The 72,089-nt window shown below is 40.9% G+C and overlaps 1 protein-coding gene across 1 annotated transcript; it reads left to right on the top strand.

Annotated features, from left to right (window-relative positions):
- Positions 1-35,116: 35,116 nt before the first annotated feature.
- Lratd1 (LRAT domain containing 1) lies at positions 35,117-40,139 on the top strand. The gene is made up of 2 exons (XM_059248445.1): positions 35,117-35,602; positions 36,645-40,139. Exon 2 carries the CDS (start codon positions 36,681-36,683, stop codon positions 37,557-37,559), a length of 879 nt encoding a protein of 292 aa, XP_059104428.1. The 5' UTR covers positions 35,117-35,602; positions 36,645-36,680; the 3' UTR covers positions 37,560-40,139.
- The last annotated feature ends 31,950 nt before the right edge of the window (positions 40,140-72,089 follow it).

Here is a 72,089-nt window from a genome sequence, read left to right as displayed (position 1 = left end):
CAGCCATTTAACCTATCTATAGAAGTAGAGGTGACAAAAGCCAGCAGATGCTAACAGGGACATCTATCAATAAAGTGCTGAAGAGACCTGGGAGATGGCTCAGTGGCTAAGACCACTTGCTTTGCAAACACAAGGACCAGAGTTCGCATCCCCAGCACCTCTGGAAAAAGCCTGGCATGACTGAGGCTGCACAGCCAGAGAAACTCCTGTACCAGGAGTTAGAGACAAGCAGATCCTCAGAACTCCCTGTCCAGACAACCATGCCGAAAGAGTGAACTTCTTATATACTGAGTGACACTGCCTCAAGGCAAGAAGGTGGAAAGCTATAGAGGAAGACACCTAACATCCTACTCTGGTCTTCCTGTAAATTCACGAAGGTGTGCACATCTGCACCATCACAGCATACTGCAAACAGAGAGGGGAGGGGAAGAGAGCGCCTTCTCATGAGTCTGCTCAGCTATGCCCAGGATAAACCCTCAAATCTAGAACAAGTTGTTACGATGGTCTGCTGAGTGTCTGTCTGTCCATGGAATGGCACGCCATCTCATCTCTTATGGATCACTTGAATGATGATTCTGTAAAGAATGAAGTCTTTCTCTGGTGTGGAGATAAGGATGAGAATTCTGATTGGTGATCAGGATGGCAGATGCTGGGGTCTGAAGCCACCTTGGCTTGGTTTTTGGAAAGCATCACAAACAAGAGCCATGTTTGCTAACAGAGATACACATCACAAAGATAAGTGTGGAAAATACGGTCATTTTGAGAGAAGTATAAGCCTGACTACACAGCAGTCAGGAAGTGTAGACAGGAAGGACACAACACGAAACCATCAATACTGAGGCATGTGGAAGTCTTCACATCTGGGCACAAGGCAGGGAAGCTGGAAGCAGAGAGTTCTTAGACAAATTTAAAATGTTGCTCCTAATCCTTAATTAAAGATAAAAGCTAACCACTCAGCTCAAGCATCTTCTATTTTTAAATACCCTTCAGACCTCACCAACTGATCTGGAGAAATCTCCAACTCAAAAATCCTCAAAATAACCTTCGGTGTGAGATGGCTGTATTTTGAAAGTCAGGTGAGGAAAGTCAGGAATCTAGCCTGGGAGGAAGGTTTGATGAAGTGTTGTGAGCCCTGGCATCATGGGAGAAAAGTGCCCTGGCAAAGACTGTCCCCCTTCCTCAAGTAGATCAGACATAGAGATAGTGTCTTGGGAAGCTTGAGGAAGAAGCAGTGAGATGAAGCCAAGATTAATTGCTGAGCTTTATTTGCTCATCACCGGCTTCTCCAGCAAGCTCTCCATGTCAAGGGAAAAGGTATTTTCATCTCATGTTTTATAAGTTTCTTGACTTGTAGAGGACTGGTTCAAGGAATTTTTTTTTTGAGCTCTCTAGGACAAACACACATCACTAGAGGCCTTCATTTTATTTTAATAGGAAAGAAACATTGCTAATAGCACTTAATGAAACTATTCTTTTAAAGAGTAGAAATTGATGAAAAAGCATTAGAAATGCATAGCTAAAATTTAACCTGTACATATGTTACATAGCGAAGGGAAAATCATGGAAACAAACGCCAAGGGTTTATTTACATGTGTACATGTTCACATCTGGAGATATATGCACAGGCAGAGATATATGCTTGTTTGGAGTATGTGTGGAGTTGCTGGGGGGATGTCTTTCTGTATGCTGTGAATATATGTTGTTCCCATCGGTTAATAAATAAGCTGCTTTGGCCTATGACAAGGCAGCTTAAAGGCAGGCAGAAAATCCAAGGAGAGAGACAGGAAAGAGAAAGGCGAAATCTAGAGAGATGCAGGCCAACCACCGAAAGAGCCACATGTAAGGGGACGCAGGTAAAGCCACAGGACATGTGGCAATACATAGATTAGTAGTTATGGGTTGAGTTAAGTTATAACAGCTTACTAGTGAGAAGCCTGCCATAGGCCATCCAGTTTGTAAATAATATTAAACCTTGGAATGATTATTTTATAAGCGGCTGCAGGACTGCGGGTGAGAGAGATTTGCTTTGACTGTGGGTGGGGCAGGGTACAGGAAAACTTATGGCTATGTGGAGTCCAGAGGTCAAAGTCTTCACTTGTATCCCACCTTTTGGTAGAAACAGTCTCTCATTGAACTTGGAGCTCACCAGCTCTCTTAGACTGTCTCTTCAGCAAGCCTCAGAGACATCCCTGTCTCATCCTCCTCAGTCCTTGCGCTACAGTCACCTTCTGCCATGCCTGTCATTTTACACGGAACTCAGGCCTGATACTCATATAGCAAGTAATCAATGAAGCCATCCCCCAGTCCCCAACCCATGTTTAAAGGCAGAATAATAGCTAAGTAAGTTGTGTTTAATCTATATGATGGAAGATATGACAAGGCAGCCATTACTAGCCAGTTTATGGTTTTGTTTATTTGTTTGTTTGTTGATGTTTCAGATAACATACTTACTCTGTAGCTAAGACTGAACTAGAACTCACTGTGTGTCCCCGGCTGGCCTCAGACTCCTGGTAATTCTCTCCCTGCATGCTGGGATTACAGGCAGAAGCCATCATATCTGACTTATGATGTTTTTAATCATGAAAGAAAATATTTATGACATAATATTATAGGAAAGATTCATATCACATATCTTCAGGTAAGGCAGATGGATCAGTGGACAGATGGATGATGGAGGTAGAGATAGTGCCATAGGGAAAAGAGCAAAGAAGGAAATTACAAAGATCGAGGAGTAGAATTTATCTTAGAGTTGATGCTTCACGGATCAGTTTTTATGTTTCACTCTTTTATTTCTTTAGTTCTACTGCGCCTTGATCTAAAAGCAATTTAAAGTTGCTTACAAAATATATACAAGATAAAATTAAATTTGAGAAAATGTAAGCAGCTGGGGAATGAATATAAGAAAGATAAGGTATAGCCTAGCGGCGGGGTGGCTGGTATATGAAATGCGTTCTGTGAAGCCCTACATATCAGGTAGGGATCAGGCATAAATTCACCCCTAAGCTTTCTAGCCACCAGTACAGAAAGGGAGACACCATAGACTATGTAACTCTGGAAGACAAGACAAGGCATTCAAAAGACAATACCAACAACAAACCATGTTATTACATTTAAGAAAACAAGGAGCAAGTGTTTCCCATGATGCTCTTGCTCAAGAGGGCACTGCAGACAGTGATGAATGGAAGGGGTAATGCTTGTTGACCTTTATAACCCAGCCAACAGCTTACAGCATTCTCGGTCAGTGAGTCCTTTGTGTAACTGAAGGCAGAGGGCCAGACTATAAGCAAACATAGTAACATCTACATGGTGGGTGGTTCTTAATTGTCAGGCTCTCTGCTAAGTGACTCCCAAACTTCCCTCGTTTCATCCTCAAAGACTCTACCCAGTATCATGGCTATCCCTCATAAACATAAACATAGGCATGGAGAATAATTCAAATTTGGTTAGCAACCCAGTGGCTGGTCCACATACCCACCCTGGTTTACCATGCTGTTCTATTGCTTCATAGCCCAGAAGAAAAAAAAAATTTAAAAGGTGATTATTTTCCCTTATAGACGAGCATCACAATGTTGAATGAAGTTTAATGAAAATGGCTCATGAGCAATCATTTTCCTCTTCCTGTTTTTCAGCATTTTCAACAACGTCTATGTTCACTTTAAATTACCCAACCTTAGGGCCCCCAACTGCTCAAGTCCACTCATCTCACTTGATTTTGAATTGACTCAAAGAGTTCCTGAGACATGTCTTTCTCTCTGTCTTACAGTGGACACAGGTACACAGAAGTCCTTATCATGAAATTCCTAAAGATCAAGTGCAAAGATTGTCAGTCATCTAAGGATGTCTGTGAGCTCACTGCTCCTCATGAACATACCCCCTTCACCCCGTGTGTGTGTGCATGTGCATTGCACACACATGAGTGTCCTAGTGTATATCTATCCATTCATTTACATATAGAGACCAGAGGAGGAATTCAGGTGTTCCCCTCTATGTGGTCTCTATTTGAGTGCCTTGAGATAGAGTCTCTCACTGAACCAGAAATGCACATTTCTTAAAGGCTTGCTGGCCAGAAAACTCTACAGATCTGCCTACCTCAAACCCCATGTGCTGGGATTACAGGCACATGAAACCACACCCAGATTTTTATGTAGCTTTGAGGATTTGAACTCAGGTCATTACACTTGCATAGGAAGTGTTCTTATCTACTGAGAGCCATTTGCCCATGCCATTTAAATCAGGGTTTTTACTATGGAGCAGGCCTCTCTGCCTCCCTTAAATGACTTAATCCTAACCATACCACCTTATTCTATACCTTATTTTATCCAGTATATAAAGGGAAATAGCAAGTCCCAAGAGTTTTATATAAACTGAACAAAACAATAGTTAGTAGAATTAGTCATGTTGGTTGGAATTAAGCATTCTTGAAAACTCATACCTGAAATATAAACAAGAATATTATTAATTATTGGGGACACTTTTCAAAGCTTGTCAAAAGCAAGGAAGAGTGTGAACGGCATTTGACCAAGAAATTCCCTTTGGCAGGCTATTTTAAGAAGTCAAATTTAAATCATTATAGAATATAGTGAGTAGGACATTTCCTGCAGTTTTGTTTACAACATGGCAAGAATGGAGACCAAATGCCCCAAAGTAATATTTGGTTTAAGAATATTGGGATCTATCTTTATAATGAAATAGCATACATCTATGTCAATTTTGTCTGTCAAAAACATTTATTAACTTCAATTTTTTTTGTTTTAGACATTTAAAATGAGAAAGTTGGGCTACAAAATAATTTGCATAACATAATCTCATTTCTTCAGCATTGCAAAATGTGTAAGAAAAAAAGACAGATAGAATCGCTGAATGTTGATGTTTTGTAGGACTAAGACATCACTGGGAACTCTAGTTTCTTCTTCTTACCTGTCCATATTCTCTAAATGTCTGTAATAAGCATTCATTGCTTTGTGGGGAAAAAAGGAAAAACAATTTCAAAGTGATGGAAATATGATTCTGCATATCAGAGACTTGGTTCTGTGTGTCTATCTCTACAAGTGAGAAGAGGCAAAATGTGACTAAAAAGGCTGATCAAGCTGTTCAGGGTTGTCCTTTATATTTGTCCGTGACAATAATAGACCAGCACTAAAGATTTAAATATCTATTTCACCAAGTAGCAGTTTATAAAAATTCTTTCTTTCTTTCTCTCTTTCTTTCTCTCTCTCTCTCTCTCTCTCTCTCTCTCTCTCTCTCTCTCTCTCTCTCTCTCTCTCTCTCTCTCCCTCTCTCTCCCTCTCTCTCTCTTTCTCTCTCTCTCTCTCTCGTGTGTGTGTGTGTGTGTGTGTGTGTGTGTGTGTGTGTGTGTGTGTGTTTTAAGTATATGTTTACACATCCATGAGGGGGTTCTGCTTAAACATGCAGAGGCCAGAGGAAGATGCTCTATCCCTTGCCACCTTATTCCCTTGAGACAGGGTCTGTTACTGAACCCAACTCCTACCAAATATTTAGCGAGACTGACTGGCCAGCGAGTGACTCCCCAGCAATCATCCAATCTCTACCCACATCGCCCACCAAGCACAGGCAGCTACATTTGGCTTTTCTATGGGTGCTTGGGATCTGTACTCAGGTCCTCAGGATTGCACAGCAAATTGCTTTGACAGGCTGGTCTGTCTCACTCAAACCCCAGAAAACCACCTACATAAGTGTGGGTCCACCCCTTTGGAGAGGCCTGCCCAGAGAGTCAACAACAACAGTAACTCAAAGCTGTTCCTCTAAATGGTTGCATGCTGAAAATTAAAACCAGGACTGAAGAGAGATGTGGAAATAACTGCACTTTTATGCTCGCAGGAAATTTCCTTTCTCCTAACTGTTCCCCGTCTTTCATTTCACAAGAACACACCTACTCCAACACATGCAAAAGTGGTTTATTATAGCTTTTATGCACGCAGAAAGCACTTGGTAATCAAAGATAATTCTTCTCCCACATGAATAAATGCAGTTCGGACTTGTCTATCACTAAAAGGCCTCAAAGGAATGGAAGACATAAATGGGCATGATTTTAGTTCTAAACTGTTTTTAAAATATGTTCCAGCACGTTTAATAGCCGAGGGAGCGAACGTCTGTCAGCACATCCCTTTCCTGAAATCTGCTTATATGCCTTGCTGAATATGAAGATGAATCCTGGCCTTTCATCTAAAACAGCATCTGATGAAGTAAATGTTTTCAGTTACCCCCCTTTCTCTAGGTCTGAGGAAATTTCATCCTTTCATGTCGGTAATAAAAAGGCTTGTCACTGGAAACCACAAATATGATCTTGTTTGCTGGAACCCCTTTCACTTGGTGCCAGGTAGAAGCTCTTTCCTCTTGTTTCAGGAAGAGAAGTGAAAGACATGTGAGCCCCCATGGAAAATGTCAACAACTTGTTCAAGGCTTTGAAAATGCTGGGAAGTCACTGCCCAAAGGGTAACGGGGTATGAGTCTCACTCCATGTTTTCCACGAAATATTGAACGATTTGAATGTCCCAATTCACATCTGTGACTTCTTCCCACTGCAGTAAGATATTGGCCCACTCTACTGGAAGCTGCTTACTAGACTTCCTGTAAAATGATTCTCCTTTGCCCTGATGCTTCTGGTCAGTGGCATATTCCAGAAACACTTCTCTTCCCACCTTCCCCAGCAAGTTCGCCACTCCATCTCTAGGGCTACTTCCTGTAACTTCCAGAGGATTCTGCTCTTTCATAATTCACTCTTATCTACTGTTTCAAGACTTGTCTCTACCAGAAAGCAGCATTGATGAAAGCGGAGTCTGAATAGTAATTCTTCTCCATTGGAACCTAAGGCATGAGTCTTGACTCAAAAAATAAGAACTCGATGGAAGCTGCTTATCCAGTTCAGAAGACTATTTTTAATGATCAGAGATAGTGAGGAAAAAGTAAAAGAGGAATTAGGATATGAATGGATACAGTGGGAGGAAATTCATAAAGGGGTAGACCCACACTGATGGGTAAGACAGTGCCATCATGAGGGCCTGAGTTTAGATCCTCAACACCCACTTGGGCTGCTCTCACATGAGAGGGATGTTATTATTTTAAAATAGGAATTTTGTAGCCAAAGTTTTCTTCTGCATTATATATAATATATATATATATATGTAGCCAAAGTTTTCTTCTGCATTATATATACATATATATACATGCATACATACACACACACAATAATAAATAAGCAAATAGGATGGTGGCATTACAATCTGTGTGTCACTAGAAGAAAGTATAGTGCCGGAACATCTATAGACTAATGTTGAAACAGTAAGGTAGACTTGAAATACTGACAATTGGTGTGTTAGCCTAAGTTTGATCATCATTATCAAACATCAATATATATTTCAAATAGGTTTCCTCACTTTGTATACAAACACTCTGTGATGTTTCTCTCCATTCGTCCCATGGAATAGCTAGTGGGAAAGAACAAAAAGAAACAGTCCCCTAGTCAAAAGATTTTGAAATCAGTTATTCAGAAAATTGCTCCTTTGCTGTACTATGTCTTTAAAATATTGTTGCATATCTGAATACCTACCACTATAGAGTATTTCTGAAACCAGACGACTATAAAACCCCTTTTTGGTACTGTATCTCCTAGGAGTAGTGATCTTGGAAACCATTTTAGAAAACCAAGTTCTGCAAACTGGAGCTGCTATCTCTTCTCTCACCGATAAAGAAACATGGTCAAAGCAAAGGGGTGCAGTGCCATGGGGACCTCACACCATGAACTCCAATCAGGGCACCGGACCCTTGCTCTTTACAGCCCCATCCATTTTAAAACGCCACATCCAGTAATGCAGTGCTTCAACTGTAGCTCCAGATACTCTCTAAGTACAGAGAAGATCCCAATATTTATTTTAATATCAAAATATGAATATTTTACTGAGAAATTTACACTGGATACATAGAAATTATAATATTCTGGATGTGTTGAGTTTATAATAATAATGTATAGTTAAGTTAACCCCCCCCCTTTCATTTTATCATCATCATTTTTAATTGGGGGTCTAGAAAATTTTTAATTATAGCTGCAACTTGCTTTGTATTTCTTTAGACATTCCTCTCTGGGTTATTAAATGAGTAGGCTATTTCAGAACACTTCAGATTTTGTTCATCGAAGCTCCAAACACTTAAATATTATTTTCTTATTATTATCAACATCATTGTGTGTGTGTGTGTGTGTGTGTGTGTGTAGGACGAAATACTAAATGGTCTTATTAATAAAAAACCTGGAGCCAAATATTGGGTTTAAAACCTGAGAGATCAGAGGAATAGGAAAAGCCACAGCTAACCTCACCTCACCAACTCTGTAGCTTCCAAAGAGACCTACTTCCTGTCTACCCACATCTATATGCCTTTCTGTTCCACCAACTTTTTTTCTCTCCGCCCAGCTACATCACTTCTTCTTCCAGCCCAACTCTGTCACTTCCTGTCTGTCTGTACAGACTTCCTGACCTTTACGGTTAACTAGTGTTGGAATTTAAGGCGTGTGCTACCATTGCCTGAATTCTATGTTTAATATAGTGGCTGGCTTTTTCCTATGATCCTCAGATAAACTTTACTGGGGTACACAGATAAAATATCACTACATTTCCCTTGTCTCCTTCCCCTTTTCCCTCATCCTCTATCTCCTTTACCATCACATCCTAGCCCATTCTAGTACAGACCTCCCCTTCTTCTCTTAAAAACTACACCTGCAATGTCTTTTGTTGCTGTTTTATGCCTGAGTCAGAAAGCAGCCACTTTAACTATTCTTCCCTGCTTAATAAAGATTCTTTCTGTGAAAACAGGTTGTTTGAGTGTGGTCTGTGCCTAATCCGGGTCCAGGAGTGGGTCTCCCACAGATTGTTGATACAGGGTCACTCGGGACTGTATACACTTTTGGAGGAGGGCATGAGGGGTAGGGGGGAGCAGGCAGAGGGATAAGGAGGGATCTGTGGTTGGTATGTAAAATGAATAAAAACATTAAAAAAGAAAAGAAAAGAAAGAAAGAATGTTTAACTCTGGGTTTCACAGATTTCAGTCCTTAACTTCTTGGCCCTGTTGCCTTTGAGTCTGCAGGAAGAATATCACAGCAGGATCACAGAAGGGAGAAATCAATGAGCCACAATGTGGCCAAGAAACAAGGACAAAGAAGAAACATTTAGAATCTTAATATCCCCTTTGAGGGAATACCCCCCAGTACCCAAACTTATTCCCTTTGGCTCCTACCTCTTCAATTCCATTACATTGCAACTGGCCATATGCTAGGACCAAAGTTTTTAACACAAAGGTCTTTGGGAAAATGTATCCAAATCATAAAAACTAGATTGATTGATTCAACAGACTTCATTTGCTTTGTCCAACACTGCTGAGGGATGGTCTTTCTGTATGCTGTGAATATGTGTTGCTCTCATTGGTTGATAAATAAAGCTGTTCGGCCAATGATGAGGCAGAGTAAGGCTAGGCAGTACATTCAAATTGAAAATGGAGAGGAAGAAGGGTAGAGTCATAGCAGAAGCTGCCAGCCACCACAAGGAGAAGCAGGATGTGAGAGAACAGGTAGTGTCATGAAGCCACATGGCAATGCATAGATTAATAGAAATGGGCTGAATTAAGTTATAAGAGCTAGTTAAGGCTGGGCAGTGGTGGCACACGTCTTTAATTCCAGCACTCGGGAGGCAGAGCCTGGTTTATCTCTATGAGTTCGAGGCCAGCCTGGTCTAAAGAGCAAGATCTAGGACAGGAAGCAAAACTGTACAGAGAAACCCTGTCTTGAAACAACAACAACAACAACAAAGAGCTAGTTAATAATGAGTCTGAGCCATAGGCCATACACTTTGTAAATAATATAAGCCTCTGTGTGTTTACTTGGGACCAAGCAGCTGCAGGACCGGGCAGGACACAGGATAACTTCCAGCTACACAACACTTGACTTTAAAAAAAAAAAAAAACAAAAACAAAAAAACCCATATTTTACTTTTATTTTATGTGTGTAGGTGTTTTGTTTGCATGTGTCTCTGTGTGCAACATGTGTACATCCCCCACATGGGCCTGGAAAGGGTATCCTTTGGAACTGGAGTTACAGATAGTTGTGAGTCACTATGTGGGTGTTAGAAGTACGATCTGGATCTTCTGGAAAAGCATCCAGTACTCTTAACCCCTGAGCAATTTTTCCAGAACAGCCCCCCCAACACACACACACACACACACACACACACACACACACCATTTTACTTTGTAAATAGGGATCCTCGTTTGGAAGTTTCTAGAAAAGGTTTATCAACTTCAGCACAACCAGGAAAAGTAAGTAGTTAAAATAAAGGAAAAGAGAAGTATTTCTGATTGCTCACTTGTGCCCCAAACCCTCAATCTCCCACCTATCCCCTTGAGCCGCCTTCTAAGCTGCTCAGGTACGAAGTCAACAAAAGATTCATAGAAGAAAAGAATGTTGGCAGGGCCATGAAAGGGCATTTTAGCTTGCTGAAACCAGTTCTGCTTCAGGAGAATCCTTCTCCTGACCTTCTGTGAAAGAAAGAAGGAAGGAAGCTAAAAATCAGTTCAGATGACTCGGAAAGAGAAAATGCCCAGACAAGGAAGTCTCTTTACATATTTGGATACCACATAATCACAGGGAAAAATACTTTGAATTCCTGACATAGTGTCAGCAATATCTGAATAAAGAAAGATGAGAGAGTCAAAGACTACAACCTAAATCTGACTTTCTACAGTGATCTGTTTAGAATATGAATGAGGAAAATCGTATGAACTTATGAGAGTACGGCGAAACAAGGCTCAACATGAACCTTTTGAAGAATACTAACAACAGGACAACAACGTTAGATGTCATTTGCTAATGTGGGGAGAACTTATGTGTACATCAGTTAGTAAAATCATCCACCATGTGGAAGTCTGTCTAGTCTTTCCCAGGCTTTCCAAGTGCCTTTAATAACCTCTACCAGTTATGCGAGCAACTAAAAGTACTTTCATCATTTTCCAAAGTTCCTAGGAAAGTGGCAATGAGCCCTTTCTGTCCCCCTCTTAAAAATCACATAGACTATGAAACTCCTAGCAATTTTCATCCCCTCTTCACTGGAAAGATGAAGTCAGATCCAAAGAAAAGGGCTGATTCTCAACAGCCTTTGAACTGCCCCATAGGAGAGCTAGGCTTGTATCTATCCCAGCCCTGTAATTCTTAATCCATTACACACTACTGTGAGTTTGTTGAAAGAAAACTGAAAAGGCTCCTAATACATCCTGGAGTCATCAAACTGATTATCTAGACTATACTGCATCTGGTCCACTTCAAGAAAGCATCCAGCAGCGTCTGACAGAAGAACATCCATGGGTCTGAATATTTGTGGTCACAGGTGTTAGAGATCAAAAGTTTATGTCTGATGTTCAAACCCCATTTCAAATTTTAAAAAGGGAGAGATAGAATACAAGATGAAGTTTCAAGTGAATTATAGTTTTTTTAAACATTAAAAAATGTTCAATATCTGTTTCATCCAACTAATCACTGCATGAGCTCAGTCTTGATATCTGAATCAACTTTGCCTTCACTTTGGATGAACAAAGCTCTGCTCAATTACTACCATTAGGTATAATAGTCTCAAAAAGTTCCTGAAGTGGATCCTGCCATTTTGAAATAACAGGTAATGATGATTTTCTGCATTAGGGTTAACCTGCTTTAGTAAAATATATTATAGACAACACATATGGTTGAGGGAAACATATCATTGAGGTTGTGGGGGAAATCCTCATATTCACTAAATACAGAGTTTTTAAAAGGTAACTCTGATTATGTAAATTAATAGATCAGTAGTGTATGAAGGAAAAGTATGCTTCTCCCTCATCCAATAAGGGAGTTACAAAAAAAATATTGACAGTTTTGCTATCATTTACACCAACTCCTTCATTTCACACACTGGGATATTGAGACTCAGCCTTGGGAATGAAAAAGCCTTCTCCCCCCCCCAAAAAAAATAATGCTAGCCATTTATCACAGAGTAGAGCGGTATTGTAATTAGGAAATGAGACTTTGGGAATCAGAAAATAAGAATGGCTGTTTACCTCCATGCAATGTTGAGCAGTTTAATTTGTTTTCTTTGTTTCTTTTGGGATGTTTTAAAGTCATGAGTAGAACAGGTGGTGTTTGTTGTTCAAGTTGTTCAATCTTCTCCTAAAAAAATGGAGTCAGAAAGAAATTTACATCTTTTCCAAAGACATATTTTAATAATAAAAAAAAAACACAGCTGTGCCACTTGGTCCAACAGAATGTCTAATGCATTCCAAACAATTTGCATATTAATTTGTTTACCTTGCAATGGTCAGTTTCATAGTAACCTGTGGAATCTTGACTGACCACCCTCCCACAGTTATTCATTGATTGGCTAATTGCTTGGTTACTGGTTGATTGATTGGTTGGTTGAATGTTTGGTCAGTGTATTAGTTAGGGCCCTCTAGAAGAAGAGGACTGATAGATATGATTTGTTAGAGTGGCTTACAGGCTATAGTCCCAGTAGTTTAACAATTGATGTCTCCTTACAGAAAGGTCAAGAATCCAGTAATTGCCCCATCCATTAGACTACACGTCTCAGCAATCTCAGTTTGAGACTGGCATGCTAGAGCACTTCTGTTTCTTCATCTACATTGGAATCCCACAGAAGGAGGTTCTAATACCAGCAAAGGAATCCCCAGCAATGGGGCAGATGAGTTTCCCAGCATGAGTGTGGTCAAGCAGGCAAAAAGCAAAGGCTTCCTTCTTCCATGACTTTTTATATGAGAAGGTGTGACCCAGATTTGGCTCAGTGGGTCTTCCTACTTCAAATGATCCAATCAAGAAAACTTCTTTACAAGTGTGCCCAGTTCCTTGTGTCTGAGTTCATTCTAGATGTAGTCAAATTAACAATCAAGATTAGCCATCATATTTGGTTCCTTGGTTCGTTTGCTGGTTATTCTCAACTTGTCCTGCCTACTGTTTTGAGGTAAGGATATTAAATCTCCAATCTCAGATGTGAGGAAATTTTCAAGGCATAGTAATTATTCCACATAAACAGTCAAAAATGACAGATTAAAACAAACAAGCAAGTAAACGTATCTCGGAAAATCAGAGAATTGATGAGCAAAAAATTGTAGAATTCCAGGGAAGAACATCTTTGGCAGAGGGGCACAAAAGACATTGGGTACTGATGGATTTGCTGACCCTGGGTCTAAGTTGAAGGCTAGAAACATAGACATGGTACTCCAACTAAAATCAACAGGCATGTAACCCCACAGGGCTCTGTGACCAAAACCTAAAAGAAGAAAGACTGAACAGAAACAGAGTTAAAAGAATTAGAGATAGCTTATATAGACTTTAAAGTAGCCATCATGAATGTGCTGAAAAAATAAAGAGAAATGTAGTCACACTAGAATAAGTTTTCATCATAGTTATAATTGGTTCATAAAAATATCCAAACATTAGAAGAGGGAAAAAAAACATTAGAATGAAAACTGATCAGAACAGTAAATAATAGACTCATGGGACACAGTCTATTTGTAGACAGTAACAGGATTGTGTTGTAGAAAATACAAAAGACAATATTCTCTATTAGAATTAACCAGTTTAGCAGGCTGCTGGGAATGGCTTTCTCATAAAAGTCAATTGTATTTCTCTACATTAGGAACAAATGATTAAAACTTGAAATTCAAAACCTTTGAAAATGTTTGTAATACTGTCTAATATAATTCTAGGTACACTCAAAGCAAAAACTGTTAAGTCATTAAAAAAGAAGTTAAGACTATGCCCCGTGACATTGGCTTTATTAGGCTAAGGCTTGGCTAGAGGTGACTGAAACAGGAAAATTGACAGCTCTGGATACAAATACCATTCTTATATATTGGCATTTGGGTTACTTATTCTACCACCCATCTATGTCTGCCTTCTTCCCTGGTTCTCATTAAAGCTTGTTTTTTCTGAGCCTCCTTTTACATAGTTTCCCCATAATACCAACCACACTGTAGTCTTCAAAAGTAACCATGAATCAGTCTTTCAACCAACAGTATATGAGCCTCCTGAAGGTTTCCATCTTATGTCCTTCATGTCTTTGCCACCAGGACTCAACATAATACTAATCAATGTTTGCCACCTGAATAGAGGAATGCAGAATGGATGAAAATAAAATTTCCTGTTCAAAATAAGATTACTAAGTTAAAAATACAGAAATCAAACAGAAGGGGGTTAAAAACATGATAGAGAACCAAAAGATAAGCAACTAAATAATGGAGAAGTTAATGGAGACTGGTGATGGAGTCAAGGGACAAGAACTATTGTGTAAACGTGGCATAGTGGAGCAGGTGGGCCTATGTGAAGCACAAAGACACATGAAATAATAGGCATAAGGGTCTAAAGAGATGGCAGCTGTTAAGAGCACTTCAAGAGGAACCTGGATTCAATTCCCAGCACCAACATGGTAGCTTGCAACTACATATAACTCAAAACTCAAGGGATCTAATGCGCTCTTCTAGCCTGCTCAGACAATGGCATATACGTGGTACACAGATGTACATGTAGATGAAACATCCATACATATACAATTTTGAAAAAAGTGTGAGCCAACTCAGTTATCAGAATCATTTTTGTTGGATCCCTCTTTCCCTATCATACTCCTATCTTGTAAAGCAGGCTATCAGCTCTTGGAAATTTGGTTCATATTTAGTGTAGAGCAGTATCCATGTAGCTGTAATATCAGTTCTCTATAGTCAGTGTTGCTGAGCCATATAAGGGGAAGAAGTCAGCATCCAAAACAGCTGACAGGGGAAAGTCCTTGAGGTTTTCTTATATCAGGAGACATATAATAAAGGCTCTTCTAATACTCTTAATTCCAAACTGGTGAGAAATCATGTTTAACTGGGCACATACAGTAATTCTGTTCACTTTCTGAACACCATGTGGCACATCCAAATTCAGTCATAAGATTATAAAGCCAGAATAAGACTGATCTCCTGAGGATGGGGTTAAATCTTAGGTGTGTAGTTAATAAAGGCCATCAATGTACTCAGCTTGTTTAAAATGTACGTTCTCTATTGCTTTATAAAAAATTATTGGCTATAATGACATCAACCACCAACAGTTCAATATGGGACTCAATGCTAACATTCGCTGACTTTATGATGGATGACCTTACCATGTCTGGACTTTACAATGTTACAAATGTGGTACACATTCAATATCAACTATTCTTAAACTGTGATATCTTCCAAGACCAGTGATATGTGGGATGATACCCTCTTGATAATGACAAGGATTGGTGCTGCTACACTGAGTAGCAGCAATGAGTCAGTCCTACGATCACCAAAGGCACCACACACTCCCTATACCACACTGTGTTGCTGACTGGTGGAAGCTATAGAGTGGGGTAGATGAAATTAATGCTGTTGGATATATTATGGGTTTATTGAGACAGAACCCCCTTGTACGTTGAAGAGTATCTATTTTAAAATTATTGCGATTTCTTGAGAAATTTCCTCTATGAGACAAAAACGTATATTTTACACATGCCCTTTCATCACTAATGCAACCCATAATATCACTTTTGGGATCGTCTTTCCCATTCCACTAACTCCCACTGTCCATTATTGAGCAAATAATTGAGTACCTCAGGCTAACTACCAGGTGTAATTTCTTTGCTTTCCTAATTCTCCTAATTTCTTTATTTGATAAGTTCTTTGCACTCTGTTCATTCTCCAAAATGAGGTGTTCTTTCTCATGAAACCCAAATAACAAAGAACAATCCAGTTTTTCCATGCTATTGAGCCTAATTGAAAATTGTCTTTCCCATAAAGATAAGTAGCAACTGCTTTCTTGTTACAAGTCACAGTGACAATGTATTTTAAAAAACAATCTTCAACTTCATTACGTTGCCGAGCCCAAGGTACAGTGTGGCAGGCACAGGTCAGCTGCTGACCTGGAGGAAAAAAAATGAAAATATCTTCTGGAGGAGGTTAGAAAAGCAAAAAAGAGAAAAGACCCTGAAGCAAGTGTCTCCAAGACTAACAGAGACCCCCTCACCTTTGGCCCATGGATTTGGTAAAAATGCTCTCATTGTCTTAGGCGTCACCGATTCACATGTCTTATTTATCAAACTACCAACAAATTGCAAACTTATCAAAGGTAAGATGTTCAACTTCCTCTTGCACCTAGCCTCTCTCTAATACATGAAAAGGTCACAATACCAGAATGTCATCTAGAGGGGAATAACTAAGGATTAAAGAGAGACAGTATGAGAACCAAACATAATGGAGTTTAAGGATACACCAAGGCATTCTTTAATATATAAAGAAAGACTAGGCTCATTTCAGAATTGTTGGCTCTTGGAAGTCCTTCAGGGCTTAAGTTCTCCTCTGATGCCTGCTTAGAAATTAATTCAAGGGCATCTAATGTTGTGTCAAGAGTTCAGGGTTCTATAGTGACTGCAGTGGTCTATGCAGAGAACCAAGCAGCCCCCCCCCCCCTTGCTCTCTGGAAGGCCAGTGTCGATCTTGGGACCAATGCTATGCTGAACCAAAAGAGAATTAAACAGCACTGTTTTGCTATGAAATCAACAGCTCGTATTTATTCATATGCGGTTGTTGTTTTCCTCTCTCCTTGTACATGTGCTACAATTCTCCCCAAACTAATTACCTAATTACAGATGGTGAAGGCATTTAAAGGATTAAGCTGAGATCTCTCACATGTAATGTGGAGGTAGGGGTGTTTATTAACTGCTCCACTGAAAACTAGCCTACCCCCTTTCACTGCCGCTGACTCATTCATTAATCTACCCCCTCCACCCATATGTTTAACCAGCTTTAATCCCTCCAAGGTACCACTAAATACTACCAGCCATTTATACTAAAGACTTTAATTAATCACATTAGCGACCATGTGTTGACCCTCTCCTCCTCTGCATACCATTGACAGTTTCCTGGGGAAAGAACTAGAACACATTTCTACCCAGGACCACAAGGCATAGAGTAGCCAATGACTCCTTTGAAGATGGCGTCGCCAACATCTCAGACAAGAGAAGTCAAAACGTGGTCGCCACTCTGCTCCGTGGTTTGTAAAGGAGGACAGGAAGGGATGTACACAAGGAAGAACACTCTTCTCAGAAGCATGGATACGCCCAGTGAAAGTCCCTACACATCAGCCAGGACCCTTGGGAGAGTCATTACTCAGAGAAAGCTGGGTAATGCTATAGGAACAAACAACTCTGAAACTTTGGAGGTATGGCAGCGATGTTCCTATTTCACAGGTGCAAATTACAGTGTGGGGCAGAGTGGCACCACTGTGGCTTCTCAACCATGAATCCATGAATTCTGGCCCATCTGTGTGCCTCCATACCTTAGCATGAAAGGGAAGAGAAACAAAGGCTGGAGAAGTGCAAGCTGGCTTTACAGTGCCTCTGCCTGGGAGGCCAACTGCCACCTGTAAGACAAATGTTACAGTTCTGCTCAATGTCAAATTGACTGAGACCCACAGTCTGTTAAGAGTGTAGAAGAGAAGGGAAAAGAGATGATACTAACTAATACTAATGTTTATCTAAAGACACTGGGTCCATTTGTCTTTACTCAGCTATTTATTGATTATTGATAATGATACCTTACTTTGTTGTAATGTAAGCTAGGTTATAAAGAGTGTTCCTCTGTGTGTGTGTGTGTGTGTGTGTGTGTGTGTGTGTGTGTGTGTGCACGCGCGCATGCACACATGCATGCATGTGCACACATATATGTGTTACATGAAAATGTTCCATGTATGGACTCGTACATGGATGCCAGAAGTCAAAGAAGAGTGTCTTCCTAAGTCACTCTCCACCTTCTTTATCTCACTGAATTTGGAGCTCACTGATTCAGCTAAGTGAGCTGGCCAAGGAGCTCCAGGAACCCATCAGTGAGCTCCAGCCCTACTGCCCGATGCTGGGGTTACAGATTTGTGTCACCATGCTCAGCCTTTGCGGAGGTCCTGGGGATTCTCACTCAGGTCCTCATGCTTACACAGCAGGCATTTCCCCAACCACATTGTCTCCCCAACCCCGACAAAGACTTTTCTATTGTCTAATATTCCATTTGCTTTTATTTTGTCTTGCTTCACAGCGTAACCAGGACTCAATTTTGAGGGGATGGATAGGAATTGGGGGAGGAATGCCTACTCTACTACACCTATACTTCTACTTCACTGGTTCCTACGGGACTTCTCAGTTTGGCTGCAGTGACTGAAGACTACAGAAACATTCTACAGTATTCTGTGTGACTTTCCATGAGGATGGGAAACTCACAATCTTTGGTGACTTTTCACTTTGCTGATCTATTGGTCTCTGAAAGGCTAAGGCTGCTCAGTAAGTCTGAGTATCCGCTGTGTGCCGGGCATGGTAGGTACACATGGGAGACAGCTGAGGACGGAATTTGTGAGAAGTAGGCAAGAGGCAGAAGCTCAGCTACTGACCAGGTATGCATGTTCAACAGTTGGGATGATGGGAGCTGAACCAATTTTTCCAGCAACGGGGCTTGGATGATTTGAAGTGTCTATAGAAGAGCCAAGAGACAGAAACTGGGCTGAAAGGAAGCAGCAAGAGCCAGGAGGTACCCACTATGTATTTTGCAAAATGCTGGGGAAAAAATCCCCCTCCTCTGCTCTTGAAAGAGAAAGAAGGGAGGGAGCCAGGGCTCTTGAAAGAGAAAAAAATGAAAGGGGGAGAGAGAGGGAAGAAGGGAGGGAGAAAGAGGGAGAGGAGGGAGGGAGGACCCTTGAAAGATTTAAAAAAGGAAGGGAGGAAGAGGGAGAGAGTAAGGAAAACAGACTAGGAAGAAGAGAGGAAAGGCAGGAGGGAGAGGCTGGTTCAAACACACTGTGTAGACAGTAAGGCTTGAGGACAGGACAAGAACGCAGAAAACAAAGTTTCTCTAGACAGTGTCATTTTCTGCCTTCGGACCCTTTAGTGCAAGAGGTCTGGTGGTGAAAGGAGGAACATCACTCTGGACTTGCCCACTCACTCAGTGGCATCTGCCCCAGTAAGAACACTTAATAAGCGGTTAGCTATTCCCAGGCATATTATAGGCTTCCCCAGCACTATCTGATACTTTCACATTTGAAAATAAAAATGTGACAGGCATACGAAGGTATTCAAATCAGCAAGTGATCATTCAATGACTAATTGTAAAGTAACATCCCCACTCCCCACTCCCGCACGCATGCCATAAGAACCAAAATTTCCTATGTGTCTTTTCCTTCTCTCTTACCCACCAGACTCCACTGTTCTGCCATCGTGTTGACAACACCATGGCTGCCTTTGGTTTCAGCTCCTAGGCCTACACATGGCCTTACCTAGTTGTTCAAGTTCAAATTGCTGCTCCAGAATGTGGGGAAGTGAGAAGTGAAGACGGGGAGCAGGTCTCATTTTTAACTCCTGTGTCCAGAGGTCTCAGACGTAACTGCAGAGTAACTCACACTCAAGATCTGAGTTGGTGTCATATATATATATATATATATATATATATATATATATATATATATATATATGCATATATATATGTGTATATATATATGCATATATATGTGTGTATATATATATATATATATGAGAGAGAAGAGAGAGAGAGAAAGAGAGAGAGGAAAAGGAGGGTAGAAATTTGTCCAGAAACAGTTCAAGTAACACAAGGAAACACTGACTTTGAGCACAGCCTGTGTAGGAGGGGCCCTGACCCTGGTTTATATCAAAGCCTTCATTTTAAAAATCTTATTATATCAAGGTGTTGTAAACAACCTCATCCTGTCAACCCAACTAAAATGTGCAGATCAGGCAGCCCAGGCAAAGAAAGAAGTGACTCTTTTTCAAGGTCAAACATGCAAGCTACCACTCAAGCAGCAAATGGACCAGGTACGTAAAACCCCTGGAAGGTGTCAAGCACCCAGCAAAAGGGAAGCCATAATGGATTTTCTTCACATTTCAGGCTGGCCAACCCCATTGGTTTACACTCTGCTTTGATGATGTTCTGGGAAACCAGCCAGGTCACTTCAGGGATTTAGATAAAGCTAACAGAAATAGATCTCTGCTCTTTTCCCTAAGCCCAACTTTGAGGCTGGAATTGAGCAACCCAGCCAAGGATAGCTTGCTGTCCTCACATGAATGTACCAGAAGTCGCTGGGTAACTGATGATAATAATGCCTCATCTCTATAGTGTATGCACCATTTTATACCTTGCAAAGTTCTCTACAGTTTGCAAGCTACCTGTGCATCTGATATCATGCATGATCAATGTGGCATTACTCTGGGAAGTGGCTGGACGACTGTTTCACTCTTATTTTTAAAGGAAATAACTGAACTGAAGCATAGAGACCCTCCTGCTCTGTTGCCACACTTGGTAACATGGGAGAGCTAGGGAGACAATTCCACATGCTTTATCCTCTACCTCATCATTGGGTGACATGGAAGAATGTTATGAACAGTCACAGTTATTTGTGTCTTCATCTCCTTTACATACCTCTAACATTGAAGGATCTATGGAGAGAATTAGATTTAAACACGGTTTAATCTTAAAGCATTTTTGAATCATTAGTAAATATGCTGCTACTATTCTAAAATGATTTCTGTAATGTGATACCTCTGTATACTCAACTCAACATGTTTCAACTGTGAGGAACCTTATACATTAACCTGGCTTGGCTCTCTTTTGTGGGATGAGAAAGAAACTGAAGCCAAGCAAAGGGAAGTAACTTTTCCCAGTTGTCACAAATCCACCGGGGAAGCAGGATGGACACCCACCTTCAAGAGCAGCAATTCCATGTCTCTTCTGCCCCAGTGACCCCAGTCAACCCCCTTGTCTTCCATTAGAGAGGCTCTCTGACCTGTGTGCACTTAAGCAACTCCCGCAGAGCAGGCTGTCAGGGGTCCATCAGCATCCCTGAAAGTGTTCTGTTTATTGTGGGGTTATCTGACAGAGCTCACCATCTCCACTGGTAACTTCCACTTGAAATTTCCCCCCTCTGAGCCTCCTGTCCTCACCTGGGGGGGAAAAAAAGCATATGACCAAGTGCCTCCCACGCCATCCGCAGATGGGAAACGGGAAAAGTCCTCACCAGTGTTCATCATCGAACATGCACTCTGTGAGATTTTACTTTGCCACTGGACCTCTGTATCTCAGTGTCTCTGTCTGAAAAGGCAGATCCTGTGCCTTCCTGAAGAGCTGGGTGCTCCTGTGGCATCTACAGATAGGAACACTGCCTGATGTCTTCGAAATAAATAAAACACATTCTGGTTACCAATACCCCCATTAATTATTCAACTTTTATCCCACTGATCTACATTAATCATAGCTTTATTTGTTTCACTGGCACTACCTTTGCACTTACTGTGTCCACAGTGCAATGGGAAGAGGAAACACACGGAAGGGAAAGACTGCTTCCCCGCCTTCAACAAGCAGAGAATTGCAAGACAAGAGGTCATAAAATGGTGCAGAGACAGGAGAGTCCTTACAAAGCAAGAGTGACAAGTGATGTGTCACCTTCATTAGCCCATTAAGAGGCCAGATTCTCCTCCTGTTTGAGAAAGAACGTATAAAAGAGATAATGATAATTAGAACATCCCTCTATGCTCCTTCTGTGAATGAAAATTCCTGGAAAGTAGCCGCCTACATAGGAGATTGACTAATTAAAACTTCAAAGGTGTGAGAGGTTGGGATTTTGCAGATTCTAAGCCCAATTACTATTCAACAGGGATGAGATATACGTACATACATATATATATATATATAGTTATCCCTTGCCTCCATCACTCCCAGATCTAAGGTTCTGTTACTAGCCAAAACTAACATTGTGACAGCAGATTTAAAAAAGAAAGAAAGAAAGAAAGAAAGAAAGAAAGAAAGAAAGAAAGAAAGAAAGAAAGAAAGAAAGAAAAAGAAAGAAAGAAATCACCGTCAATTGAAAAAAAAAAAAAACCTTTGGAATATATTAACTATATAGAAGTCTATTCACCCCCAGTCTGAGCACTAAGAATGCTATCAGTTTACATCTGTGGCCATATCTAAGATTTCTCCACTGTGTTCTGTCTACTTAATATTTCCACCAATGTATATTTTTTAATGCCTTGATTTCTAAGTTTCTTTGTTCCGTTACCATAAAAGCTCCATGAACCTGCTTCCACACAGGAACATGGAATCTGAAATAACCTGACTCTGTGTTCCTGGGCCATGATCACTCGTATTTTGGCTCCAAAATGAACCGTCTCTGATTCCTTTTGAGCTGAGAGCTGTGTTTTTGTGTTGACACTCCCAAGGAGCACAAGGGATTTCTAGTCTGGCTGGTTTCTCTGGAAAGCCTCCTAGAGGCTTAAGAAAATTAAGCCTCCCCACTTAGCACAACTACAACTGGCAGCTTCTAAGACTCTTGTTGCTCCTTCTTGCTTTTCTTAGTACCGCCAGCCCGTCTACTTATCTTATAGTTGTTTATAAATCTATCTTTGCTCTTGCCATTCCAGAAAGACATTAACTGTTTCATTAATTTTTCACCCCTTCCTTTGCCTTACATTTACATGTACACTTTAACTGCATATAATAACTCTCTGATATTTATGGATATAGATATATTTAATGGAATTGACTGCCTAACAAAGGCCAGGCTTGCCAATTTTCAGTCCAGTTGCACTTTCTTCATATCCCTGTACTTCTATTAGCAATCAATTTAAACTAAGGAATGTGGCTAGGAGGAAGATAGGAATTTACTCCCCATAGAACAGCTGGGAGACTGCAGAGAGACCCCCAGAATGTATTCTAACAATAATCAGCATTACAAATACAGAAAGGGAGAAAGGGACACACACACACACACACACACACACACACACACACACACACACACACATATATATATATATATATATATCATAAAGCAATAAGTCAAAGCCAATAAATAGTGAGCCTGGCAGAATGGGAACAGAGATGTAGTCTTGGTTTCTTTTCTGGTGTGAGAAAATTTTCTGATAAATTTAAGGGAGAAAGAATTCTTTGTCTCACAGTTCCAGGTAACAGTTCATCACAGCAGGGCAGTCATAGTGACAGGAGCCTCAGGGAGCCGGTCTCAGCCCATCATAAACAAGGACTGAAGAACAATGCATGCATGCCTGTGTACTCAGATCATTTTCTCCATTTTATACAGTCCAGAATCCTCTGACTGAGGAGTGATCTCACCATAATTAACATGGGTCTTCCCCTATTCATTTAAGTCATTAAGACAATCTCCTACAAGCATGCCAGGATGCTTGACTCCCAGGTAATTCTGGATTTTGTCTAGTTGACAAAATTAACCATCACAGGAGATATGGTTTAACTCTGCAGACTTCTCACTGGTTCCTCCAGGTACCATGATAATCATTTTCCACAGACATCCAGTCACACAGGGATATCTTGACTGCAAAATTTCCCCATGGTCTGATTTCCTGTTCCATACCATGCTTCAGACAGCTTCCACTTTATGGATGCCTGTGTCCACAGAATGCATAGTAACTTTCAAAACTGAAAAATGCCTAGGACCTTTCTCCTAGATACTGTGATTTAAGTTTGGACAGACCAGAGGAGTGTTACCTTTAAGGATGTTTTAAAGATGCTCTCTGTTCTAATGTGTATTCCTAGTGAGACCAAAAGTAGAGTCAGACACTTGTTTAATTCAACAGTAGGCAGAGTTCCAATAAAACACACTGGCAACTCAAAGCCAGTCAGTCAGAGATTTCATGGCTGAGAATGACTCAACTCTCCTGATTCTGTTTCTTATTCCAGGTCTTCTTCATTAGAAAGAAAGAGAAAAAAAAAAAAGACAATACTTTCAAAGTCTTAAAAGCATATATTTGCCATAATCAGGAGGGAGGATTTTCCCTGAACATTGAACTTCCTTTGGAGAGCAAGAAAATAAAAAGACACAGAACGTGCAGCAGTTGCAATTTTCTATTAAATCATCCTGCGAATTAGGTAAGAGTTTCTGCCAATATCTCAGCCTGCAAGGAGACTACTTGAGGGTTTTTGTGCATGGCTGCTGTCATCCAGATGGAATTCCCCTTTGCTTTTCAATCATGTGCTATTATTATTTGTAATGTTTCTAAAATGACTCGGTGATAATACATTTTAAAAATCAAACTCCCATGGATGCATGGGAATTTTATTGTAAAATAAACAGCAGGGCAGGAGGAACCATTACTGTTTCATTTTAGTTAACACATCTCCTTTTGATAAAGAGCCAGAAGGTCCGTGTTTCTCAACCTTCCCAACGCTGCGACCCTTTGATACAGTTCCTCATGTTGTCGTGACCCCCTTTAATACAGTTCTCCTCATGCTGTGGTAACCCCCAACCATAAAATTATTCTCATCGCTACTTCATAACTGTAATTTTGCCACTGTTGTGAATGGTAATGTAAATATCTGTGTTTCCCGAGAGTCTTAGGTGACCCCTGTGAAAAGGTTGTTTGATCCCTGAAAGGGGTCGAGACCCACAGATTGAGAACCAGTGCACAAGAGCCAGAGGCAACCCATACACATTTTAAATTGGTGGCATCGCACTAACACAGACATATTAAGTGAAAATGCATAAAAGACATGTTTAAAAGCAAGTGGGTAAACTGAGGCCCGGTTTTGTGGAACCACAGAAACACTTATCAACATGTCATCTGGGGTTGGCATTTCTCCACACCTGGAAGATTCTGGACTGCCTGCATCTCCCAAATGAGCTTAATGGTCAGAAGTAGACAAGCTTCATTCCTTTTGTTTTTCTTATACTCATGAACACAAAGTGTAAGTCAGTAGACTAGGATTAAGAGCTTCTCAAACTGCCATAATTAACATGGTCCATTTTCTGACCTGAAATAAGGATGTAAAGTCAAGTACACCAGAGAACAAATTGATATTTTTAAAGTACAGGAAAACAGAAATAGGATGAAGCTAACACTTGGGTATCAACTCGCCACCTATCTGAGGGAATCTATTTTCATTAGATAATAAAAAATATATGATACGATTCTATCCAAAATGCATCCATATGGTACCCCAGTGATACAATCTGTTAGTGTGTGGTATTTACATAAAATATACATGAGATATATTTATGAATCAAGAAAGGCAATGTGATTTTTTTAAAAAACGGATCCATGTTTAATTTAGTTTATATCCCGTAAGAAGATACCAAGAGCTAGAGTCTGATTGTTCATGACAGACTACATCTTGCTATGATAAAAAGTTGACTCTCAAATCACAAGAGCTAACCAGGATAAGATTTCATATGCTGCTTTGGTTTGGGTCACTCATATGAAGTTTAAATTAGAGATGTCACCCTCAGCCATTTCCCTCTTTCAGCCTCATCATAATGGAGTCCTTCCTTCTAAACGTATGGACAGAAGAAGGAAAACAAGGAGATGCTCCCAAATGCCCAAGCCCAAAGTGATACACATGTCAGTTCTGCTCACGCTCCCAGTGATGAGCTTCACAGGCTTAAAACTCCAATGACAGGAGGCTGGAGATGCACAATCTCCTTGTCTAACCAGGAAGGGACAAGTCCGTCACACAGAGGAGATTAAATGTGCTGTAAAAATCAGACACAGAAGAGGGTAATATCATTCGTTGTGGCTGGGCAAAATTTTTCCAAGGGGTAAGATTAGAGATGATTTCAGGAATAGAGTTAGTGGAAATGTCAGAGCCTGTATCATATGGAAGAAGCACAGAGGTCAGCATGCAAAATGTAGAAAGTAGAGATGTCTTTTTAAATGGTGGCTAAAGGGCTCTGATGAACAGTGGGTGAAACAAAGGGAAAAAAGGATTCCTAAGGAATTACTGCTGGATCATATTTTGAAATTTTTAAAAAAAAAAAAAAAAGAGCAAAACCATATTTCAGGGGAGCAGCATTGGGGGCTGGGGAAACAGATAACTCACTCTCCTGAACTCATCCCACAAACTCAGTTACCCACATAGTCACTAATCCACAGTGGTTATATTTTCTACCTAGATCTCAAACACACATATTCCTCTACGGGCCCAATACCTCTGCTTTCTCCCAGGCCCTTAAGGTTGGCTTCCTGGCTACTGACAATTGAGCATTTATGTTCATGCAGAACTCATAGTGACACAATAATTCCCAGTATAGCAGTATTTTGAATTTAGATGACATGTGTTGGAAGGGTAATTATTATGAAAATGGGGCTTGAGCTAAGGTTAGTGTTATTCTAAGAGGGTAGAGAACTCTCCCAGTTCCTCAACAGGTAAACAGACAGTAAGATAATGATGGTTTATAAGCCAGGCAATGGGCTTATACCAGGCCCAAGTAGGATCCTCTCTTGAATTCCAGATTCCTACAAAGAAATAAGCCTTTGTTGCTGGTAACCTCTCCTGTGGTCTTTGTTACTGCATCCTGAAGTAACTAAGACGCCTATGATCTTGCCAATGCCCCTTTACTAATATCAGGCCTCTGGTGCCTCTGCTTCAGTATAACTTGGGACACATGGCATCCCAGAAGGTCCTTTCTTGACTGTGCCAACTTTATACTCACACAGGATCAATCATACACCACACAGCATCATGCACACATTTATGTATGTGACTTCTAGTCTTATACCACTATGATAGACTACTACAGCTAGAGCACATTATAAACTTCACAATTCCAGAAGCTTAGAAGTTCAAGAGTAAAGGTTCGTGGGGACCTGCTTGTCCCGTAGTATAGTAGAAGGTCTGATAAGCCTGTGAGATAGAGAGGGAGAAAGCCAGAGAGCACAGGGACAAACAGGAAGGATTCACAGTGACAAGTTGCTCCACGGAGACACTCATCTGTCATGTAGGTGGAGTCTTCTTCACAGTCCTGACTTAGAATCTAATACAACTAAATTTCGACATTGAGTTTCGGAGTGGACATTATACTATAGCACCTTTCTGTTCTTTCCTGCTCAGAAATGCCCTATGTGTGTACTATCTCCTTTCAAAACAGCCTTCTCCTGAATGCTCACACAGCTGATGATTCTCTCCCCTGGGCTTTGCATTAGAATTGGTTTCCATCGACTTCCTTTAGAGAGCATTTCTTCATGTCCCAGCTTTCTCTGCCCATAAAAATTCAGGCTCCACAGAGATGTGTCTTCTCCACTGTGGAATTACTATTAATTATTATTATTAGAGATAATACTGACTATTGCTAAAGATGAGTAGGACAGAAATCTTTAATTAGAATTAATACTTACTGAGACCTTCTTCCGGTGCAGACACTGTGCCAAATAAATGAAGATATTCTCACATTTAAGGCTGATCAAAGCCCCCATAGAAGGATATTATTTTCTGTATTTTATAGGTAAGGTGAATTAGGGATCAAGTGTCTCATGCAAGGCTATACAGCTAGCTGTCAAGCAGCAGGACCGCAGCTTGAAATTATGTCTGGGAAAATAGAACCTTTGTGCTCAAGCCATTCTGTGATAAGAGAACATGCTCTGATGTTAGGATCAGAGGCAAAGACACCAGACAATTAAGACAGTATTAGCCCTGGAGAAATGATGGAATGGGAATAAGAGGGACATGTGTAAATTCAGCTCCTTGCCCTCGGCAATGAAGACATAGAGTATGTGTTTGTAGTCGTTATGAAATATCAACTTTTAAATAGAAACTGTATTAACTACCTGCTGTCTGTGGTTAGAGTCAAACTCGTGGCACCTCAGAAACATTTAAATACATCATTATGAGAATGATAAATGTTAAGCAAGAAACAAACCAATCACCATGGAGAGTTAGAAAAATATCCCATGGCACAAGAAGAAAACACTCTGATGAGCAAGTAAGGTACACATCCATGCAGCCCCCATTCTCTCCACTGTTTTAGAATAAAGTTATCCACTTCTGATTAGCATTCAAGTGTCTCTGTCAATAAGTAATACAGTTGTTAAAGTCTGCCCCAGATTCCCTGCTCTGAGGTTCAGATTGTAAAAGGAATTCATTTGAACGCAGGGAGGAGGGAGGATAAGGGGAATTGAAGGAAGGGGAAGGAGGGAGGAGAGAGGATGGAAGGGGAAAGAAGAGGAAAAGTAGAGAAAGGGAAGGAAGATGAGGAGGGTAGGGGAGGAAAGGGAAGATGATGGGAGGAAAGGATGGGAGACAGAAGGCAGAGAAAAGGGAGGGGAAGGGAGGGAATAAGAGGGAAAGGAAGAGAATGGAAGGGAGGAAAAGGAAAGGACAGAAAGGGGGAAGAAGAAAGGGGGAGAGAATCTTGACTGTTAATAGTTGCTCACCCTTGATGCAGGGGGGGAGGGTCTTGGACCTGCCTCAACTGAAGGAACCAGGCTTTAATGTCCCCCCACCATGGGAGGCCTTACTCTTTTGGAGGAGGGGATGGGGGTGGGTCAGAGAGGGAAGGATGGGGAGGACCGGGAGGAGGGATAAGAGTGGGAAAGAAAAAAAATTGCCAATTTCATTCTTTTGCACCAATATTTATTAACCTTCTGCCTGACTCCCAGATAGCAGTCAGTGATGGAAATAAAAGAGTGATCATTACAAATATGGGCCCTCTAATGAGTTTGGACTCTCAGAGCACACTCAGCACAGCCAATCAACAGGAAAGACCAATGCAGAGCAGGAGTGGAAAGAGAAAGGGACAAAGCCCAGACTTGCCATGCTGATTTGGAATGCAAATTGTTATCTTTTCAAATCAACTTAGTGTGAACAAGTCTCTCACTTCCATTGAAATGGACCAGAAATGCTGGAGAACAAAATACCAAGTGTTTATTACAGAGCGACCTCTGGAAGGGTTGTCCCGGTAGGTACTAGAGACTTAAAAACAGATTTCCTACACCTGACTTGTGCTTTGCTAGTGACTGTAAAACAGTATCCAGCATGCATCTTCTTTCCTTTTCTTTTTAATTTAATTATTTTTACTTTATGTGCATTGGTGTTTCACCTGGGTGAAGGTGTCATATCTTGGAGTTACAGTTGAGTGGCCATGTGGTTGCTGAGAACTGAACTCAGGTCTTTTGGAAGAGCAGCCAGTGCTCTTAAGTGCTGAGCTATCTCTCCAGCCCTTTTTAAAAAAAAATAACCAATTCTGAGAATAAGTTTCAATGGATTGGGAATGAGCCTGAGAATCTGCATTTGGTGTTGTAGGTAGTGGTGATGGTGGTGGTGGTGGTTTCTCTCTCTCTCTCTCTCTCTCTCTCTCTCTCTCTCTCTCTCTCTCTCTCTCTCTCTGTGTGTGTGTGCACGCACTTGTGCACAAACGTGCACATTGTGCCCTTATGGAAGTCAGAGGAGAGGGTCAATTGGTCTCTTGCTCTTCACCTTATTCTCTTGTGACAGAGCCTCTTCTTGACCTTAGAGCTTGCTGTTTCTCTCTACTAGGTTGATTGGCCAGCACAAGCCCCAGTGATATCCTTGTTTCTCTTCAACATCCCTGCCCACCTATCCCCACTCCCTACTAGTGTTACAATTGTACTGGGCTATGCCTGGATGTTTAGAGGTAATCTGGGAATCTGAACTCAGATCCTCATTCTTGCTCAACAGTACTCTTGCCCACTGAACCATCTCCAGAATAGAGAATCAGCGTGTTTTTCTCATCCCTACTGATGATGTTGGAGGACCATTTGAAAGCCCCTTGGCCACATATCACATAGCCAGCATTCTTGTACAGGATCTATTTTTAAACATGTGTTGGGTGTTAGCACGTTCAAGGTAGTGAAAAATGAAATAAACACAAACACTGAAAGCGTGGTGCTTAAGATAGAGACCGCCATGGCCAATTCTGTGAAGTTATAGTAGGTACCAAGCCTCATTCATGTTTGACAGAAGGCATGCAAATTTGACTATTCTTGGGGTTTTTCTTCAAGCATTTCTTAGTCTGTCCAAAAAAAAAAAAAAAAAAGAAATAGAAAATCCTTCTGTAATGTGAGCTGGCTTTGAAGAAGTGTTTTGACACCTTCGACATCTCACGGCCAATGCACACACAGTGTTTTGGGAACACAAAGGATGGTCACGATTAGAATGGGTGGAGTGGACATAAATTAGAATATCTGGCACTTGAAAGAGCTGTACACTTTGAGTGGAAGCTGGATGAAGAAGGACACAAACAAACAGATAAACAACTGTGGTACATGTAGTAGCAGCCCAAAATAAACCTAAAAAGCTATAGAAAACCTCACCCAAAGCATGCCTGAGAGTGCAGGAGGACACAAAGGAAGAGGTATCCTGGGTGTAGACATCTTTGCATAATCTAAACACTGCAAAATATTAAACACATAATTGCTGAAGGCTTTTCCTGAGAATATTCATGAGTCTTTAGGAATTCAATGGTAAGATGTCACTTAAGATACTCTAATAAGAACATTCATTTACAGACAGGAACTGAGACTGTAAAGAAACAGACAAACAAAAATGACAATAAATGGTGAGAGTCAAATTCAAACTCCCAGGAGGCCAATTAAGGAAAAGTAGAACATTCGAATGTTCATACATGAGAACAGGTGGAAGAAGCAGGATTCTTGCCACTCTTCACTATAAGGTTAACCTACCATTCATGTAGTCTAGTCTAGAATAATAGGACAGAAAGCAGAATATTTAGCGGACATGAATAAGTTAGTCACAGGGGAGCTACAAGAATGTTGAGAGCACACTAGGGAGATCTGAGATGGGACTGAATGACGGCAAGGCAGCCATTGTGGATTCCTTACATTCTGGCCATGTATCATAGGCCTGTGTGTGTGAAGACGTGAGTTTGAGCTACATCATTACCACCACCACCGTCACCCCAAATCATCTGAGTGATGCAAACTTGCTGAAAGGCTACAGGGACTCCAGGCAAGTCAATCTTGAAAACAGGAAAATATTAACAGAAAAAGAAATGTAGAAATAACTGTTATTTTGAGATGAGCAATCTCTCATATGGCTGTTATTACAGATAACCACTAATATTCCAGAGTCTTCACCACCCAATATGGTTTATTTCTTTTTACCACGGCCCAATACATTAGTTTGGGAAAGGACATTATCTGCTGTACACAGCTGTTCAAGAACTCTAGTTTCCTTCCATCTAGTGATACCTCCGTCTAGGAGATCTTAGGAATTCTATCATGGATCCTTCAAGGACGATGACATTAACCAGAAGATCAGTCTGAGAGTGAATGGCTTCGACTACATCCATTCAAATTGCATTCTGGGTCTTTGCATTTAGCAAGATGCCCTAAAGAAAGCAATGGTGTTGGTGAAGCTGCAGCCTCTGTCCCCAAGTGGCTACAGAGTATCCTTCAGTACAGATCAGGGTAAGCATGCCAACCGCCTAAGGAAGCCAAGGACAGGAAACGGGACAGTTTATTTCACTAAGTGATACATGCTAAAAGTAGGGCAGATAATTAAAAACAAAAGCATTGCTTAGCAAACAATGATAGAAATCAGTGCTCAGGGAAAACACACACTGCTGAGTCGTTTCCTCCAGAGTCAGCTGAAGGGATGAATGACAGTCTCATCCAAGAACCAAAAAACACAAGGACCCAAGGGCTCAGTGGGTAAAAACCTGCAGGAAAGGCTCTTCTCTGGTGATGAAGAAGGAACAAAAAGGAACAGAAGGAAAATGACATCAACAGAAAATATAACATACAGATAGACAACCCTTAAGTCTCCCTAAGATTTTCTCCTTCTTACTTGAAATGTTCACTGAAGTGTCTCAAAGTCTTCTGGCTACCCAGGTGTGACGAGTTCAAGAGTTCACATATATAAATGCACAGAGTTTTAGATATGGACCTGCTCTCAGGAGCTCACAAGACTCTTCAAGCCTTTAAAAGCAATCTCTTCAAGCCCATAGAAGAAATCCCATACCTTGGAGGTAGGGACAGCCTTGGACACCCAGGCTGCAGCTGTTACTGTAACTGAGGCATAGGCTTCTCTCAATGCTTCTACCAATAATAATAATAATAATAATAATAATAATAATAATAATAATATAGGACTGGTGAAAGATCAGTGTGCCAGATACTATGCTAAGATCCACAAATATGCAGCAGCCCCATGAAGCAGACACTATTATTATCTATCTTTTTTACAGATGATAAACCAACAGCCAAGTAAGCTTCCAAGTGTTGAAGTACAGCTCAAACCTAGTTGGCTTCCTGTTGAGCATTTAACAACCATCTTCTAGTTTTGATGCCTCTGCAATTCTTCTGTGTAGAACGTGAGATTCTTTCTATTTCTTCTCTTTGTAACTGCCAGAGTTTACACAGAACAGACACATAGACATCATTTTACTCTTAGCTCTCTTCTTCTCCCAGTTTCATTATATTTCCAAGGGCCCCTCTGGGTATTTATTACCCCTTGTGAATAAGACAATCAGCTTTTATCCTGGCAAGGGAGATGGGATGGTAGAGGGAATCAAAATATGCATATCCATGCAGTAACAATATTTTACCTGAAATATCCTTGGGAGAATTAGGACACTAAGGAACAAAGAGCAGCCTGCTCACTCTGCACTCTGGGGTAATATGAAACATAACAGGTAGGACTAAATGGACTATAGGCTACACAGGTGTGCAACACTGACCTTGGGAATGGAATACCAAAAGGTTATTCAAAATCAAGGGCACCATCTCCCTAACATCCCAAACTCCAGCCTTTCTTGATTTCAGAAATTACTTGTAAAACTCTCTTGACTTCCTAGCTAAGAAATGAGTTGTTTGTTATGTATGGCAAATATTAAAAGGGCTATAGAAACCTGCAGTCAGTACTTTCAAGGAGGACAACTTGTTTTCTGACAACTTATATGTGGTCTGCCTTAGTAAACTCTTCTATTGCTGTGAAGAGACATAATGACCAAAGGGAGATTTACAAAACAAAAGCATTTATTTGAGGGCTTACAGTTTCAGGGGGTTAAAGTCCATGACTATCATGGTGGGAACATGGCTTCAGGAAGGCAAGCGTGGTGCTGGAGCATCCGATCAGACTTTACATCCTTATCCACAAGTGCAAGGCTTAGAGTTTACATCAAAGAGAGAGACAGGCTATCTTTCTAGATAGAGAAAGGAAGAGAGAGAGAGAGAGAGAGAGAGAGAGAGAGAGAGAGAGAGAGAGAGAGAACACACTGGGAATAACCTGAGCTTCTGATACCTCAAAACACACCCACAATGACGCATCACTTCCACAATGACCACACCTCCTAATCCTCCTCAAACAGTTCCACCAACAGTGACCAAGTATACAAAAATGTGACCCTATGGGGACCATTCCTATTCAAACCACCACTTGGGACAGTGGAAAATTTTCTGAAGTGATTTAAGCAAAAACAACTATACAGATGGCTGATTTAAAATCATCCTTTTCATCAATACTTATTAAGTTTCTGTTTTGATAAATCACTATACTTGGGGGCAATGAGGGTAGACAGCAACAGTCATAAAAAAAAAAAAAAAAGCAAACAGAACATGAAGTGGAGGCTATTCACCTTGAAAAGATTTGAGCAGGCAGTCCAGCAGAGGAAGGTGGACAACTTGCACCATTCTCCTGTGAACTTGGGCCAAACAGCTAGCTTCTTTGAAACACTTGCTTTTGCTTTTTTGTTTTGTTTTGTTTTGCTTTGTTTTTTTCATAAGGTGATGTAGCTAGAGTTTTCCTGCCTGGCCCACGGTCAGGGCAAATCTCTCTCACCTGCCAGTCCCACAGCCGCTAAAACCCGACCAAGTAAACACAGAGACTTATATTGGTTACAAACTGTATGGCCGTGGCAGGCTTCTTGCTAACTGTTCTTACAGCTTAAATTAATCCATTTCTCTCTCTCTCTCTCCCTCTCTCCCTCTCTCTCTCTCAGCCTTCCACTTCCCAGCTTTATTCTCCTCCTTGTCCCGCCTACACTTTGTGCCTAGCCAATGGCCAATCAGTGTTTTATTTATTGACTAATCAGCAACACATTTGCCATACAGAACATCCCACAGCACGGTGACACAAGATTTAGTCCACCCACAAACACTGAAGTTTGTTAAAAAACTAACTAGATTTCCCATAAACTTTGAATAGGTTGTTGGTGCTGGCTGACCTTGGGATTTCTCCTTATTTGCTACAAATCAGATATTAGTGAAGACCCTATAGAGGTCTGGAGATTGTCCACTTAACCCTATCAGCACAGGGAAGGTGGATACTGTCCGTCAGTTTTCCTTTTGGTTACTACTGGTGAAGCCCATCCTGTGTCAGCCATTGGGAGGAAGGCCCAGAACTCAGCTGTGTGGTCTGCAAGCCTAAATAACACACTCGGTTCCGCAGGTAAATTGGAGCAGGTTTGGAATGAAATGAAAAGGACTCTGAGTTTGCACCAAGCTGCCCATAGGGCAGGAAGGCGGGGAGGAGGGGAGCTGTATAGAAACATCTCAGAAGCCTGGGCTTCAGTGGAAAGTAGCTTTGAGACCGGAACCAGAAAATCTTAAGAACTCTTCCAAAACTTCAGGCAGTAAAGTTTGGAAACTGTTGGTCTAGAATTTCCTTTATAAAAGTCATCTTGTCCGATCCTTACCACAGTCATTCACTGATTTTATGTCTTCAAGGGATAAACGAACCCCTCCCGCCACCCCCCCCCAACACACACACACACACACATGTCCAAAACCAAACAAAATTCCTTATTCTGGAATTTTGAAGCAGTTTCGTGCACTAGTATCAACTAGAGTTTGAGATTCAGTCCTTTCATGGGAAATGGGAAGTTGAAGTCACAGGCGCATTCAGGGAAGGGGGCAGCTAAAGCCCAGACATTCTGGTAGCCTTTGACACCTACAGGGCTCTCCTTTTAAATCCAGGCGCCGGCGCTGGGTCAGCACTTTCCCTTGGCTCAAAGGACAGGCGCTGAGCGCCATCCTGCAATTTCTAAGGCGTCTGTGACTGACAGGAACAGAAGCGACTCCGCGACAGCCAGGAGCCAAACAAGAGTCCGAAGTCCCATCAAAGCCCTAAGTGCTAGCCTCAAAGACGCGGTTCCCAGCCACTGGCAGTGCCTGAACCATGCAGCGTGGATTTTTTTTTCCTCCTCCACCCCCAAACTCAGCTTCCCTTCTGGAATCTGTCCCCTTGGAATACAGAACACAAACGCGGGCGGACTGTGTTCTCAGTTGCTAGGGACTGGGTTGCAAAGGAGCAGCTGGGTGCACAAGCCACGCCCCTGGTGCGCTCCCCCACGGCGCTCACACCTACGCTCCCAAAGCAGTGAGGCTGGGGGAAAATGCTGGGGGCTGGGCAGGGCGGAGCACAAAGGAAACCCGCCCCTGATCCCACCCTCAGCAGAGATTGGCAGGGCTCGGGCACCCGTCCCAACCAATGGGCGCGTTCCGGGGCGGGCCTGGAAAACGGCTGTTCAGGCGATTTAAGAGTCGTCGGCGCGGCTGTGGAAAGCCGTGTGGAGCCAGGACTTGCCAGGTGGAGCAGACGCCCGAGCCAGCGTAGACACGGAGCGCACCCGCACCTCTCTGGGCACCTCACCGCACTGCTTGCCTCCGGGTAGATCTGAACCGCAGTCTCACGCGCCGCCAGGACCCACTCGCCGCTGCCGCCTCCACAGCACCCATGGGGACCTGGAGACTTTAAAAGGAGTTTGGGGTTTCCGGGAGCAGGGAAATCACGGGTACGGATAAGCCGCTTTCTTTGCCTTAAAAAATGGTTTTTCTTCTTCGTCCGATTGTGTGGATCGTGTGCTGGGTAGGAGAGAGAGGGGCTCTTTGGGTTGAAAGTAGACCTCTTCACACACACACACACACACACACACACACACACACACACACACACCCCGCACTAATACTCACCACTGGTTTCGCCTTGCTTCCCCTGTCTCTTTGTTAGGTTATTTTAGAGAGAGCAGCCTCGCCCTGGCGCAGTCCGATTGGCTCGGCTAGCGAGAAGGCAAGCAAGGAGAGGGCAGAGTGTACCTGCCTGCGTGGGCAGGTGTGCCCCCGTGCTTGAGTGTACGTGCATTTGGCAAGTGTGCAGGCGTGCGTCCGGAATTGTGTAGGAATTAGGGGAGAGGGTGCCAATGTGTGGTCGCCAAGATGTGTCATTGTGGGTGTGTGACATTAACATTGTGGGTGTATGTACCAGGCTGTCAGTGCCTGCCGGACTCCAAGTGTGCAAAATGTTGCTGATGTTCAGGGAATGCATCTAACAAGTCTGTCATTGTGCAAGGGAAGCCGCTGTCAGGGATGGGGTGTGACCCAGTGCCAAATGGGCCGGTGGGCTGCAGAGGATGGCGACCACAATGTGAGCTCAGCTTGCTCTAGCTTCGGGCCTTACGGCTTTTCTTGACACCCACCCTTCCGTCCGGGTATCCATCTCCCACCCTGCCACAACCTGCGCTCTCTTCGCCCACTTGAACCTCGCCTGCTCTCTAGCCCGCCCGTGCTTTCTCCTGTGGAAGTTACAGGGCAGGGTTCCTGGGCAGAGTCGGAGGCTGGCTGAGCGGTATGGTGTCTCCTCTGGCCCTCCAGACTGGCGGCTTCTTCTGTGTCCCCTTTCCTACCCCAGGGAGGACCTGCAAAGTTGACAGGCGCAGGCGACTTTGGTGCCGGTGCTTAGGCAAGCTGCAGGCCCCAGGGGAACTGAACGCCTTGGGGAGGGGACACCAGGAGGGTCAGCCCGGACTCTGATGGTGTCTGTCCTGTCTCCCTCGGCAGATCTCAGTTCCTGGCCCTGGCCTCGCCGCGTCATTGATGGGCAACCAACTGGACCGCATCACCCACCTCAACTACAGCGAGTTGCCCACTGGGGACCCATCTGGGATTGAGAAGGACGAGCTGCGGGTCGGGGTTGCCTACTTCTTCTCGGATGAGGAGGAGGACCTGGACGAACGCGGGCAGCCGGACAAGTTTGGTGTGAAGGGCCCCCCAGGTTGCAGCCCCTGCCCAGAGAGCCCCAGCCGCCACCACCACCACCTGCTGCACCAGCTCGTCCTCAACGAGACTCAGTTCTCCGCCTTCCGGGGCCAGGAATGCATCTTTTCCAAAGTAACCGGCGGCCCTCAGGGCGCCGACTTGAGTGTCTACGCGGTCACCGCGCTGCCCGCGATCTGCGAGCCGGGCGACCTGCTGGAGCTGCTGTGGTTACAGCCCGCGACCGAGCAGCCCGCGCCCGCCCCGCACTGGGCCGTCTACGTGGGCGGCGGGCAGATCATCCACCTGCACCAAGGCGAGATCCGCCAGGACAGCCTGTACCAGGCGGGCGCGGCCAACGTGGGCCGGGTGGTGAATAGCTGGTACCGCTACCGCCCGCTGGTGGCCGAGCTGGTGGTGCAGAACGCCTGCGGCCACCTGGGCCTCAAGAGCGAGGAGATCTGCTGGACGAACTCCGAGAGCTTCGCTGCCTGGTGCCGCTTTGGAAAGCGCGAGTTCAAGGCTGGCGGGGAGGTCCCCGCAGGCACACCACCCCCGCAGCAGCAGTATTATCTCAAGGTGCATCTGGAGGAGAACAAAGTCCACACGGCCCGTTTCCACAGCCTGGAGGACCTCATCCGCGAGAAGCGCCGCATAGACGCCAGTGGCCGCCTGCGAGTGCTGCAGGAGCTTGAGGACTTCGTGGACGACAAGGAGTAACCCCAGAGCAGCAGCCCTCCGCGCTTCTTCTCACGCCCGGAGCTCCTTTCCTGTCCCGCAGCTCTGCACCCCACACCCCCTAGCGCGCCCGCCCAGGGCCAGCGGCTGGAAGCTTCAGGAACTCACACCGGCACCGGGCGGGCGCAGCTACGCGCGCCCCTAAGACAACCCTTAGTGTTAGTGACCATGCCGGGGTTACCCAGCCTGCGCCTTGGCCCTGGGTTGTGACGGGGAAACGGGGAGTGGGTAAAGGGGAGCAAGGACACGACCTTTCCCGCGAGCCAATGGTCAGTGACTCTTCACCAGACAGGGCAAATACCCTTTAGTGAGAGGGGACAGTCACCACCACCCCCAGACGCTCACACACAGATCAGTCAGAGGTGAGAATTGTTCCTTGCAGGGCACAGTTCAACTCCGGAATGAATGTGTCCCCGATCTCAGAATTCCCATGAAATCGAGCCTGTCCTGTGTACTTGGGAGCACTTCGGGGGACTACAGGTTACCCTGAGGCTGCCAAGGACTGTCTCACAGCTCTCCAACCCAGGGTCTCCTAACAATGCATTCCAGGCTCCGGGCTGAGCTAGATAGGTTTGACTTCCCTACTTGCACAGCTGGAAGCAGACGCCATCCCGGGACTGACGGACCTCTCCGCAGAAGAGGAAGCCTTCTGGGTCCCCGGAGGAAAATGGCGCAGCACCTCTTAAGAGTGAGGAGGGACCGCCCGCTCCGGAAAAGGAGCTAATTCACCTGGTGTGTGGGCACTTGAATGTAGGAAGGAGAAGGCGGCTTTTTGCTCGGAGCAATCCCTTGATTGCTTCCCTCCTCGCTCTGCATTTCAGAGAGTCCTGTTTTCCAAGGGACTGGAGGAGAAGAAGGCAGGGAGGATCTACAACATTCCAGAAACCAGCATTAGGACAGCCTAGCCAGTGTCTTTAGTTTGGCTTTTCCTAATTAGAAGAAGATCTTAGAAGGCAGGGGGGGAGGCGGAGATTGTTTTTTTTTTTTAAAACGAAACAGCAGTTTTCCAACGATGTCAACAAAGCCTACAGTGTCGATGATGCTTCTCTTGATCATATTTAGCAACATGCTAATGAAATTTCAAATTGAAATTTTTATTTTCATGGCTTTAATCCATGATAGCTTAAATACTGGGGGCCATTAGGAGTGGAATTTAGCTAAGAGTTTAGCTGACATTGCCTTTCACTCTGGTTTTTCTCAACTCTTATGAGAATTCTGTTTGGGGACATTATAATCATTTACTTTTTTTTTTTTTTTTTCCTGGCTTTACAAAGTAGCCCTGTGGTGGTGGAGCTGTTTGTTAATGTGTATATTGTACTGAATTTTTGTCAGTTCAAGGGTCTGCTGCTTTGGTGATTGCTAGCAAGTTCCAGGGGGGTTCTTTTCTCCATGTTGTATGTCATCATCATCATCATCATCATCATCATCATCTTTGCATCTCCTCTGTCATCACCTCTCGATCCCCTTCAAAAGGAATCTAGAGTTGATGGGCTTTAGGGACCACTTCCGTAGCCTATCCTGCTGTTTTTCTGAGAAGAAAGAAGCACTCTTAGAATCAGCACAGAATGTGTGTCTTTCAAAACATGGTTACCTGAAGCTCCTTCCTGTGGGCAAGAGTCTGTGGATTTTCTCCAAGGGATACAGCCGCAGCCTAACTGGTCTTTACTTGATTCTATGTGCTAGACACACCTGAGGACACATATAGTCTCTCGGGGGGGAGTTTGTCAAATAATGGTGTTTAGCTAATGGTTATGAGCAATTGCATACCGACAGCTCTGATTTAGTTGAACAGCAAAAACTAGGTCCAAAGCCAGTTTCTTGGCATTTGAAAATAAGGCAATAAAAACTAGAGGAAGTTAGCTGACAGGGAAATGCCTTTTCCATGGTTTAAGTGGTTTGTTTCTGTTTTGTGGGGATTTTTGTTGTTTTAATTTTGTTCCATTTTGTTTTCATGCTGGATTCATTCTCTGATCTTGAGTCAAAAGGTCAAATCAATGAAATATGAACTAAAGTATTTTTCTGAAGCCAATTAATTGAGTGATTTATTTTTTAAAACTGTTTATGTTTTTCTTTCAGCACACACAACAGCAAAACTTTTCGTAACAACTAAACTTAACCTTTGCATGTACGGAGAACTGAAAGTCATTTGTTTCCTCTAACTTAGTCTTTTGGCAAATGACAGATCGATGACCATAAACAGAAATTCCTTATTGTGTCTACACACGCCATATCCTTTCCTGTGTCCTGCTACTGTATCTTGGCTCCCTGCTGAATTAAACACCATCCTAAGCACTTGCTCCAATGGGACTCCTTCTTGACATTGTGTCTTCCACCTGTTGGTGAGTGGACAGGAGAAATGCATCAGTCTATATCAGACCCCAGACTGAGTTAGTTCTCTGATGAGAGTTATGTGCCATGCCAACAGGGGACTGGTTCATAGTTTGATACTTGCTGAAACTTGATGGCAATGTTAACAGGAGTGGGAGATTTATCTACCAAGGACTGGGTGGATGATAATAGTTTTACAAATTCACAATAATAAAACACTGATCAAAAAAGGAATGTGAAAGGGGGTTCTAAGGTTTCTCATGATCCTGTGGAAATAATTGCTATCTCTTGGTCATTGTGAACACAAAGAGTCCATGTAGAGAGGATATTATCTAACTGCTGCATCCTGAAAAGGGGTTTCTATTTTAAAGCATTATTAAGGATGTTGCAAGATCCACAATAGTTGAAGATCCTTTTGTAGCTGCCACTTGAGTTTTATTATGGATGAATGCCGTTTCTCTAGATTGTATTGGTTACAGGAATTAAGCCATGAGTCTCCTACCATTTGCAAAAGGACAATAAAGTAGCTTTAGTTTTTGTTGTCCTGGAGGGAGCTAAGGTAACTCCCATAATGTGGAGGGCAAGAAGCTGTGTTCTATCCAACCCTCACCAAGGCAGAGGGCACCTCTGTCTTTTCTCCCCTGCGAATGGGCATATCTCCAAAGTAAACCACTACCTAAAAAAGGAGAGAAATTTAAAATGCAGATGTTTTTCAGAGAGCTTTACTGCATCAAAAAGCAAAAACAATAACAACAGATGGGAAAGGTGGGCTGGGCATACTTTTGACAAATAAAGCCCTCAAATGCCATTATTCTTAAAGTGTATTCTTTCCTTTGAAAAAGAAATCCTGTAGAAGTTGTATGTGCTACATGAAAAAGAAAAACATCAGCTGTATCAATGAGCTAAATTGGTATGTATAAAATGTACTCTGATATTTAACATTTAAGAGACCCTTATGTCCACAGTTTAGCAAAAGAATTACAAATATTAATCTGCATTTAGAAAATATAATAGCTTGCCAGACACAGAAGCAAGTTTTAAGTTCATTGATGTTACATGATTTTTTAAAAAAAAATTCACGTTTTTCACCTTCAATATCATGTTTCTTTGATGAACACTTTTGTATAAATAATGGCATTTTTCAGAAAAGTATTTTATTAATATGTACAAAATAGTGAATTTTCTGAGACCTCAGTTATTTATCCTCACACTCTTCCCGCATCCTCTAGTGATTGCTTCTCTTTTGCCTTCAGCATCTCTGAGAATTAAAGGGTTAAGTCACCTAATACACAGGGGAAAGTCAAAATGAAGTCAAATTAATGGTAAATGACACAGTAATGGGAGGCCCCCAATTTTCTCTTTTCTACAAGCATGTCTTCAAAGCTCCCTGCTATTTGGTTTTAGTTTGGTTTGGTTTGGTTTGTGTTTTGTGTTTTGTTTTGCCCTTGGTGCTGAGCTTGAACTTGGGCCCTAGACATGGTTGGGCTATGGCCCATCACGCCTTTTCTTACAACAAATGAAGATACTGGCTTGTGTTTGCTTTGGAGAGACACTTTGCTGCATGCACAAAAGGTTACAAATGAAAAACACAGACTTCCAGTCTCCTTGAAATGTAAAGAGCTTCAATGGGACAATATTTCTCCTAAGACCCTGTCAATTCATTTTCTTTGAAAAGTTTTAGCTATTAGAAGAATACACTATGCACCTGTTCAAACTAATGTCCATGTACAATTCCATATTATATAAATTTCTGCCAATAGCTAAATATTGTGACACACACACACACACACACACACAAACCCATAGATTTTTTTTTTTAAAGATCAGTATGAAAAGTGACTTAAGATTTATAAAAACAGAAAGCAGAATGTCCAGGGGTTAAGGGTTAACACAGTCATCGTTAGTTGAGCAGCCAAGAGCTATGCCTAAACCAAGCACAAATAATCAAACAAACAAATGTGTGACTTATGCAGTTAGCTTTTAGTCACCACTCCCACCCACCTCCACCCCACCACCCCCACTCAAACATATACACCGCTGCCCGATGCTAGTTATTTTTAAATTTTGGCTTGTTTTTTGAAACAGGGACTCACTATGTAATCCTGACTAGCCTGGAACACTCAGTGATGAGGCTATTGGCTTCAAACTTAAAATAGTCCTCCTGCCTACATCTCTTGAGTGCTGGAATTATGGGCATGCACCACTGTATCCAGCTGAGTTTCACTTTTTAAAGTAGAAAAAAAAATAATCAAAAGCAAGATTCAAAAGAAAGCCGAAAAGGTGAGGAGGCGATTGAAAAAATAAGAATGGGAAGGCACTGTGGAGGTTATAAAATTTAATGAGCTAATGAACTTTACAATGGGCAACAACAGCTCTCCATTCCAACTGAAGACAACAGGGAAAACCTAAGAGCCTAATTTTCAACCTTTTAATAATGTACGAGGGTATCTGGCTGCATAACTCAAAGTTTACCTTTGAGGCTGAATGTTACCTCTTTGGATGCCTCAATATAAGTACTTCAAGTGTTTGAATGCGTTGGGGTGACAAATGGTGCTTTCTGCCTCCTTAGAAGGGCGAGTTAAGATCCATGCTTTGGGTGGCAGAAAATCCATGGGAGCAGCCCCTCAATTCCAGCTGCAGGTTTTTACCAGTTTCTCTGGTGGGTGACGGTATGTGGCACATAGTAGGTACAACAGGTGTCTTGATCAGATGGTTTTCAGTAATTCTTGATCACTCAGAAACTCAGCAATCAGACCATTTGCCTTAGGTATGAAGGTGACATAAGCTTCCATAGCTGAAATTGTCAAAGGTGCCTCTCAGAGCGCTCATGGAGCTCCTTCTCAGGAGGCTTAGGCCTGGGGGCTTCATATTCAAGGATGTCTGGAATATTCCATTTTGCCTCTAGAAAAATCTAGTGATCCAAGAAAAGTGAAAGCTGTTCTCTTGTTTTGGTCGGAAAGATGAAAGCAAACTAGTAATTTTGTCTCTGACTTCTCGCACATCCATCTTTCTCTCTCTCTCTCTCACCTCAAGGTGAGACTTTTCTAGCATGCAATCACAGGATTATTCCTTCAGAGGAAGGTTATTATTGTAGCTCTTGCTACAATTATAAGAAATAAAAATGTTCTTCATTTGTAGATTAAGACTAGAATACAGACTTACCTTGCTGGGATAATTAGATTGGATGCCATTTGGTCAGAGCGTTTTGTTTTTATTTTTTATTAAACATTACTCATTGATATACACTAAAATAATTTGCTATGCTTGTTGGCTTTTATAACCCAATTATTTTTGTGTGTGAACGTATGTCTTGAACTTAGTTTTATCTGAACAGTAGATACTTATATTGGGTACAAATAGAACCAATACCTCAAAATAAATGCTCCAAAAGTCAGTGTAAGCCAGGCACAGACCTATTATTCAAACCTCTGGATGCTGAGTCAAGAAAAATGTAATCTTGAGCCAGCCCGAGCTACACTTTGAGAGTGCATCAAAACGGCAATCCAAAGTTTAAACAACAAAAGTGAGGTCATATTTGGCTTCTGGATTTTCTCTTCCTTCCTTCCTTCCTTCCTTCCTTCCTTCCTTCCTTCCTTCCTTCCTTCCTTTTTATTTATTTACATACTTATTCTTATTGCTTCCAGCAACAATATGTCTGTGACATCAAGACGGATATTAATATTCTATACATGTCCCAGTAGGAAACATGAGAGTATTTTATTGTAAGCATACTGATATTTGCATTAACAAATAAGTTATTATAAATCAACTACTTCCCCCCTCCAATAGTTCTGCAGCATGCTAGTTTTTCACTAAATGTGAAAGCCCACTGTCTTCAGATTTCAGATTCTCCTAATCAGCCCACAAATCTATGAGAGTCACTGAGGATCATTTTAACAGAATGCAAACCCCTAACAGCACACACTTCCTGTTTTTGCTTCTCAGAGGTAGCATGTCTCTAGGGTTGGGGGTTCTGAGCTGAAAGGAAGCAAGGCTCAGGGTGGTATTGCAGGATATAGCTCACAAAGCTACAGGCTGCTTGGGTTAGATTAGAATTCCAGATAAATGTCCAACAGTTGTTAGAGGATATGTGCATTATATTGTATTTAGGATATAGTCACACTGGAAGTTATGCTTAGTGAAGCTAGACTGTAAATGGTTACACAGTGCACAGTCATATTCAGGAGGAATTGTACCATCTCTAAGGAGTCACTTTAGTGTAGATCCTGAGGCTTAGAGCGGTCAAACTAAGGGCAGACTTCCGACCCACAGCTCTAGGGTTTTCACATTCCTTATGTGTCTTTTGGGCCCAAACTGTGTTCACACGCAGGAATAAGCAGAGATGTCAGAGACATAGGAAGACTAGCTTACAGGACCTATAATTACTAAAGGAGTGGGATGTGTCTCTGCGAAAGAGGATTGGCCAAAGCATTTCAAGTATCTCCATCTACCCTTCCGTGATTGTGCTTAATGGGATACACCACTGGTTTTTCTGGCTGTGATGAACACTTCCTGGATACAATGAGAAATACTATATGCCAGTTGCTTTAATTATATCTGCTATTTGCTCAAGTTGGGTGCCCACCTCATACCTTGTTACTCCTATGGCTTCCTCACTTGTCTCTACCCCATGGTTCCTCTGTCTGAACACCTGCGGCCATGGTGATCTTTCCACACAGTTTCATTGCTCACGAGAGTCATCACCATATACATTAGTAGGACAATCACAGTCCCACACAGTATGAACCTGTCCTGTCCCAGCTGCATGTCCCACAACTGTAAGATCCAACCCACCTACGTTTTGTAGAACATGGAGTTTCAATTTAGTCTTCCATGACTTCCTGTCTCGTCCACTTTACCAGCTTTCCTGTCTCAGTTCTGGAACAACATACCCATATTTATCCACCTTTCCTAACCCAAATCCACCCAAACCCATAGAGTGATTTTGGTCATTTTCTTCTGGAAGTTTCCATTGTACTTTGCTTGGAACACCCACACACGCTCTTTCCTCTGTGATAAATGTCAGTTGAGTCTTTCCTCTCACATCTGTTTGGTCTGCGGGGGGAGAAGGAGATTGTGTAACTTGCTCATTTTGTGTAGTTGCAAAGCCTAGCAAGATCTAGTCTAATTGAATGGATGGGAAAACCTGAGAAGGACTGAGACGGCTTTGCAGAGTAAAAATCACCAAAAGCTGAAGGTGAACTTATATGTGACTCTCTCTACACATCACTCAGTGAGAAACTAGTTCCTATTTAGGAAACTAGCTTGGATGATGAACGCTTCATATTGCACTATATTGCAAATGGTAAGAGATTAGCTATATATAGTATAAAACATTTTCTCTGTCTTCAGCACAGTAGTAAATATATTTCTTCATGAATGATCTTTATGATTTTCATGACTATGGAAATACAGATTCTCCCCCTCTTGGTAATTTAGCTTCTGCCTAGGTGATACAACTTAGCTGCAAATTTTATAGGCAACCAAGGATTGGATTTCAAGACATAGACATGAGACAAGGAATGTTAAATGTGATTTACTGGGCCCAAGACTGCCCCAAGATGTTCAGTCAGCATGGAAAAGTTGACTGAAAATCCAAGTCCTCTTTGCTTCTTGCAAAGGTAAATCTCTCCCAATCTTACCCCTAAGCGATTATACCTACATCATGAGTGAAAAAGGGAAAGGCTGCTTGCTTGACATTCCTATGGTGGTGGAAGGGTGTGAAGAAAAATCAGCCTCCTTTGATTGATGTCTTTTGGACCTTCAGGCTGGTTCAGCAGCTAGAATAATTTGAAATGAAGTTGAGCACTAAAAATGTAGCTGAATTAATGTCTTATGAAATATATATGTTTCTATATTTAATATTTTCCCCCAGAATTCTTAGGAAGAGTGCCCTGGAGTTTTCCAGGAAGTTATTATTCTCTTAGAACCTCCAGGCATTTAATAGAATTTCATATGGTTTGGGGCAGGCTGTGGTAGTTAGTGCCTAAGGAAAGCCATGTCAACTTGGTGTTTTAAGCTATACATCCAGTTGTGTGCAAGGTGGGGGGAGTGCCAAAACTCAAGAATGACAAATTTTAGAATGAAATACAAATACTAATTTGATGTTGGAGATCTGAAGAATCAGGGATACTGGTGAAGCATGGCTTTTTCTCAAAGACCAAATTCCAAAGAGGAGATTTTTCATTAAGCATCTTCCCCATTTCGTCTCAGCACTCTGCTTTATCTGGGAATGGTTTTATGAGACAGGATTGACAAAAGAGAACAGGCTATGGACAAGTTCCTCTATTCTCTGTAGATCAAAAAACAAAACAAAACAAAACAAAACAAAACAAAACAAACAAAACAAAAAACAAGTCTTTGAAACCAAAGCTCTTCTGCCCTGTTACTTCCTAGATCCTTTAAGGACTTCCAATAACTTAATGGGGGAAAATGGCTCCTAGGCAGCATGAAAGTTAAACTCTAGTTGGTCCCCAGCCTCTCTACAGCCCTTTCAACATCACTGACCTGTGAAGTGTCGCCCCTGACCTATAACTACTGGGAGTCATAAGCAGGAGACCTTGCCTGACTCCCAAAACTTGTCACTGTGTCCCTTTGCATGATCTGGTTCATTTCTGGAGAAAATCCTTCTCCCCTACCGGGTCCCATTTCAAAATGATCTCTGTCCTGAGTCTTAGTAAGTATCTGGCTACCCCTCAGGCTGTTCTATGGAGCTCTACTTCCTGCTACTCCACTTCAACAGCAACATGGAATCAGTAAGCCCAGTGAATCCTCCCACACTGAGTTCCCAGAACAGTTTTTCCAAACTTTGAACATGTATTTCAGCCATATACTATTCCAATTTTCAGGACCCAAATTCCATTAAATACATTTTAAGTTAATAGGAACCCATTTTGCCTTTTGAAATAGCTTTACTCTAGAGCCAGGAATATGGTACTGCCATTTTTGGTTTAGCCATAGCTGTTATCTCGTCTACATTTGCTGCTCAACCAGAGCTGATATGACTCAACTCTGTTAACTTTATGCAAAAGTAACAAGCCTATTATAACAACAGCAAATCCTGTAGTCATCTACAAATTTCTTCATATAGTTATTGGTTTTGAGACGGGATCCATACAGCCCAGACTCTTCTCAAACTTGTCATGGACCAAAAATGACCTTGAACTTCTGATCCTCTCTCTTCCTTCTCCCAGTTGCTAGTATTAGACTATGCCACCACACCATCCGGTTTACGTGGTCCTGAGGCTTGGGCCTAAGCCTTTGTTTTCAGCCATGTGTTTACAAAGTATAGTCAAACTTCAAGAACTGAAACTGTAAAGCAGACTTCACAGCCAATCTAGAGGGCAGCTAGTTATCCCCAAAACAGTCTTGCCATTTTTCCACCAGTGGACACATCTTACCTGGCAGCTCATCACTGTCCTGTGCAGGATCCAGCAATGGATAAGGCCAGTGATGCAATTTCTTCCCCTATCACCCATCAGAGAGCACCTTCTAACACCATGAGAGCTAGCCAGTAGGGAGAGTTTCCTGGTCAGTTTGAGACCGATCTCTCTGTATCCTGAAATCAAAGTGTGTGGCATCTTAACAATAAGGTCTTCCCATCTAGTGACTATGGGCAACCGAAAGCAATGAAAGTGGCCTGGCCTGATCCACAGGAGGGAATTGATTCCTGGTACTATAAACATGGTCAAAACTCACAGCTAGGAAAATCATAGGCCCTAGGGGAGAGAAACTATTGGTATTGTTTATCTAAATGACAACATGACATTGTCAAACTCTTGTCTATATATTTGTTTCTGTCCATAGCCATTGTGGCTGCTCCTAAGCAAAAGGCAGTGGTTACCACAGAGACATGTTACTATCCAAAGTGATAAAAAAATAAGCAACAAGTTTGTGCTCAGCCATCAATGTGACGACTATGTAAACCCTTTTCTCCTCGAGGCTTCGGAAACATTATAGAAAGCTAAATGGAAGAGTCAGAATATGGGAGAGATGCTGGGAAAGGTTGTACTTTAGATACGACACATCTATTGCACAAAGTAGCACTAGTTACCCACGCAGGATCTACACAAGATCAAGTGGGTTAAAAATTCCAACTTAGATGTGGTGGGGCTCCTAAATGAGGCTGCTGTTGACGGTAGTTGATGGTTGCTGATGGGGAATAGGATGCTTTTCTTTAGGAGTGTGGACGTTGGTAGATTCCTCATGCCCCTGTAGATGACCCTATATCTATACGCATATGAATGGCACTAACTGGACTCTGATATTAATTGATTAATTAGAAAGATCTGGTGATGGAGGTAGGAATATCATTAACCTTAATCCACTACAGCCTAGAGTATAGATAATTATAAATGTACAATTATTTTTAATTCTTTAGAGTCTGAGAAAAAAGGCATGAGAATATATACGTTAAAGGCATTGAAGGGCATGGAAGATTCAGATGATGTTTCTAAAATAATTATACCCTTCTGGTGGATTTCTAATAGTTTGGGGGAATAGAAATAAATATTTTATCCTTGTTACTTAAATATAATAGTCTATCATCTGCCATTACCACATAAAAGTCTATTTGTAGCTGAAGTTTGATCCTAAAATAGCTTAGAAGGGAGATTTAAATGTGCAGCGGTAAAGCCCTTTTGCTGGTGAACTATCACAATTACCATGCTATTAAGCACATAATTTACCAATCAGTTTACTGTGCACTGTAGACAGGATCTTTGATTGATGGGTAGATTGGTTTGTTTATTAAGACTTAGTTCACAAGGTTGGGATAAATTATGTAATGGAAGGATGTGCAAATATTGAGGCTTCATGGAGTTAGCTGAGCCCAAAGCAGTTATGAACTGCGAAGGAATAATTTCATTCAAGGAGAGACAGAACAGCCACAGGATGTGCTAGATACTGTGAACTAGTCAGATGCATGACACACAAAGTCTTTTAGGATCAAGACTCACTAATCAAAGTAAAATCACTACTTGAGGTAGGACGATTGCTAAGCCAGAACTAGCCACTCTAAGAAGTGATATTGTCTCACAGTTTATACAGTCACTCAGTTATAAAGACCATTATGGTTAATTCAAAATGGCCTCTGTTCAAAGAAAAAAGCAATCTATGAGTTGTGATACTTTATTTGTTCCATAAATACAAAATAACTTTCAGATAAATCAAACCTAAGACTATTGTCCAAAGAAACTAAGTTGTCTCATAATTTGAAAGAGGCCTTTGGCAGGAAGGCCTTGGCTTCCTAAATGCCTCTCCTAATTACAGCAAATATCTCCATGAAATTCAGAACATTATACAAGCAAAGATGTGTCTTCTTATATAAATTCCCATTTGTTTGAAAAAGGAAAATTCCATAATCTATGCAAAGGTGGAAAACTTTCCTACAAATTTCAGGAAGAAGTGTGCCAAGGGCTGGACAGCAGTTCCTTCTAGATCGAATCTTATGTTAACGAATTCCAATGAAAAACAGCTGACTTTATGCATTTATTTTAATAAGCCTGTGAAGACAGTCCATTTGTGGTCTAAAAACCCCTTGTCTTTTAAAAATGCTAGACAGAATATTTTAATAAATTAAATTTGTCTGCCTGTCAAATCTGTCAATATGACAAGAGCCCCAAAGGAGGGTGGCTGATGTCGGAGCCCTATTTTTACAGTAGGATTACATTTGGAATTTAATATGGGCTACTTAGGGGAAGAATCCACCTATCAGAGTAACTTTGAGCAGAAAATTCTACCATAATATTTTAACTCTCCAAACTTACAGGGCTAGAATGATTTTGCTTCCTTGGAAAACTCTACTATCTACAAAGGTGCCTCCAATGCATTTGTTTATAATAATGAACTAATTTAAGAAGACAAGTCCCTAGTATCAGGAAGGAAACTGTGGACATAGACCCACGGATATGATGCCGAGGTCATCAGCTGTCACTCTCCCAGTGAACCTTAGGTCAGCTGGGGTCTTGCTGCTACCAGTGAACAAATGGAAGCACTGAGGCTTGGTTGAGGGCAAACACCCATCTCAAGATCACATCGTGGAGCTAAACAGATGGCTCAGTCTATAAGATGCTTGTCATTCAAGTATGAGGAGCTGAGCGTGACCCCAAGCACACAGAAAGACAGGTGCTGCGGCACATGTTTATATAAAAACACTGGGGAGAGGGATGCAAAAGTGTCCCTGGAGCTCACTGCCCAGTCAGTTTAGCTCAGGACTTAGTGGAAGACCTTATCTCAACAAACAAGCTGGACAGCTCCTGAGGAACAACATGAGAGGTCCACCTCTCATACACACAGAGACTTATGTGAACACATATCTGCCTATACCCCCCCACACACACACAAACAAATGCTTACGCATCTTACAGTTAACCCACCATCACTTTCATCCAGGTATTCTAATCTGAAGTTATTACCCTGCTGTATATGATTTCCTAGGATGATTAATGTCTCCTTTCTCCTTACAGAGCAAAACATAGTTAATATTTTCAGCTAATGTATGACAGCATTTATACCAAACCTCTGGTAGACAGTGGTTAACAACAATAAGCTCTTTTGATCTGAAAATAATGTGCATTAATGAAATGAGCAGTCTGTACAATGTGCATAAAATAATAGTCCTTAGGGTTTTTAAATCCAGGCAAACATTGGATGGACTATGTAATAGATATACAGATCACCTAGGCTGTGTTGTCAGCCTCCTACAGTAAAATCTCCAAGTACAAGCACATATCAGAGTTAAAATAGAATCTGGCTTCTATCCTGAGGCTGTTTTGTTTTTAATCCTGAACTTCAGAATCAAAGATGCATTTTACTGGACAGTATTCAAGGTGTCTGTGTCTGTCACAGTGGGACCAAGGTCTCAGTCAGCAGGTTTCCCCTGTATTGTTAAAAATATTAAGTTGTTTATCATGTGTTGGCAAAAAGCCCTTCAAAAAATAAATGGAGCTGGGCCAATGAGATGGCTCAGTGGATAAAAGAGTTTGCTGTGTATCCTGACCACCTGAGGTCTAGCCTCAGAACCTTCGATGGAAGGAGAAAAACCACCTTGAAAAGTTGTCCTCTGACCTCTCCTAGTGTTTGATGGCAGGCATACCCACCCTCATAGGAGTTAATTTAATAAACTTTATAAAAATAGAAAAATATATGACTACATATTGTACTTCTAATTTCTTATAAAAAGTGTTTTTAAAATATTATTATAAAGTATTATATAGTTTTAATGACTTTTTTTGTACATCCTGAAGTAGCAGTACTCAAAGTGGTAAGATAAAAAATTTGCACACAAAAATCAGTATCCTTCCCATATACCAATAAAAATGATACTGAAAGAGAAATCAAGGAAGCAACTTTTTGTTTCTGTTTTTTGTTTTTGAGACAAGATTTCTCTGCCTGGAACTCACTCTGTAGACCAGGCTGGCCTCAAACTCACAGAAGTCACCTGCCTCTGCCTCCCGAATGCTGGGATTAAAGATGTGAGCCACCAGTGCCTGGCACACAAATCCTTTTTAAAAAGCCACAAACAACCATAAAATACCTCAGAATAAACCTAACCAATGAAAGGAAAGACATCTGCTACAAAGGAAACTTTAAGACACAGACAAAAGAAATTTAGGAAGACCCCAGAAGATGGAAAGCCCTTCCCATGCTCAGGGATTGGAAAAACTAATGTGAAAATGTTCATCCTATCAAAAACAACCTACAGTATCAATGAAAACTCAGTAAAAATTCTGATGCCATTCTTCACAGATATGAAAAAAAAATATCCAAAAATGTATTTAGTGGCACAAAAGATCAAAAAGAGCCAAAACAATCTTGAGCAAAAAGAACGTGGTAAGATATATCACCATACCTGATTTCAAACTGTACTACAGAGCCATAGTAGTAAAAACAGCATGGTTCCCTCCACAAAACAGTCACATGAATCAATGGAATAGAACAGAGAATCCAGATATAACTTCATGTAACTACAGCTACCTGGTCTTTGAGAAAGATGTCAAAATATATTGTAAAGAAAAGATAGCCTCTTCAATAAACAGTGCTGGGAAACCTGAAATTCAACATACAGAAAAGTGAAGCTAGATCTGCACATCTCATCCTGCACAAAACTCAACTGCAATGGATTAAAGACCTCCACATAAGACACGATACCATAAAACTACTAAAGAAAAATGTGGGGAAGCGCATTTCAACTTTTTGAATAGGACATCAATGGCACAGGATATAACATCCAGTGACTAATGGGATCCCATGAAATGGAAAATTATCTATACAGCAAAGGAAACTGTCAATCATATGAGCCAATAGAATGGGAGAAAATCTTTGCCAGCTAAAAAGTGTTTGAGGAAGCATGCTGGAGAATGCCTTTAAGCTCAGCACATAAGGCAGAGTCAGGCAGATTCCTATGAGGTCAAAGCCAGCCAGGCAGGGCTACATCATGAGACGCTGTCTCAAAAAAACAAAAAGTATTCAGCATCCTTAGGTTCCAGGAAAATACAGCTTAAACTACTTGAAATTCCCATTGGACCCCAGTCAGAACGGCCATCCTCGGGAATACAGATGACAACTGATACTGGATGCAGGGGAAGAGGAACTTGTCCACACTGTTGCTAAGGATGGAAACTAGTGCAGCTACTTTAGAAATAGGTCTGGAGGTTTTCAAATAAACGTGAAATAGAATCACCATAGGACTCTCCTACACCACTCTGAGGCATATTCCCAAAGACCTTATATCTTACATCAACGCACATCCGTGTTCTTTGCTGCTCTACTTCCAAAAGCTAGGGAATGGTAACAACCTAAGTGTCCATCAGCTGATCGATAGATAAGGAAAATGTGATAGATATGCACAATGGGATATTCCTCAGAGGCAAATAAGTGAAATCATGATATTTCCAAGTAAATGGATGGAAATGGGAAAAAATATATACTTAGGTCACCCAGGCTCAAAAAGACAAACATTGCACAGTCTCTCATATGTGACGGCTAACTTTAAATCTTATGCTTTGTGTGTTTAGCCAGGAAATTAGTAATGGGCCAATGACACAGAGATGCCTTTAAGGAAACAGTAGATTAAATGTAAGATGAACGTATAAAGAAGGGATGCCGAGAGCAGATAGTGGAGGGACAGAGAAGGGAAAAGGAGGGGTCAGGGAAAGAGTTAACCAAAATGAAGTATGCATGAAGAAGTGGCATGGGGACCTAAGCTCTCAAAACCCATGTGAAAAGGTAGTAGGATGGAATAGTAAAATACATGTGATACAAATAATTAAATACTGGATGCTGGAAGCTAAAGGTTTAAGCAGGGATGAGGAGCAGAGGGGTAGGAAATAAGGGGTAGCAGTAAGTTGACCAAAACTAAAGGTATTTAAAGAAGCCATATGAAATCCCACTAGTTTTTAGGCAACTAAGGCATAATTCAAAAATTTAAAAGGAATTTAAACATAGGAATCCAACCTGGTTGAACCATGCTGCTCCCAGAAGACATGAGCTATTAAATGAAAATCTTAATGTCAAGTACAGGTTACCTCCCTATAAGTCATTGGTCAAGGAGGCTTCAGAGGTATCCAAAACAATGTAGGCTATTGACATCGCTCCTGTTTGCCTGTGGGGAGCCAAGGAAGCCCTGAGTAAATGTATAAGGATCAGATGATGTTGTTTGGTAAATAAATGGTCATGTCGCCAAACTTAATTTTAAATATTTATGTCTATATCCTTTGATTTGTGCTGCTCTCAACTTTTGTTGGGGAAGCAAAAGCTGTGGCGTGGTTAAGAATTGTTAAAATGCTGAGAATAGGCAGCTATGAAAGTTCGTCTAGATCAACATCTCTTCCCTAGACCCAGGGAATATGGAGAAAGAGAGGATAAAATGAATGTAAGAGCGAGGGAACAGGAAGGAGTGCTTTGAAATGCTGGGTGGTGTATGACATGGGTGTTATACATATGAACTCATATCAGCTATGCTTATCCACGCGAGACCTCTACAAGGTAAAAGAGTTAAAAATTCCAGCAAAGACGGGGGAATGAGTCCTGCTTCCCTACTCCTACCTGAAGAGGTAATGGAAGTTGACAGATGATGAGCTGGTTGTGTGTGTGTTGTGGGGGAGAGTCAATTTTCTCTGTTGGTGTGCAGCAACAGCTCTTGATATGTTGCCCATGTCTCAGAAGACAGCCCCACACATATGTGCGAATAGGTAGTACTAATTGAACATAGTGAGTTATCTTTACAAAGACAAGAAATTTGGAGGGAGATTGGAGACATATTGGGTAGAGTAGCTGTAAGATAGAAATTGGGTGTGGATATGATCAAGAAACACTGCATACATTAATTAAATTTTCAAAATTAAAAATGTTCCTGCTCCTGGCCCTAACAGTCAGGCCTAGCATAAAGCTGCCTCAAGGGCCCCTGAATGTGCACAGAGGCCTGTTTAACTTAGCCAAGAGAGCAGTCCTGTGAGAGGCTGCCATGAATCAATGTTTATCTATGACCAGTCTCTTGAAAGAACATTTGATGACTCAACATGTGGTATTTCCATTTCTGAATGAGATGAGTTCTTGCTTATGAGCCACGGACTGACTAGAGAACAAAACAGATCCCAACAAATAAAACCAAGTCATCACATCATTGTGGGAGGGAAGAGTGGTATAACAGAATGAACGAAGGATTTTGGAAACTATAGCTACGAATCTAATTCATTGCTTTTTGGGTATGGCATCAGATGATCCACTGTCTTGCTTGTCTATTCCCTCCCTTTTTAAAGGGACAGTATGAACTTGCAGTGAATGTCTGTAACAGTGATTCTCAACCTATGGGTCAGGAACCTTTCACAGTGGTCCACTAAGACCACCAAAAAACACAGATGTTTATATTATGATTCATAACAGTAGCAAAATTACAGTTATGAAGTATCAATGAAAATAATTTCATGGTCGGGGGTCACCACAACATGAGGAACTGTATTAAAGGGTCACAGCATTAGGAAGGCTGAAAACCAGCGGTCTATAAAATAGTTATCTGTAGTGTTTTGTATCTAAAATGCCTTCCATGTATTGTTCCATGTTAATAACAGTGATTCCCAAGACCTTCAGGGTGTGAGCATGTGAGTGGGAGGCTGTGGGGGTGGCATGCAGAGGGGATGCTGGGAGAAAGAGTAAAGCAGCTGGGAAATGAATAACATGATTAGCAACTCAATACAGAAAGCTTCCTGATTTTTATAGCTGACTCATGAGTGCTCTTGAGACACACCTTTTCTATCATGAGATGACAGAGTAAGAAAGCTATTTATGAATCAAGAGGCAGACATTTTGCCAGACGCGGTATCTGCTAGCACCTTGCTTGTGACTTTACCAGCTTCCAGAAATGGGATACAGAAATGTGTACTGTTTATAAACCATTCAGTTTACGGTACTTTTTATAGCAGTCCAAACAAACTACAGCATTGATTTGAGGGTTGTCTAAACAAGTCCTCTGTCATGCCACAGTGAATTCCCTACTTTGCTCCATAGTGCTCCATCTCTTTTCTACCAAATTGATTTAGTCAAAGCATTCCTTTAACATTCTGCCACTTAAAGAAACCAGCATGCACTGGGGGTCCACCAGTCCAGAAGCTCAGTGGCTTTGTAACTTGTTCTGTTTCCGTACGCTTAGGAAAACTACTGACAGCACATCATTGCCCACATTTCTTAACATATTTGTGTTTATACTGGAAACAATTCTTTCTTTTCTTGGTAAAATCTGCCTTACATTTTTGAAGTAGTACTTATTCACTAAATTAAATCCAAAAGTTGAAGAGAAAGAAACAATTGTATATAGTCCTGCCTACTATTTAAAATCGTTATTCATGTAGTAGATCATTTTTAATAATATTTCAAAGCATGCCTTATTTTCCATTGTATCCACAAAAACAATTTCTTTTCATGCATTTCATTTCTTAATATACTGCCAGTATCACTAATGTCAATACAAAACTCCATGTAAACAAGTCTTGGTGGTTGCAAATGATTCTACTAATGGATATCCCATGGTTTATTTAATCATTATTCATTATCAAACATTTGCATAGTTTACACAACTTGACACTGAAAAATGTTGCTGTGAATATCTGGGTAAATATTTTTCTTTATTTTTAGTTACCCCATCAGAATATACTTCTGGATATGGATTTAAGAGGTAATATGAAAGACTTAAGGACATAGACAGATATGTAGGTAGGTAGGTAGGTAGGTAGGTAGGTAGGTAGGTAGGTAGATAGATAGATAGATAGATAGATAGATAGATAGATAGATACACATTTTTCAGAAGTCTAACTAATATGGACTTGTATTTATGAAACATATTCTTTACTGGATTGATTTCCATCCCCAATCCCTATTTCTACCACCTCTCATCCTCACCAGAGGACTTCAGTCTGATGTTCTTGCTATACATTCTCTACACATCTAATGCTATACATTAGATGAGCGCATAAATGTTGTCTGCATAAATGGTACTTGTACACAAATAATATCATGCTATACATGACATATTGCTTCTCCCTTTTCCCACTAACACTAGGTTTTTAAGAGCTATCCGTGTTGTTCTATGGAGATCCAAGACTTCTGAAGGCTACATGCTCAATTCTATGTGCATACCATGAGGCACTTCCCTATTCTCTACCGAGTGGAATTTCATAGGCTGTGCACAGTTGTGTTGTACAACACTCAGTGCCAGGATAAACTTCCCTAGTCCCATTACTCCCCTCCCCCGAGATTGTAGGGATCTGTGTAGTTATGGTTTAATATGTTTGTGTCTCCAAATTCCTATTTTGGAAACTTAATGCCTCCGTGGGCAGTGTTTGGAGGTGGAATCTTGTGGGAGGTGCCTGCGTAATGGAACCCTACCTTACAATGGGCTAAGCCTTTCTTATGGATTTGGTCCCCATCCCATGGACTGGTACACATTTAGAGTGTTCTTCCCACTACTGGTCCCCATCCCATGGACTGGTACACATTTAGGGTGTTCTTCCCACTACTGGTCCCCATCTCATGGACTGGTACACACTTAGGGTATATCTTCCCACCCAAGCTAACCTAATCTAGATGAACCCACACAAATAAGCTCAGAGGTTCTGTTTCCATGGTGATTTTAAATCCCACAAAGTTGATGATCAAAATTAAGTACCACATTTGCTTACCCATTTTGCTTTACTATGTTGGCTAGAATATTAAGCCCAAGATTAAGTAGAAGTAATAGTAACAAGTATCTCTGTATTGCTCGTGATATCAAAGGAGTAACTCCTAAAACTTTAACACAAGTCTGAGGCTCTTCATAGGTTTTTAGTAGAAACTCTTTATTAAGGGAGTTCTCTCATTTTTTTTCTCAATAAACATCAACTGCAAGCTAAAATGTAAGGAATGCTAGGACTAAATACTATTATGACACAAAGCACCCAGAATTCTTGAATACTTCTGACAGTCATTGACAATGTCCTCTGGACCACTTCTATGAAGCTTAGAAACAAGCAGCTGCTGTGAATCAGAAGTTCTCAGGTGTACATCCCAAGTATCTATACATTGGTACACCCAAAGATATGTACAGGACTCTTAAAAGCAGTATTGTTAGCCTTCCCAGGAAGCTGTGGACAATAATTTATATACTACAGAGCATAAATAATGTATTATATGTTCAACAAAGACACACGCTAGTGCTATGAAATAAATAATTCTATATCCAATGATATAGATAAATGTTATTAACATAATATTGAACAAAATAATACATACATATTACTGTTTACCTTAAGAAAATGACTAAATTAATCTAAGATGTTATGTGCATAAAGATAATAGCTACCTTTGCATAGTTCTTAAAAGATTCATTAAATGATTTTTATCTAAGCTAACTGATGAATCTGAGGGATATTAGGAAGGCCTTGAAGCCACTGATAACATTCTATTTCTCGATTTGGGTGATTATTATAGAATTGTGGTTTTTCTCTGCTCAAATAAATATACATATTTTAAGTTTATTGAATGAACAAATGAAGTGATGGTTGAAATGTGCTGTAAATTAAACTGAAAAGACTCATCCTACTGTGAAATAAGGAGCTGTGTTTATTTTGTTTATTCCTTGTTCCGCTTCTAATGAGCTATGAGATTTTTCTTTTCTTCTTCTTCTTTTTTTTTTTTTTGGCAAGTCACTTCCTTAATTTGGATTTCTGTTCCTACTTTCTCAAAAATGAAGGCTGAACTAAATAATCCTTAAATACTCCCAAGTCCTACAATTCTGTAAAGTAAGAATTCCCCCTGAAGTTGCCTAAGTTTCTTGTATTGATTATTAGGGAAATCTGGTTTCTTTGTTCTTTAGACTCAAGCATCATCTTCCTGGGTTTCTTTCATCCTTTTTTGTGGCTTCGTCTGTGATCCTTCAACATAAACAGCCTGTGGAAAATCAATAGTCACTTTTCTCCTTCTAAATTAAGTTCTTTTTCTGGCTTATATGTATTGGTCTTTTGAGAATATTGTAGTCTGTGCACAGTGCTAAAACAAAAATACCATAAACTGGATACATTATGAAGAACAGAAATTTATTTCTCATCTTTCAGAAGATGGAAAATCTAAGATCAATGTGCCAGCAGGCTGGATGCTTAGTATGAGTCTGTACCCCTGAGGTAGCCACCCACAAACTCTAATCCCTCATGATTTACAGGAAGGGGTTGTCTTTGAGATCTCTTCTAGAAGGACCTCACATTCCCAAATGGATAATCTCACTAAGGGCCCCATTACTCAACACTAACATCTTGAGATGAGGTTCTTATGAATGCATCAAGGAGGCAGGGGCATAAACCTTTAGACTGTGAACAAATGTTTCTTTGGCACAAACTGATGTCCATTTACTTTGGGGGCTTGCAAAATTGAAAAGTGGGCCATAGTGACTATCTAAATGATCCATTAATTATGTTATAATACACAAGCCAGACTATGAGACTGCTCAGTGAGAACATCAAATCCTCTGCTGTTGGGGCTCAAGTTTAAGGATGACACTGAAGATTTGGAGAAAACAGATAAAACAAATCTATCCCCTTTTGCTTTGAAAACACTGCTCTGTATTCCTCTAACCACTGTTCCTTCCTACAGTAGTCAGTTAGGAAGGTGAGCTGTTTGCAAATCTTCCCAGGAGCAGTGTCTAAGCTTTTCTTATAGCTAGATTTGGTCATGGGACCAGGTTCTGACAGATAAAATGTGACTCAAAGCGTTGTTCAACTCCCTGTATTCCTGAGGAGATGGGATATGCTCTTGCCTTTCATTCCTCTTTTCAGACTTGGAATGGGGATGAGGAACTGTGCATCTTAAGACTGTAAACAAAGATAAAAACATTAGGAATTCTGGAGCTGGACTTCAGAGCAAAGCCCACAGCCCACAGTTACCACAGATGCTTAACATCTGGAAGGCAAAGTAGAAAAGCATCTATCGCCTTATAAATCACTGTTATTTAGAGTTGGGACACAAGGCCCTGAAACTATACCCTACCTGATACACCCCTTGATAAGTTGTTGGACCAAAACTCAGTGATTAGGAAGTATCAGTGATGCAGGTACTGGACGAGGCACTGCCCTCTTAACCAAGGCTTTTAAATGTATGGTTAACATTCAAGGCTTCCCTTGTCTTCTTAGCCTCACTGTACACTGTAGAGCCTACAGCTCACTGGAGGCTCAACACTGTAAGACAGAGACCATCCAGGCTGGGCCACAGTTTTCAGAGAAGTCACAGGAAGAATTTTGGAAAGAGGGCAATTAAAAATGTCCAGGTTTGTCATCTGAACTCATTATAGTCATCCATTAGTGAAACATATAGCAGTATTCTTTGCCCTGGATAATTTAAAGTATTTTGAATTTCTCCCCTGGGGAAGCAATAGATGAAGCAAATGATAAGACAAAAAGAAAAGCAGAGAGAATAATATCTAGAAAAGACGAAGAGGATTATAAACAGTTTAGCGATGCAGAATCAATTAGTCTTTGGTGCTGTGGAATTTACAAAATTGATCTGCATTAAGTATAATAAATTCTCGAAGGACATAAACATCTTTACTCACATTTACCCTCTGCTGTTATGACCACAGAGGGAAAAGGACACAGGGGATATTGTACTCATTAAATCTGTTATTGATTCACCATTCATTTCATGCTGTGTATTCTTTGGATAGCTGGGTGAACAAAAAAAAAAGTTGGCCATCATTATGATTCCGTAAGAGAAACGAAGAGTAAATAAACCAAATGTGTCATGAAGAGTTGAGATGAGAGAAGCTGAAGAGCCACTAAGTGCAACAATTCATACTGGAGGACCAGAAAGGGCAAGTGAGCTATGGGTGAGAAACGTGCTATCTTAGAATGGAGGGTGGGGTCTGCCTTTATGATATTTGAACAGGGTTGAGCTAAGTGAGGGAGTGGCAGCTAGCTATAACACAGAGATGACCTTGCCGAACAGAGTAATCAGTGTCGCAAAGACTCTGGGGAGGAACTCTTTCAAGTACAGATGACATCTATGCCAGGATTTCCGCTGCCTGCCCCTCCTATGCCAAGAATGACAATGCAGCTATTAATCTATGTACTATCCATCCATAGAGCTATGGCTGCAACGCAACCCTGCTGAACCCCAAGAGTAAGCCTAGGAAGAAAGTCAACTGCTGTGCTGTCCTGCAGATCAGGAACCTCACTTCTAGCCCATAGTCCATATCGTTGGCGACATGTCCTGGTGAACTAGAGACAAGACAGACCAATGCTGGTGATGGACACACAGCATCCTTTAGATGCAGACAGTGGTTCCCCAGCTGTATACGGAGATCACCTGTGAAGATGTTAGATGATTTTTCCATTTCAGTAAGCTGTTGAACTTAGCACAAATCTGTATTTACTGTCAAAATGTGTGTGTAGAGCCTGCAGTAACTGACTCTTTTCGCTCGTGATAAATTTTGTTTATTCTTCTTTTTACTTGATGCAACTAGTTCGTAAATCATTGGGCTCATGGATCTTTTCTTATGGACCCAAGCAATATTTTGAAATATACCCTACATTTTTAGATATTCTATAGACAACTTACGGAGTTTTTTTCATATTTTTGTTTCAGCTAAGATTTTATGTAGAAGAATTCAGCAATAATCTAGGCTAAGAATATAAAACTTAGAACCGTGGAACTACATTCACTGGACTGTCTACATGACAATAAAATTTTTATTGCAGCATAGCCATGCTTATAGCTTTATTTGTAAATGTCTGTGATACAGGAGTATAATGGGAGAGCTATGAAGAATCACCATACTTGGGTTTAAAAAAATAGACAGACACAGAAAATTACTTTGACTGGAAGGCTCACATATTGATATCTACCTTTGCACTATGTGCACATTTAAATCCTTAACTATAGTGTTTTAGAAATCTAGTTCACAGTTTTCATTTTATTTGGGGGTCTTAAGAACAGTTTTGTTTCCCCCTTTTGTTAAAAATAGATTATTTTCTTTCTTTCTGTCTTTGATTATTTATTTGTGAGTCTGTCAAATGAACTTCAAAAGGCTGTTTGTTCTGCAGCTGTTTCACACAATGCCTTTTTTTCTGAATGATTTTCTTAATGTCAATTAGTAGCAAGATATTTAATGGTGTGATTCAAATTCTCCCTGTCCTTACTGATTATGTGTCCTATTATTGAGAAAGGTCTTTTATCGTGATGACATCCTCTCCGACGCCTGCATCTCCTTCTCTAGCATTTTTTTTTGTATGAAAACCTATGAAATACACTGTATGACCTGTAAGAATTTAGCAGGCTAATTATGCATATAACTGAAGTAAAAGAAGGAACAAGTAAGTAGGAAGTCAACCATATCTGAAGAACGAAAAATTTCCAATTGACAAAAATTGTAAACCACAGAAATGTCTGGGAAGTTCACAGAAGATGAACATGAAGAAAGTCATATCCATATCTAGGCATATCATAACCAAATTTCAGAAAATCATTAATTTGAAAAATCATGAAGGCAACTTGGGATAGAATAAAAGATACAGTGGGTTTAGAATAAGAATGACGACTGGGCAATAAACGTAGAGCGAGCAGTGGCAGGAAGCAAAGGGAGGCAGATTACAAATTGCTGAAGCTTTTAAAGTTTTATCCAGCAAAGATGCATGTCATGAATGAAGATGAAATGGATTTGGTCAGATCTGTCACTAGCAGACCCATCCTCCAGGAGCTTTTATGAAGGACCTGTATACTAGGCCAGATGACCATTTGGAATCCGTTGTCTGGAAGAAGGAATAGGGATGGGTAGACTAGCAATAGAGTGATGAATGTAAAAGGGTTTTTTTTTAAATGTTACTTAAAAAGAGCTGGTGATTTTAGTGCAAATTAATGGTAGAGCAGGAGTTCTGCAGACAGTTTAATGGTAAAATCTGTGAGAGCAGTAGTGCCAAGAATGGGGCAAGTGTAGAGCTTTATGTTTATTAATTATACAGGAAGAGATTATGTTGATTCTCTGTGAAATCCTGACATTATTCACTGGAGCAAGCTGTGGATGTCATGCAAAATACAGAGATTAAAAATTCAACAGAAGAACGAAAATACTGTTAAAAAAAAAAAGTCTGTCAAGGCTTCTCAGCACCCGGGGATGAGCTTCCTCTATGCATCCCTAGTGATTGTTGGTGCGGTCCACGGGGTGGTCCTAGATTTCCAGTTACGAAGACTCTGAATGAATCTTATCAGCCCAAGGTGGTAGACTAAGCAAGATGAAGATCGTTCTTACCACAGCTTCAAAGAGAAACTGGTTAGTATGGAGGCATTAGCTATACCTGAATTATAGCTTGAATTCTTTCTAACTTCTCAGCCAATAAGATGAGGGACTGACCAGTGTCTTGTAGCAAACTAGCAAAGCCATCTTGATGAACCCTTATTCAAATTAGCAAGACAGCAATCTCTGTGTCAGCAAAAACTATCATGATTTTATACTGTGACTAAAACTCACTTCATTTAAATTCTGATTTCTCATATCTACTTTTCTGCAAGGCCAGCTTGAGTTCCTAAGATTCATATCAAATGAGAAGTTTAAACTCAGATACAAGTTCAATTCCAAGCAGAGTAGCTTAAAGCTCTCTAGACCTGGGTTCCCTTTTTATTTTATTTTATTATTTTGTGGAGTATGGTCTTTTAGAAAGAGGTATTATTGAATTTAAAACCTCATAAAAATCTAAATAACATGATCTGATTTCCTGCTGTGGCATTTTTAGAATTGAGTCTTTATTTTAATTCTTTTGTTTTTATGCTTCACACAATTATAACTGTTAAGGCACATTGTTTCAGATTTATGTTGGGTAATTGTTTTCGTATCTAATGAAAATGCAGTTTAAATGCTTTACAATAATTAAATCTGTTTACAGACTTCTAGTCAGACCTTGGCAGTGTTTCTCATATGTTAATATTATAAACACATGACATAAATAGCCCACAACATTTTTTTCTTTACTTTACTTCTTCCGCATTCTTTCTTTGAGATATTCTCTAAGAATGATGCTGGATAAAAATGTGTATGCATTTTGGCTGTCAATCAACTTAACTATTCAAGAGGTTCCAACTATTACTTTTAACATCCCAGAAATTTTAATTCTGCCCCTGACCTTGCCATTTTCACCCTCTAGATTGTCATCTTCAGTAAACTTTTCCTTTTAGCTTTTTGGATTTTCTTGTCTATCTATATTCAACCTCAAATGTCCTTTATAAAGCCCCATTGAATTCTCACGGGTGTTGGTAACTGCCTTGCTCCATCCTACCCATCCTAGCAACACTGACCATCACAAAAGTGACATTACTCTATTGCACGTTTCATAACTCCCTTCTTTCTGTCCTAGCATGCTGCCTGTCCATAGTTTTATTAATGCCTCCAGTGAGTGATACATAGACAATACTAAACAAATGTTTGTTAGTAAACTTAATATCCTTCTAACTCTAATGAGCAAACATATTTTGTATTGTCTGGCTGTGCAATATGTTTAACAGTTCCTTTTCTTTGTCTTGCTTCGTTGATTCAAGTTAAACTTAGTCAGTGGATATGAAGACAATCAGGCATCTGGACTGATTTCTGTAATAAATAAGAACATTTGGTAAAGTAAGGAAACTTTAACCATGGGGAGGTGTGTGTGTGTGTGTGTGTGTGTGTGTGTGTGTGTGTGTGTGTGTTACCATGTGTATGTGTGGGTGAGACAGACATTTAAGAAAGTAAAGTATGTCACCTCTGAGGGATTGTTATTCTATTTGAATTTCAGAAGTAGGCAATCTTCAGATAAATACCCAACTGCCATCTCTCCCCCAGGACAGTCAATTCAATACTTCAGAAAGGCTATTACAGGTGCTGAAATGAGAAAGTCAAGATGGCTGGCTATACTTCTAATCTAACCCACTCACTATCTCTTCAAAATTCATTTTGATTTCTACAGAGAATTAACTATTACAAAATGACCCGTATTAAGTGGAGCCACAGCAAAGAACAGGGAAGGAATACAAAAAGCACCCTTTCTAATTTTTCTTTAAAAACTTTAGAGGGGGAGAAGGTAGGAAGATCTGAAATTGCTGAAGCCATGATTTACAAAATTCACTGATTCTTAAACAAGAAGAAAAGAATTACACTTCCTTGGAAAAGGAAGGATCCAAAACTGTTGAAAGAGAATAGTAATCACATAGCAAGTTTATATCAAAGCTCCAGAAGATGGAGTCAGAGAAACTACGTTTTTGAAACTAGTTAACAAGAGCAACACCTAACAGGTTCAGCCACAGCAATAATAGCAAATAAAGAAAAACACAATTTATCAGTCAGTAACCTTTGATCATGCTGATTATAAAGCTTGTTTGTAAGTTTTCTTGTTCAACAAAACTGAATTAACTTTGGATGCAGTTGGGGGATGTTCAACTCTTTAGCAGGGAAGGATGAGGAGAGATGCAAGGGAGCAGTCTGGCTGGAGCTAGTCAGAGCTGGACATGGCAAAACTGGGCATGTGCAAGGTGAGGTGGGGTGAGGTGTCTGGATCTAGATGTAAATGTGACATGGGGAAATGACAATGTCTGGGTTAAAAAAAATTGGCACATACAATCTGACAACCAAAGAAGTTTGAACAGTTTGGCATTAGCGAGGTTCCAAACCCTCTCAAATCCACAATCTGGGCTTAGAGCTGGGGGTTGGTGGTTGGAGAGATTTGCAGGGAAGCAGGCAGTCAGGAATAGTCAGGGAGTGGCTGAGGGCAATTGCCTGAAATAGAATTTGTTTTCAAGCTGTTTTCCATGTTCCAGCCACAGCTTGAAGCACAGCTTTCAGAGCCAGGAGTGGGACGCATAAAGCTTCAGTAAATATTACCAAATCTTCTGCCAGATTGATTTCGCCAATCTATATTCCCACCAACAGGGAATGAGCACAGTTCATCACTACCTTCGCTCCTGACTTGAAGATAAATTCTTTAATGTCTTTATTTTATTTCTGGCCAAGGCCTGGCAAAGAAAAAAAAATGATTCTTTGTGTTTGTTGTTGAGTTACTATTACTAGTAAATGTAAACTGTACATTGTTGCTTCACACAAAGTATCTGTTAGTGTCTTCCTGATTCATTATGTTGCCACCTTTACACTTTATAATAATTTCTATAAATTCCAATTTTTAAGAGTATAGCTACTACCTTGTTGAAATTCTCTTATTGAATGGTTGTGTGCATTTTGATTCCTGGAATGATACTTAACATAGAAACAATGAAATCACATCTTTAAGGATTTTCTTTCCCTGAATGGACAGTTCTTTTACTTTTTCCCAAGCTGGGGCCATTTAAGACCTCATCCCATAAGTGTCCTTTAGTTGTTTTTGTTTGTTGGGGGTTAGTTTTTGTTTTGTTTTATTTTGTTTACTTAAATTACTTTGTTTTTGATAATCAGGTACTTACCTGTCTGGCAGGAGACAAGGGTCTACACTAGTCAAACAGCCAATATATTTTAACTAGCTTATGCTAGAAGGACCCTTTTGCAGAGTTCAAGAGAAGTTATTGACTCAACAAAAGGACCAAGGAGCCCATTTTGAATGCTACATAATCAAGAACAAAATATCTTCAATCACACTATTGGTGCATTCTGAGAAAACCCTCTACTGCTCCAACTGGGGCATGTGGTGTAGCCCCCCACAGCAGTAGCCCCTTCCCCAAGACCCAGCCTGTCCAGCATAGTCATCATTCCATTCTGATACATAATTATATCTACAGTTCAAAGCTCAAGTCTAAGATTCTAATGATAGCAGAAAATATGTGATGCATTATTTTAAGCGCTTTTGTAGACAGAGATAATTTTAACAACACCTTACAAGATATATAATAATATCCTTCTTACTTTGCATGTAAGAAAACTGGGGAACAGAGAGGCTAAGTAATTCCCTAATGCCATAGGGCTGATGGATGACAGCTAAAACTGCTCCCCAAACTGTCGGGCTCCAGAATCTGCTTTGAAACCCTGGGCTGCACAGCCGAATGGGCTTAAGCTTTCTCTCACTGTGACATAAACCAGAAGCCAAGCTGGGTGCCAAATGAGTCCATTTGCACAGTCCCTGCAAAAGCTCTAATCTAATTTTTCCAAAGTGCTACTCAATTTTCTAATGCCATTTATCCAATAATCTTGCCTTCCTTATTGATTTATACCATACTAATGCCCTTGTACATCAAATAGGTACTCAATGAATATTGGTTGGATCAATAGCTGTGAGAAGATATTTGTAGACTACTTTCAGGTCCATTGTCAGCTTTGGCATGTTGTGAGATAATGTCCGTTGCCATGCAGGAATTACTCTCAGAATCTAGCGACTTTGTTCAATACGATCTATCTCCTGCAGGCATCTCCTAGGGATGGTGAAGGGGCTCTTTTGCTCCCTCATTTCTGGTTAGGTTTAGGGGATAGAGGAGGGAGGGGTGTTGATTGCCAGGGTTAATTGTCTCTGCTTCCTGGACATGTGGCTTTGGATTAATTTATCCCCTGGAAGAGTTTGGCTAGTGTGGGCATTCCTTTTCTTCCCACTCCTCCAAATCTCATTTATAGATACTCATTCACATTCTCTCTAGTATAAGGATGCCCACTGTCCATGGCTTTTTCCCTAAACTTTCTATATAGTTTCATGATGGCATCTCCAAAATCTGTCTATCCTTTCTCAAAAGACCCTTTAATAAACTATCCTCAGTTTAACCAACTTTTGTCTGCCATTATGAGACAATAACAGTGTATAATTTTGGCTATTATGTCAAGAAATAATCAAGATATCTTCAGTCTTGAAACTTCCTTTGCTCTTAATCCTTCTGAGAACAATTCTGAGGTATAAAACACAATGCACTGGATTCTTAAAGTTGGAATGCAATTAAAATAAAAACTAATTTCAATCTTTCATTTTCCCAACCAAGGGAATGAAGTGACTGGCTAGTCATCCCTGTGTCTTCTGTGTCCTCAGCAAACATCTTAGTCTTTTCATGTTTCTATAATTATTTCTGTGTATTTCAGTTTCCATAACATTAGTTTTTAAAAATAATTTATTTAAATATGTGCCTTGGTGTGAAGATGTCAGATCTCACGAAACTGGAATTACAGACAGGTGTGAGCAGCCATGCGGGTGCTGGGAATTGAACATGGGTCCTCCGGAAGAGCAGCCAGCGCTCTTAACTTCTGAGCCATCTCTCCAGCCCATTAACAATAGTTTTGTCATTGCTGCTGTTTGATGGGTTATAGGTTAATTTTTTCCCCTCTAACTTTTTTTTCATTCTTCTGTCATACAATACATCCTGGCCTCAGTTTCCCCCCCTTTCACTCCTCTCAGTTTTCCCAACCTCACCTCTGTCCCAGATCCACTCCTCCTCCATTTCCATTCAAAAAGGAGCAGGCCTTTCAGGGATATCAACTGAACATGGCACAGGAAGATATAATACTAAGACTAGGCACAAACTCTCATACCAGGGCTGGGCAAGGCAACCCTATAACTTTTACCTAGTAATATCTAATAGCTATATAAGCAGTTCACTTTTTCAAAATCAAGCCATATTACTAAAATCATATATTTATTCCAGAAGGTGGCTGGGTCTCTTGAATATTCCAGATACTGGGCTCTCCCTGGGAACTAGATATCACATCTAATCACTTAAATGTTTTTTTATCATATGTGACTGAATTATCTAAGATTTGTCAAACTAAGAGGCAAGTTGGGCCATGCCAACTATGAGAACAAAGGACTTTTACAGATAAATTGATAGTTGTCGTCATCCAGAATAAGAACATTCCAAGTGGTGACCCATACTCTCATTTTACAGATTTTAAAAACAAAAGGCTTACAGCAAACTGGTTAAAACTGTACTGGACAAAGAGAATAGCACAGGATGGTGATCGGTCATCTACTACTCATGTCTTTTCTTCTAGGTAGGAATAACAATAAATAGGCACAGGGCATTCTCAAATTATTTATTATTCTGATGGTGTCAGGATGTCTATCTACAAAGAACTAAATTGAAGTGGTGAAAGGTTAAATTAAGTGAATAATGAGACATTGGGAGTTAGGGGCATCATGACCACCGTCCCGCATACAGATCCTCTAGGTTTCATAGGACTTGGTGGAGCCTTTTTTTTTTTTTTTTTTTTTGTACCTTGTGGCTTCTTGAAATACTGTGATAATGAGCTTGTGAAGCCTGACCTACTCCCAATTTTAATGGAAATGTCTCTAATGAATCAAGTGATATGCAATTAGTTTTTGATTTTTACATATTTTTATAATATTGAAGGAATGTCCTTATAGTCCCAGTTTGCCACACATTGTTAGGAGGGGTTGTTACTTTTACTCATTAATCTGAAATGGAACATTAATGCCATTAAACGACTTCTTAGCCTCCTTTAAAATGATTGACAAATATTTCTTTTTCAATCTATGAATTAGATATACTAAAAATAATACAACCAATTTCATATAAGATTTTTATTATAATAATGCAACCCATGTGGTCACACTATACTGATCTTTAAAAGTGATTTTAGGTGTCAGTTTCTTGGCATTACTTAAAGGTTTTTCGTTTCTTTTCTTTCTTGTTTATTTTCAAAAGTACAGGTGACTCATGGCTTCACTGTTCTGTACTTATCAGGGTTGGGTGAAGCCAATGTGTGGTATTTCTAGGTTTCCTGTGCCTAGCAATAATTTCAATAGCATGGAAGTTGAGGGAAGGAGACTTAGGTCTTGATAGGTAGCCACATGGGAAGAAGGGCTATGATTAGATAATAAAGATGGCCGGTTTCTAAGATGGCTGACTTCTTCCTCACCCTCCTGATCTTAGACAAAAGCTGTGGTTACTTTTACTTAAAGTTGTGGTCAATATCTTTTCTCCCACCAGCAGGACCAACACCATGCTGGTGGACCAGGGTACCAAGCTCAAGGCCAGTTCAGGACCCATTTACACAACAGTTGTAGGCCAACCAGTCATGTGGTCTTTGTTTAAATTGAACATCTCCAAATTAGGGAAGGAAGACCCTTGAAAGACTGTAAAAACTTCAGGCCTCAAGTAGAGAATAGATGTTTCAGGCTCCTGTTTCCAGGCTCTGCTTAACAGAGATGGTCTGTCTGTCTGTCTGTGCATATCCCTCTCTCTCTCCCTATCTCCCACCGTGGTGTATGTGTTTCTTCACCCCTAATAAAAGCCTTTTTCTGCTGGTGGATTCTCTCTGATATGTTTGAGAATTTCCCCTCTGCTACCTGTCACCCTCAAGATTTTCCTACTATTTAATTCTTTAACTAGCAGAGATGACAACCTCAATCGAGACACGCATACAGTCATAGAATCATTCTATGAAAATATAAAATGCACAAAATTATCAGGACCTGGTGTCATTCAGCAGCATAATTTCTCAGTCCTTTTTTATTTCATGCTTTATTTAGGGTTTTTTTTTTCATTCTTGGAATACTTTTGATCCTTTCTGTTTACACACACACACACACACACACACACACACACACACACACACACACATTTGGATATGTTTAATTCCCACATTCCCACACCTATTAACACAGTACCCCTTTGGCTGCCTCAATCAATAAAATGATATTTTCCATTTATCCATTCTTCTCTTTGGCTTATAAGTTTCTTAGCTTCTATATGTGTTGCCTTTTCTCTGACATTTTCTTTATTTTTTTTTATTGTTCCTACTCATAATAAAACTTCCTAAATTTTGTGCTTAATTAACTCAATTTGTTTTCATTGTGTTTGGTCTTTTCAGTAAGGAAATTATTCCATATTATTCTTTTCATTCTAAATATAGTCTTTTCCATATTCTCTACTTTGCCCAGGAGTTTTTATTGTGTTTTTAATAAGCATATTGTATTTTTGTTTCCATTTAAGCAGGAACTGTTTGGATTTTACTTTTAAGTAGTATTATCTTTTCATTTGTTATTGTTAGTTTTCATTTATGGCTACTGTTAGACCATCAGGAGAAGAGATAATAAGCAACATAGTTTCTTCTGGCAAGAGCTTATTAAGAATGTATTAGGCCAGGGAGTAGGCTCTGCAGTTAAAAGAGCTTGTCCCAAGACATGTGCTGGATCCCTAGAACATACATGGTGACAGGAGAGAATCCACTTCTGTAAGGTGTCCTCTGACCTTTATATGCATGCCATGGCATGTACACACACACACACACACAGAGAGAGAGAGAGAGAGAGAGAGAGAGAGAGAGAGAGAGAGAGAGAGAGAGTGTAAATAAATGTAAATACATTTTTAGAAAGAATTTATTTGCAACTTCCAGAGTTTTCTTAGCTGATTACCTATAAACCTTGAGGCTAGGCCTTTTAATGTTTTAGAGGGAAAAAATTAAGAAAGACCTTTGATAAACATTATTGATTTCTTTAATTTTTTGAAAAGAAGCAAAGACTCAATGGACAATTCACCCCACTAATCACATCTTCTTTTCTCTACCCTGGCACTCACTCTGTGAGCACCCAGCACTCACTCTGGGAACACCCAACACTCACTGTGTGAGCACCCAGCACTCACTCTGGGAGCACCCAGCACTCACTCTGGGAGCACAGCACTCACTCTGGGAACACCCAGCACTCACTCTGGGAACACCCAACACTCACTGTGTGAGCACCCAGCACTCACTCTGGGAGCACCCAGCACTCACTCTGGGAGCACCCAACACTCACTGTGTGAGCACCTAGCACTCACTCTGGGAGCACCCAGCAATCACCATGTGAGCACCCAGCACTCACCATGTGAGCACCCAGCAATCACCATGTGAGCACCCAGATGCCATGGCTGGCTAGAGATGGCTAGTGAAGTTCACTCCAAAAGTGAAAGATGACCATTAACAAGCTGTTTCCCTCGTCTGGAGAGGTCTCTGTCCATCTTCAAGAGAAAGAGTAAAAGAGGTCTCCTGCCACTACTACATCCATGTCCACTGGACCCTTTTATGGACTTCATTAGACAAAAATGAATGATAAATTAGAAATACACTGTCAAGAGTTCAGTCCTACACCAATGTGAAATGTTGTTATTTAAAAGTGGACTTTGCAAATTATACCAAAATAATATCTCAAATTATATAAAAAAAAATCTAGGTATTTTCCAAATGCTTTTAATAGAAATTCATCCTTCCAGTGATATAATTTAGTGAGATTTGGAAAAAAAAGTATTTGCTCATCTATTTGCTCATGCAGCTATAGCAGATCGGTGCAGTTGGCTAGGGTGTACAGAATTTGATGAGTAGGACGCATCAGATAAAATGACAAAGTAAGGCTCAGAGGGTAAATTTTGTGTTAACTTCATAAAGATAACACATTAGAAAAAGCAAATAGTAAATAAATAAAGTATCTATGAGCTTGTCTTGTAAGCTTGTGGAGTCATTCCTTTGAAAGAACTCAGCCTCCACTTGTATCCCTGCTTTAGCCTGTGCTATTGGGATTATACTTCTTAGGTCCAGACTATCCCTAATTATCCCACACGTTGTGTTTGATGGCACCCAGTGTGGCACTTCCCTGTACCCAATACAGTTTTCTGTCTCCTCACTGTCACGGCAAGTTCACCGACAATATCTGGTCTCTCTGTGAGTCTGGCTGGACTTAAATGGGCAAATGATCTGTGTGGATGGACAGAACAGCTAAGAGACAAACATGGACAGAAATTTCACAGGCTGGTAGAAAC

The sequence above is a fragment of the Peromyscus eremicus genome, chromosome 22 (genome assembly GCF_949786415.1).
Source record: "Peromyscus eremicus chromosome 22, PerEre_H2_v1, whole genome shotgun sequence".
Taxonomy (NCBI): domain Eukaryota; kingdom Metazoa; phylum Chordata; class Mammalia; order Rodentia; family Cricetidae; genus Peromyscus; species Peromyscus eremicus.
Note: the sequence above shows the minus strand (reverse complement) of the source record. Positions and strands in the feature narration are given on the sequence as shown.

Excerpts from the sequence above, each read along its gene's own strand:
- Lratd1 (XM_059248445.1), top strand. The coding sequence starts at position 36,681 with ATGGGCAACCAACTGGACCGCATCACCCACCTCAACTACAGCGAGTTG.